General features: G+C 39.7%; 1 protein-coding gene across 1 annotated transcript; it reads right to left on the minus strand.

Moving 5' to 3' along the window:
• Positions 1-731: 731 nt before the first annotated feature.
• PHLPP2 (PH domain and leucine rich repeat protein phosphatase 2) lies at positions 732-59,966 on the minus strand. Its single transcript, XM_020901833.2, has 19 exons — positions 59,782-59,966; positions 52,917-53,194; positions 43,405-43,538; positions 35,414-35,604; positions 29,847-29,972; positions 28,503-28,657; positions 26,602-26,748; positions 25,979-26,209; positions 24,215-24,417; positions 22,341-22,401; positions 18,849-18,944; positions 17,388-17,543; positions 15,189-15,389; positions 12,497-12,659; positions 12,184-12,314; positions 10,954-11,064; positions 9,646-9,840; positions 8,035-8,266; positions 732-5,686 (listed from the first exon to the last, which is right to left on the minus strand). Exons 1-19 carry the CDS (start codon positions 59,878-59,880, stop codon positions 4,532-4,534), a joined length of 4,065 nt encoding a protein of 1,354 aa, XP_020757492.2. The 5' UTR covers positions 59,881-59,966; the 3' UTR covers positions 732-4,531.
• Between the last annotated feature and the right edge of the window lie 424 nt (positions 59,967-60,390).

Here is a 60,390-nt window from a genome sequence, read left to right on the forward strand (position 1 = left end):
AGCTAAGGAAGTATTTGTTGTCATCATCTCATTTTAACTCACAGCTGATGAGACTCATTTCCATTTAACAATCAAGAAAAAAACTGTGCCTTGGGGACATGAACTTGCCTAAAGTTAAATCTTTTTTAAGTAGCAGAGGCAAAACGCGAACCCAGTGGATCACACACTGAAACATGTTCCGAGTGACTCATGCTCTTGTGGTGTTTGATCTACCAGGGAAATTATGTCACATGAAGTAGTTATGCCACCCTGGAATAGGTGTGTGTGTGTGTGTGTGTGATGGAACCAAGGTATGAAAGCAGATGGCGGCATTGGGCCCGGCACATTGGAGGTGTGCTAAATTCTGCTAAATGAGGAGGAAACTTGCAGAATTATTTCAACTGGGCCTTTATTTGGAGTGAAAGGTAGCTAATCTTGCTTGGACATCCAGAAATTATGGAAGACAACCAATAGGGAGAGGGGAGGGGAACAATTTAGAGGCTTACCTAGATCAGAGGTATTGTGAGCCAAAACCCACTGCCTTAAAGTCTAACACCCAAGCCATCAGGGCAGACATGATGGCCAGATTATCCATTTAGTTCCTCTGTATCCTTGGTAGCTCTGTGGTTTAAGAGGAGCTGTAGATTATTCACAAGTTGAGTTCCCTTTCATCAGCTAATAATGTGCATGGATATAAGGACCATGCTTCTTGTCTTTGGGATTTATTTAAACATATAAACCAAGTCAGAATATAATATTTCTTAATGTAAAAAATCTTTATTGCTATTTCAGCTTAAAAGGTGATCAAAAATATTTATTCTTGCCTTAACTCATAGCTTCATATTTTTCATGGAATGTCATTTCACTTATCTTCCCCTAAAGCAAGAAAAAGCAGAAAAATCCTAAAGGTGCTTTTGGTTAAGAAACTAATTCTACATACAAGTTAGAGAAAATTACAGATTCATGCTAAAATAAAGTACTTATAAAATAACAGGTATTCCATTTTAAAACAAAGCCATGAAAAAGATATTCCATTTTATTTTATTTATTATTATTGTTATCATTATTTTTATTTTATTTTTATACAAACAATAGATTTGCTGCAACATGCTCTGGCTCATATTATTGAATTAAAAAATTTAACACATTTCAAAAATATCAAAAATACACTATAATGAGTCTTAGGACTACAATACAACAATGATTGCACAAAACCATAAGATATGAACTCACTGTCTGGATGACCTCCACTGGCAACAGTGAGAGAAAACCCTATAGCGTCTGGGAGAAGTGCATGAAATTTAGAATACAAGGAGCTTATGTGTGATTGAATCATCACCAAATGAGGGAAACAGAGCAGGATTTACTGTAGCTGCTTTTCTCAGTGTAGGAAGTGCTTACCCAACTATGGGGCAAAAGTCACTAACTGGAGAGAAAGATTAACTTGCCTCCATGAACGAGGGAGTCTGAGAGGCCCCGCCCAGAGGGAAGTAAAAAAGTGACACAAGACAGTTCTAGAGTGATGCTGCAGACATCACTGAATGGCTTGGAGACTATTTAATAATTGGTATGTTTATCGACAACCACCAAGTGCTCCCTTGTGGAGGTCTCTTCATTAGTGATTATTGAGTAGACAGAGGAGGGGAGCCTGTGGCTTCCAAGTACCTGCTTTTGCTGAGAGCTGACATGGAAAGAATGGCATCATCTGATATTCAGCAGATCAGCCAAACCTAACTGGCTCCATCTCCTAGAAAATAGCACTCGCTACAAACAATTAAAATAGCACCCAATGATTACCAAGCTGCTCGTGTTGGCTCTTCTATACATCAGGAAAATGAATTCATCAACTTATTGCACATACACTCTACAGTAGTATAAGAAAGCCCTCGCTTGAATGAGGAGTAATAATTCAATGACTCTATGGTATCACGGTAGCTTTATGACATACTAGCATTCAAATTTTCAAATACATTTCCAATCCATCTGGATAAGAATAAAAATACCATGGCTGCCAAGACTTGTATAGTTTTCTTTCTTCCATGGGACTCCTGGACTGCTCCCATAAGCAGGAGTGACATTCTTTCAGAAACTGTCTTAAACAACTCCATTAAATGGGAGGTACACACAGTGACCTGAGAATCGTGCAGAGGCTGGGACCTCTGGGCTAGAGATCAATGGGCCTCTGCCCACCTGGGGAACGCGTCCTCTGGGTCAAGTCCTAGGAAGCAGATTACATTCACCTGGAGACAGATTACTGGCTTTCACCACCTGACAACCTAATCAGCTCACACAGGAAGTGTAAATGACTTCATAGGTCAAGAGGGTTCTGTGTATTTTTGGTGATGGGCTATGGCCTTTTCATCCTCTGTTTTAACAAATAGTAATTATAGAGGGAAATGAATCAAAGGAAGTTACAAAAAAAAGAGCAATCAGTTTTGGTACAGCCTATATTAAAGATTTTCATACAACCTAATGTTTCTTGAACATAAACCTGGGACATAAACATAAAAGAACACTGGGAATTTGAAGGTTCTTCTGATTAAAAAGTAAATACCTTTACTTTCAGTTAAGCAGTTTCATAACTGGGCTTTGTAGTGGTTCCAATTAGCGTAGGGTGGGAAACAGACAAGAAACAGTTCACAGATAAAGGACAATTTTAAAAAGACTATTAAAGTGGTTTCGTCCCAAAATAATTTTCATCACTATCATCTTGGGTTTTCCCTTCATTTTTCCTCCATTCCCCCCCCCCATTTTCCCATAAAAAAATAAGGCGGCAACACACTATTGTTCCCATCTTTCTTACAGCACCTGAACTTTGTATGAACCATATTATGATCCCCACTTCAAATCAAGACCTGAGTTCTAAAATTTTTCAGTAGCTAACAAGTAGTTTGACACAGAAAAAAGTGTTCCTGACAATTTGGGGACTCAAATTCATATCTTAGAGAGGCTGAACACCAGACACTCATTGGTATGGAATCTTCCAAGAATGTGTACCCCACTGACACATACACATGGGTACAGGCCTCTGGGAAGATGAGGATACCTAACTATCTGTGGAGAGGTCATCTGATTTTCTACTACTGCTTCAGCAAAATAAAACCCCCAACATATGTATGTATAGATCAACCCTATCTTTAACATTTCATTTCTCATGAAACAGATTAAAAATGATTCTACTCTATTTTCTTTTTAATTGTCAAAGTATTCTAAAAATTCAAAGCACATTCCCCACTGGGTAAAATGAAGCAATGTCAAAACTTTGTAGGAAAAGGCAATGGAATAGAAATACAGAAGGAACTGCATTTTGCTAGGCTTACATGGGATGTGCAAGAAAGAAAAAAATCAGTAAACTAGGTTTTCTGTAACTTCTCAATCAAGTTTTTCAGAAATTGAGCCCAGTACTGTGAAGCCATGTGAGGTGGATAAGCATTTTCAGAAGACTGTGTTAACCATTAAAAGTCGAAACTTTAGCTCACTCCTAACATTTTAGAAAACCATCTCTCAGCTCGAGAATGAGAGAAGGAACTTGTCTAACTGGAAGCTCCATCCATCCATCTGTTCTCATTCAGCCTCAGTCTGTTCAGAGCCATCTGCTGTAACTCAAGGTTACTTGGATGTGAGCAGCAGCAGCAGCCTTGGCCCTGCGTACTAGGAGGCTGACTGCCATCTCCACCTCATGTTATGGAAAGACGCCAATCTTCAAATGCTTCTTTTGTGATCTTCTGGGAGATTCCTAGCAGTTATTCTCTTTTTGTGATTTGGGGGGAAGTAGTCTTGTTCCTCACCCCTTCCCCATCCTCATCCCCCAAAGAACTACTCCCCTGTTTCTCAGGAACTTTCACAGTCTGACATCCAACAGTCCATTTCCCAGGGCCCTTCCTTGTACCCTCACAGCTGGCCCCAACTCCTGATGATCATCCTGCCTATGGACAAAGGATCTGGGCTGCCTCTAAGAAGATTGGCTCGAGTGCAGATTTGAAAATAAAAAGTTCACAGTCAGTGGAAAGTGCTCTCATTACATCACAAACATAAGTTATCTGTTTGATTGGTTCTACATTTCCAATAAACATCATTTCAATAGGCTGTATTCTCGTAGAGAAGAAGGAAAAGCCATGTGACTAGTCACATCACATCCCATCAGGTTGAGATAGAAGGTGATTTCTCTGTCGCAGAGATCCATCAGCAGCAATCAGTAAAAGGAACCAATCTTCCTCCACAGAAATAGTCCCTTTCCTGCCCAGGCAGGCAAATCCTCAAAATCATCCTAGGAGAAAAAGGGTTAATGGCAGGTGGTAGGACTGATACAGAGTAATGCCTGCCTGCTCCCCAGGAATCCTGGGGATCCCGATGCAGGTTAAATGTGAAACTTAACACTGATGGTGTTGACTAGCTTATCCAGAGCAAGACCCTGACAGCTCTCACCATTTCCACCCCCGAGATCCAGCCTCCTCTCATCTGTGGTTTAGAGATATAGAGGCAGAACGCCCCCGGCAGGGTCCCCTACCCTACACCATGCAGCCTCGTGCGATGCCATGGCCCTGGGGGAGGACTACAGCGCCGTGTCAAACTCCTCCGAGAGCTCGGTCCGATCCTCTTCACTGGGCTCAGGCTCGTGCCTGCTTTCCTGATGGTGTTTCATTTGTTCCTTCACTTCTTCTTCTAGGTCATGAGGTATGACAAACTGGTCCTCTGGCTCCAGCTGAGTTGGGGCAGCAAAATAGCCGGTCTTCTTCTTGGGTGCTTCGGTGGCCACCTCGATGAGGTTCAGGCTGTCTTCCAAGGGTACGATAGAGCCATTGGAGAGCTTCTTTCCATAGAGACAGGAAGTGGAGGGAGACTTCTGCAACTCCGTCCGGTCTTTGCTCACTGGCAGGAGGATGCCACTGTTCACACTGTTCTGTCTTCGGATCCCAAATAACGATCCTCTAGCACGGTCCTCAGGGCATGGGGCAGGAGAATTCTCTGGAAGGGTGGGTGAGTTCTCAAGATCCCTCCCCCGACAGCAGTGGATGTCTACTTCTACTTCCACCTTGCTGCCGTTTGTTATGACCCCTTCTACTGGCTGGTCATCATCACTGTCCAGGCCATTGTCAGACTGGTTACTTGAGAAAGTCGCACAAGAGGGCTGGCGCTGGAACACCCCCGAGGTAGGCGCTGGGTGGAGACTGCAGCGCCTCTCTGGCCTCGGAAGTAAGCCAGCATCCAGGCCAACAGTGTTATGTTCATCAGAAGCAGTGGACCCCACCTCACTGCTCACCTCTGAAGTGGACATCTCGCTACTGAACTCAGAGGCAATACCACTGCTGGAGGAAGGAGTGGTCGACTTGGGCGGGTCCTTGATGATGGCGGTTGAAGCAAATCCCATAGGACCTGGCAGCGTGAGCCCATTCATTTCACAAGTACAGCCTTCCTCACCAATGTTCAAATAAACCACCATCGCCCCCACATTGTCCTGACAACCATAGCTCTGGGCTAATGTGCACAGCTTCTTGGCAGCTGCTAATGGGTCTTGCACATGGCGTACTGCATTGACCGCTTCTGTATATGACAAGTGTTCCCACAATGCTTTGTTTCCCAGAATCAGCAGCTCATCCTGAATGGTGAGTGGAGTGGAAGATATGTGGGGCTTGGGGAGGATCCAAGGGTAGAGGTATGTACAGCCCAGCAGCCGGGTACAGCAAGTCACCCCATTCACTTTGTTGTCCTAGAGATAAGCAGAATGCAAACTTTGAGAAAACAAGCAACAGTGACACACAATTTTATGTCTTTCTAGATCACAACACTTAGGGCTCTACAACAGAATAGAACTGACATGTTATATGGTTTTCTCCTAGGGTCTGTGTAATTTTAAGTGGATTTACAAAAAATAAATGTATAGAATTCCAAAAGGACAGAATATCAAATAGATATTATACCACAAATAGTTGAGAGGCCTGAGTTAAAACCAATGAAAATCAAGTGGCTAAAAGGCACCTCCATTTCAAAAGATATTTGCTCTAACATTAAGTATAGGCCTCAGCATGTTCTTAAATAGAGAAACATCTGTTAGGAAAATAATAAGCAAAACTATCATTAATTCTCCATCACTAGTATTCTGGCAGGGGCCAAAACTCAGATGGGTCACTAAAAATGACTTCTCATTTAAAAGCAGAGTTGGGGGACTTTTCTGGTGGTTCAGTGGTTGTTAAGACTCCACACTACCAATTCAGGGGGCCCAGATTCGATCCCTGGTCAGGCAATTGGATCCCATATGCTGCAACCAAGACCCAGCTCCCCCAAATAAATAAATAACAGAGGCAGAGTTGGGACTAAAAGTTGGGACTGAAGTTATTAACTGGGTAAGAGAATCCTTATAGCTAAAGTACTGAATAATCCCTGAAGTTATTTGGCCTAGAAAAGGAAAGTCTGAAATCCATGGCATAATTTACTTACTCTCTAAGGGTTATATCAAGAATGATATAATTCTAAACTCAGAGGAAAAGGAATAACCCTGGTTGCAGGCTGGGCATGTTCATCTGCCAGATGCTTCATACTGATTTCTTAAGAAAAAAACAAACAAAACCACCAAAGCCCTCAATATATTAATTTCATAGCTGCAGTCATTCTTTGGGTGAAAATTCTGGCACTCTTATTTATCAGAACTTGTCACAAACTCTCAAAATTTGTAATTTTATTTTCCTCATCTGTGAAATAAAAATAAAAGCACTTCTCTCATGGGGGTTATTGTGAAAGTTAAACAAAACAATGAAAGTACAATGCTTAAGCAAGTAATAAGCAAACAACACATGTCTATAATTATAAAAATGTTTCCTACTTGTCTAGGACTCCCTAAGAAAACTCTAAACAGCATTAATTAAATTCTGTAATAGACTAATCAAATAAAAAGTTATCTTTTATCTTCATTTGTTCTGACTGAAAGACCCTCCTAAGATCATAGTTCCAGAATCTTCATAGCATCAGCCACATTAGAAGGATAATTTTTGGTTTTGTGCTTCCTTGGATGGAATCTTTTAGACAGTCCTTATTGTAAAATTCTGACAAGACAGCCCAGAAGTGGACCCACACATATAAGAGTCCACGGATCTTTGACAAAGGAGTTAAGGCAATTTGCTGCTGGGACAATTGGACATTTACATGTCAAAAAAAAAAAAAAAAAAATCTGGACATGGAGCAACCTACACCTACTAAAAAAAAAATTAATTCAAAATAAATCACAGATCTAAATGTAAAAAACAAAACTTATAGAAGACAACACAGAAGAAAATCTAGGTGACTGGGTTTGGCAATGAGTTTTTAAATACACCACCAAAAGCATGACCCATGAGGAAGAAAATTAGTAAGTGGGACTTCATTAAACTAAAAACTTCTGCTCTGCAAAAGACACTACTAAAAGAATGAAAGACAAGCCACAGACTGGGAAAATATTTGCAGAACATTTCTGATAAGGACTTGTATCCAAAATATACAAAGAACTCAACAGTCAAGAAATAAACAATTAACTATGGGCAGAAGATCTGAACAAAATTCTGCTTTGCAATAAACAGTGTTTACATGTAATTGCTAAAGTCTCTTTGAAAGCAAAAGTCCTATGCTAACTTCTGAAAAAGGAGAAAAGTTATGAAATACTAGAAACATTGATGCTTCTTTATTTAAAAAAAAAAAAAAAAACAATACCAGAATATATTCAGCCATAAACAGGAAAACTATTGTGAAACTTTGCACTTCAGAAGAGGGATGTCAAACCATAAAACTTTTTCTTCTTGTGTTTTGGAATAAGAAACCAGATGAAAATTAACCAAGGGGGACATTTACATTTATTTTACATGCTAGGTATAAGTCTAAAGACCACAATTTAGGCTTTTTCATCTCTAATTAATTTGCTTTCTTTCTGCTAGTCATTAGCTGCTCATTAGATTTTCTTCCATTACTATTATCTGGATTGAATACAATTTACAAGGCTTGATAGGAAGAAAACGGACTTTCATTGTCCTATGTAGAATAGCATTCATTAGATTTGAGGAGTAGAAGTGACTGGTGGAAAGTAAGATTTACCTCTGTTATGATGGCTTTTTGGTCCTTCACCCTCTGAGCCTCCTCGGGGTCCTGTTCCAGGCTGAAGACTTTAGAGAGTGGCACTGGCTTCCCACCTCGACACAGGACTGCTTGGCATGTGCCAACATTAGCCACAGTCAAGCTAAAGCTACTCGTTGGATCGGCAGTGTCAGGACGGATATAACAAAGGAGAGCCGAACAGCCTAGTTTCTGGCCAGCCATTCCTAATTTCCTGTTTAGAAAGAAAAGAAAATGAAAACACTGCAGTTTTAGAAGAAAGCAGCGGTCCTTCATATCCAAGGCTTCCTTGTTTATCTGTTGACCATGAACCCACCTCACCCTCATCCATCTTGATATAAGTGATGATGGTGAAGACAGCTTTGCCTTCTACTCTTAGCTAAGAAATTTTACCAAAAGGGTGGGGGCAGAGAAGACAATGAAGAGGCAGCTTTCTCTGCTGCTTCTGATTGATCATAATCTGCAATAACCTAACTCAGTGGCTTCCAACTGAAGCAAATCAGAATCACCTAAAGTGCTTGTTAAGTTTCTGATTCAGTGGGGAAGGGGTTGGCCCAGTAATCTACATTCTAACAAGTTTCTGGTGATGCTGAGGCTTCTGGTCCTAGAACAACACTCTGAACCACTTACTTGGGTTGTAAGTTCCCAGAAGTAAGGCCCATAGTTTTCCTTGTATTTCTCCCATGCACATGGTGTCTACCCCCAACCCCCAGCACTTGGTACACAATGCTAAGCACAGAGCAGATGCTATCAGAGAGATCTGGTTTCAGATTCCAGCTCTCCCATTTATGGGCTATAGATCTTCAGCAAGTTAATGCTCCAAGAAATTTTTCCGATTAAAATACTCACCTCCTTGGCTTACTTAGAAAATTAAAGATACAGGATGGAAAATGCTTGGAATGGTGCCCAGCTCTTGGGAAGTGCTTCATAAATTGAGTTTCCTTTCCCAAATGCTTTGTTTTGCCAAGTCCCTAGGCTCAATTCTGTTACTAAAAAATAGACTTCTTTCCCAACATCTTTGTGTTATAATGACAGGTGAAACCAGCTTGGGCTCCAGGCTGTTCCATCTGAAGCTTGATTATGCAAAGGGTCACTCTCTCAGCTGTACGAATGCTTTAAGCAGCGCATCTGCTGAGCAAGATGCTCTATTAGCTGCGAAGAGATTTTCAACAGTTTGCTTTATAGGGTGTTTGCCTTTAAGTGGCTTAGGCTTCAGCGAGGAGATTAGTTGGTAAATCCCCAATAATAAGTATTTTAAAAACAAGAATCTGATGAGCGCTTAACCTCTATAGGTCACTGACCCTTAGGAGAATCTTATGGAGGCTTACCACCTTCCTTCCCCCAAATGTACATAACACATACACAACCTATTACACATGATGTCTGGGCTTTCCAGATTCTCAGCAGCCTTTGGTTTCAAGAGAGACAACAGATGGCTCTTTAAAGAGCCACAGTCCCCATGTTCCTGCTGATGGACGGAACGGTCATGAGACAAAAAGCAAGATCTCACCGTGTTGCTGAACTTACAACTGAGACCCAGACCTTCTGGCTTAGGCAGGGCCAGGTTAGAAATTATTCAACCCACCTGCTTACCTGTGAGATACCAAGAAGGTGTTAGCCATGAAAACTGTGTCATTTGTTGACTGCTGCACCTCTTCCAAAAGCACATCCGCCATGGTACACTGGAGGAGGCGAGGGAGCTCCTCGTTCCGGTCACCATCAAACATGCCATACACAGCTCCCACCCCCTCTGCAAAGTTATCCACAGCTAGAGCAGATACACATAACCTTTCACAGAAAGAGAAGACAGACAAAGTCAGTGGCAAAACATTCTTCTCCAGGGAGCCTTCTTTAAAGAAGGAAACGAATTCCCTAGCAGTCCTGTGGTTAGGACTCACTTCCAACAGAGGGAACACAGGTTTGATCCCTGGTCAGGGAACTAAGATCTTGTATGCCATGTGGTGCAGCCAAAAAATTAAAAAGTAAGTGCTGATTGAGAGTGGAGAAGAATAGTGGTAAATCCCCATCTATACATGAAAAAAGTGTTATAGAAGATAAGTAAGCAACATCTTAAAAGAGTTGATGTCATAAGAAACGGGGGAAGTCAGCGACATTCAGGAGCAGTACGTATTACTTTGCAATGTTACAGAAGGCTAGAAAGATGTTTTTTCTCAGTAGTGATAAAGGCCTACTATCAACACCCTTCAGTCAAAGACTTCGCCAAAGTGTACAACACACTTGTAGCTCAACAAGTTGGGTTTATCATGTAACAATGAAAGAAAGCACACCATGGGACTCAGGAGTATATTAGTGGGTACTGGAAAAAACCTAGTACAGGATTTGGGTTTGGCTGGATCACTTTGGGAAAAGTCTAACAAAGTGGGGGGTCATACTAGATTGGGTGCTGTCAGAAATCAGGGCTTTTCTGGGACTTCCCTATTGGTCCAATGGTTAAGAATCTGCCTTCTAAGGCAGGGCATAGAGGTTTGATCCCCAGTCAGGGACCTGCCTCACGATGCAGCCAAAAATTTTAAAATATACACATTAATAAGAGAGAAAAAAATGTTTTAAAAAAATAAAAAGAAAGCAGGGATATTCTATGGTTGATAATCTCAACAAATCTTAACTACAGGGAAAGAGGGTTAGCATGGGGACAAAGCTGTGACTGATAAAGAAAGGAGCAGTCACCCATCTTAGTCATAAGGTGGGGTGTGAGTGTTCTGTGCACATTCATCTTGTTGCGTCTTACTGGATCACGGTCTCAGAGGAATCTTATCTGATGTTGGCATTCTGTGATTTGTTTATGTCAAACCAGGAGAACAACATGGCCTAGCTTTCAGCATTAGATCTGTTCCCAGATGTCAGGAGAATTTTCTCAGTCTTCACAGCCATGATACTCACTTGTTTCTCTGCCCTGCCATCTCAGCCAGTCCGTGGCTCCAGAAGGTTGATGTAACTGTAGAATCAGTTGTTGGCAAAGGTTTCTGATCAATTTTCAGGGTGGTGATATGGCTGTGGGAAGTGGAGGAAGGGAGGTTTAAACCTTACATGTGTCTCTATTTTACAAAAGCTATCCCAACAATAATTTGTTTTTACAAAATAATCTGTTGACATACTAAGACTCATTTCCAGAGAAACCTAAGAAAGTAGTATGCTGACCCACAGACCAAGAAGGAAGAGAAAGAAAGAAAAGGGGTAGGAGGAAGACATGGGCCAATTTTGTAATAACTGATGCCATTCATTTCAATGAAAAACTAAGCACAACAAAGGTGTTTAAGTTTCAACCAACTGTCTACTTAGTCGAAGTATTTTGATACAGTGAAGTCTTGGTACAATGAGTGATTCTGCACTGTCTTAGATGTAACACAATATAATCTGTGCCACCTAAATTACCTACGCCTGCTGTATATCAGACCACTCAAGACAGCTATTCTCTTGCTCTCTGTCCCTCCCCTGCTTGACCAACTCCTGCCTCATTCACACCCCATTCACCTGACTGACCTTCCCTCTTAATCAGAGAGCCTAATCATAAACTCGTACATAACGCCCCACCCCACCCCCCGACCTCCCACCACTTCACCCAGCCCTAGCTAGTGACATTTCTGATCTTTAGATGTGAACTATCTCTACTATGACAGTTTATCAAAGGCACGGTGAGGGGGCGTGCTCCTCTGCTGTTTCCCAAGTAACCGATGCCCTCCCCCTCCACAATAGATACTACCATGTCCTGCATGCCATCTGCTGCACATGGTGGACTGTTGCTCTAGGACCTTGGTTCAAACAAGCAAGAACCCCCTACCCTTTAAACCATGATGTCTCTGTTGCCGCCTCTGGGCTCTTTCTTCGGTCGTGAGGCTGGGCAAGTATAGCGTTTGCAGGCCTGTGGGATGCAGCCCCACACGTGCCCTGTAAAGGTACTGGGGTGTGGCTGAGCAGCAATCATGATGCTGAGCTTGACTGCTGGGCAGAACACCCAACACAAACTAGATTAAAGAAGAGAACCGAGGGGCTTTATGATCTAAGTCATCCTACAGCTTTAATAAACTGAGGTCTGCACAGTCATTATGAAGAACCACACAAGGCTGGTGGGAGTAAGAGCACATGTGGATTCAACTTCAGAAGTCTTCGTACCTAAATGTGTCCAGTGTCTTGTGTTCCAGAACCAGATTTGTATTTCCAGTCAGGTCCAGGTCTTGTAAAGTAGCAGGGAGAGCCTCTGGAATCAGGATTTCGGTCAAGTCATTGCAACTTAGATCTACAAACTGAGAGGAAAAGGGAGAGATTAAGTTAATTCTTAACTCCCTAATGTTCAAACTCCTACTATATCCTCAAAGGGAATTTCATTTCTTCCCAAGAGTCAATTAAATATACTGTGATCCCAAACTGCCACTTTCTTAGGAGTCACACTCCAGCCATCACCCCAAGACACAGCACACAGAAGTACCTGGATCTGAGGCAACTGCAGTATTTCCGGAAAAATACTGATGTGGTTGGAGTGGGCCACCAGAGTGTGCAGCCTTTTGCAGTTCGCAATGGTCGTGGGGATGGTTTTAAGCTTGTTACCACTTAGGTTCAGTTCCTCCAACTGCTCCAATTTATTTAGTTTGCTAAAAAAGAAACACCAAAATACCATACTGCACTTAAACAAGCAGCTGCCAAGCAAGTTCTACAGCAGCCAGAGTATAGATGGGACCAGCCTATGGCCTGATAACTGGCCAGAATGAACAGCCACCACGGTGAACGAATGTTCCCACCGAGGCTCAGCCTCATCTGCCTCCCTCTCAGTGCACTTTGAGGGCTGGCGTGTCCCATGGCTCTCCTGCAGCTGCTGGATCTTTGGGGCAGGAACATCTTCCCAGGGTTAACTAGTCGACTAATTATGGTACTGCTTCGCCACTAACTAGTAGCAAAATACTGGGCAAATAAGTGTCAGTGGACATCAATAGCCTATAAAATAAAAAGTTGTACTAAATTATCACTAAGATTCCTTTCAGTTTTAAATTTCCACAGTTATTCACAACATAATCCAACTTCCATAAACATTTATCGAGTGCTGAGCACAGATACAACCCCGTGCCATGGGCTGTGATGCAGGCCATTCACACTGTCCCACTGGAGTAAGCCAAGCTGTCTATGCAGCAAGCAGAATAGCTTCAGAGGGCCTAACACCTTTATCTAGATTTTAAAAAACTGTAAAGAGAGTAAACTGCTGTAACAGAAAGTTTGTTATTGCTGTTTACTTGCTAAGTCACATCTGACTCTTGGTGACCACATGGCCTGTACTCTCCCAGGTTCCTCTCTCCATGGGATTTTGGAGGCAAGATTCACTACAAAGACATCTCCTGCATTGCAGGTGGATTCTTTACCACTGGTCTACTAGGGAAGCCCACAACAGAAAGTTTAGAACACAAGAAAGATAAATCCACAGTACCACCACCAATCTGAAAAAGTTATTTTCATTTTGCTGAATTTCCTGTCAAATTTTTCATATGCAGATTTTACATTAAATCTGCCCTTTTCATATATCACAGATAATTTCCATTGCTAGACTACTCATAAATACTTTGTAATAATTAAGTTCCGTGAATTAAAATTGTTTTCTTATTACAAAAGTAATACTAACTGAAAAATATTAAAAAATAAAGCTGAACATTAAAAAAACAAAAACAAAAAAACTTTTAACCAGAGTTAATCTCTGATGACAATTTGGTGGTGAGTATTTTTGTCCTTTTTAATGCATGAAACCCTATTTTTTTTTAATTAAAACATGATGCTTATTACATGTACTGTTTTATAACTTTTAAAAAACTTAATCATATATATTTAAGGTGTTCCCATGTCCAAACCTCATGCTTTTCTCTTACACAGAGACACAGCATCTATATCTCAATCAGACTCCTACTGGGCACCCAGAACTGTGCTGGATTCTGAACACAATCCAAAGGAAACAGAAGCCTTGGACTGTGCCCATGCAATTATAATGCTGTTCAGGAGATGACAGCAGACTTACAATTCAGGTTAGAATACACATTTTCCTTGAAATTCTGCTCCTCAATTCCATTTAGTTTTATTATCTGTATTCAGATTACTCTAGTCCAACAGTAAGTGTCATCAAATTAGGGGGACTTCATAAGTTTCAAGAGTATTACATCTGGTATTTCCCAAGAGTTTCACAAACTCGTATAACTTATCAGTGGTGTGTCATTTTCACTTTATCTGAACATACTTGAGGTCAAATGAACTAATCTGCTAGGATTTCAAGAGATCTATCACATCTTGAAATTAAGACTCTGCATTCACTTTAAAAGCTATTGCTCAAGTTCTTACAAGGAAGCAATCAAGTTTATTGCACTAGTATTCCGTAAACTCCAAATATTTTATCAACAATCACAAAAAATTACAATCTCTATGTTTTTCGTATTTAACACATTTCTTAGAAAATTTGTAAATCTAGAAAAAAAAGTTTTCAAACTGTATCAAATATGATATAATTTTATGATATATATATTTTTTCACTCAAATTATATCAAATGTCATTTTCCTATGTGTTTAGGTTTTGAAAACATGATTTTTAATAACTACCTTCATGGATTTTTCTGGCGTCAAATTTTCTAAAAAAATTTTTTAATCAAAGGTATCTTGGAAGATACTTATTTCTCCACTGATGCTGTTTAAAACTTTGACAACACCAAATGTCTCTCTTATGTCTTATAAATGTAGCCTGGCTAAATTCAACTCTTCAGTGCAGCTACCTGTGCATATCTTTAACACCCTGCATTGATTACACTGCACTGCAACTGCCAATACACTAATACTCATCTATTTCCCTAATTTAAATGCAAGTTCCCTGAGGACAGAGACTGCAACTTAATTACCACTGTCTCCCTAATATGTACACAGGTCTTGACATACAGCAGACATTCAACCTATATACTAAGAATTAAACACATTTTAACCACAACCTCTGTGGTTAATGATACTTACAAAAGGGTACAAACAGACCTTCTCATTCAAGTAAGGGATCAGTAAGTTGGTCAACATAAAGCAAGAGCACCCAGTAAAAGAGCTGTGATGTAGTCTGACAAATGTGGAATCACATTACATGTCTGAAACGATCAGAGTCTGCATCTGTTTACCTTGCAGGAAACATCTGTAGCTGGTTGTTTGCAAGATGCAGGATGCGCAGGTGCGGATGCCCCACCAGGACGGGCACACACTGGTCTGTCAGGAGGTTGTCGGTCAGGTAGAGCAGCTGTAGCGCACTCAGACTCTCCTCCCCAGCACAGGCAGATGGCAGAGACTCCAGACTATTTGCGGATGCATTCAAGTATCTGAGACTGACAGACACATGCAAACCATCATTTCCTTTATGGCTATTTGCCTCCTTCTGATGTGGAAACCATCATGCCATCTTAGTATGTAACAGTGCCTTTCCATGCTCCCACACTGATGGCAAAATGATTTCCTCCAGGGTGTTTTCTCTGCTTGACTCCATCCAGTGAAAGTTCCTTTTACTCAACTCATGCCAGTTAAGTTCCTGGGCTTCTGCACTGGCTTGATTCTAACCCAGCTTCATATTTTTCTGTCTGTATGTCCACTGAAAGGATGCTGCTTAGTATCACATTCACAAGTATGTGAACTGTGAAGTCACCCTTCGGAAAAATTTTTGTCTGATTTTAATAGAATCATTTATTTAGCCAATCCCTCTATAATCCCCTAATAATGGGCATATTGGCTGTTTCCAATTGTTTGTTATTACAAACATTGTAATGAATATATTTGAGCCCATACCCAATTATTTCTTTAGGCTACATTCCCAGGAGCAGAAGCTATGGAGTCAAAGGCTACATATATCCTTAAGATTTTTATACATATATTGCCAAAATCAGCTCCAGAAAGGCTATAACAAACTATACTCCCACAAGAAGTATACAAAGAATGTGTTGGCTCATACCTTTGTCAACAATGAATATTTATAATTCACTTTAATCTTCACCCATCTTATAAGTAAAACATGGTATGATTTTAAAAATCTGCCTAGCACAGAGTTTGGTACATATAGAACATGCTCAATAAAAAGAGCTAATATATTATTAAACGTATGTGTTCTAAGTCATCCTCAAACTGTGTGATCTGTATGTCCAGTTAACTTTTAAGTTATTGAGGGTACTGTATGTCTATATCTTTGTATGTCCCAAATTCTCTGTGCAGAGATACTAGTAAATATTATTGACAGTTTGCTACAACCTCTAGGTAACTTCCTTACTGCAGATTCTAAGGCTGCAAACTAATTTTATTCAGATTTCATCAGAATGAAATGCACTGTAATGCATTACTAACAAATACTTGCTAACTAACAAATGTTACTGCCCTAAGACTCCACGTAAACTTTTCAAAGAGAAAATATCCTTCATGCATTTTTTAGAATTTCCAAAGATTTTTAGGAAAATCCAACCAAATATATCATACATTAAGAGATGTCTAAGCTGCCAAAAGCCTGCCATGCTGCAGTCCACTGAGTCACAAAGAGTCGAACACAACTGAGCGACTTAACAACAAAGCTGCCAAACAAAGAACAATCCAGACGCTTGTGGGCTAAATGCTTTTTGTATGTGTCCTGCAGCCTTATGTTAATTACTACTGCTTCTCTCTGCTTTCTCCATGTCTAAATCGAAGACAATACTGCCTTCTCCATATTGCAGAAGACTGTAATTAAAAACTAGTTTTCATTGAATGGTGACATACGTGTTAAATAAACCTGATTATGGGTATTAAAATAGGAAGATTTACTATCTATTTGTTAATTTACAGTGAGAAAGCAAGTAATACTTTTGGAACAATGTTGCATTTAAATGCACAGCTTTCAAAGCAGGGAGTAAAAAAGGCCAGCAGATAAAGAGTGTAACTCAATGATAGCTTGACAACGCTAAAAGCAAAAACTAAATTAACTTCAGTGGTATGTCCTTTTCTCCTAAGGCAAAAGCTGAAAAGTGCCCAAAGAAGCTGTATCAGAACACTGCAGCCTCTCTTTGAAGATCATAACTGTATTCCTTTTCTGAGATGAAAGCCTGAACCTTCCCAAGCTCTTGAAACCTGTTTACAACATCATAACTTCCCAAGTATTTGATGGTTATTTCACCTTTTGAGTTGAAGCTTCTTGCCTCCTAAGACAGTGTCATATTTTATCCCATACAAACTGCAAATAAGTCCACCCATAGCCGGACTATGAAGTAAACACTCTGTAAAGACAGTTTCAAAGGTCACTCCGATGATAAGTCCAGGTAGTTTGCTTAGCCCATGGTCCTGCTCTTCTCAATAAAATCTATAGCACTTACTTTAAGGCCTTAGAGAAGAAAGTATCTGGCAGCCTGGTGAGCAGGTTATGCTGGACATCCAACACCTCCAGAGGGATGTGCTCCACCAGCATGGGAAGGCTCTGCACGTGATTGTGTCCCACCATTAGTTTCCTAAGACTCAAGCTACTAAGGATTCTAAGGGGACAGAGCACAGAGAAACACCAACAACAACAACAAAAAAAACAGGCTTAAATCTCTCTTCCTTAGTCTGCCCTTGGCTATCTAACTAAAATCAGTAAATGTACAGAAATGTGTTCTTCTAGACAGTATCATCACCGACAGGTGCCTGAGCCAAGAAAGCAGCCACGACCATATGTTTACCCACCACCCACCAGGAAGTCATTCAGGTCATTCTGGGGAAAGATGAACTAATGAAAGCACACAGCCCCAAACACAAAAAGCCCCAAACACAAAAAGCAATTTGTGCCATAAATCAATTTAGATTTTAAGTCTAGACAGCACCGAAAATTCAGTGAATTTATTAACATGAATAAAATCGATTATAATAAATTTAAAATTTTATTGTAACAAAAACTATGACTTATTCAGTTCTTAAAATGTGCCAGGCCATTTAACGATTAGGTTAGAAGGGTTAAGTGACTTTGGTTTGCCAAAGACCTCACATCACACGTAGTAAATGGTACAGTCAGGATTTGGATTAAGGATTGACTCCAATGCTGTGTTCATATCTACTATGTACAAAGCCTTCCGTATACTTTTAAAGATTCCACTAGATAATGACCTCACATTACACAACTTGGTACCACCCCTCACCCCCCAGTGTCTGTGTATTTTCCCTCCACATACAGAAACCCCACCATCTTATAAAGGTCAATTCAAACAGGTATTCTCCACACAGCATCCCCTAATTATTCAAAGTTCTGAATTTTTAAGGCATGTTATTTATACAGCGCAGTGGCCAAAAGTGAGGCTCTGGAGTAAGAATGACTACATTTAAACGCCAGCTCCTATCACTTCCTAGTTAAGTGCAACATTGGACAAACTATCTAACCACTCTAAGCTTTAGTTTCCTTATTTGTAAGATGATGATAACAGCACCTATAAAATAAGGTTAACACAGGATTAAATAAGATAATGAAAGTAAAGTTCTTAGAACATTGCCCAGCTCATAACAAATCACTCAATACAAATGTTCTATTATCACTAACAAGTCACTGACCTCTGCCAGCAACTCTTGTTACATTGTATCACAGTTATCTCTGCACAGGTCACCCTTACTATCTGCTTACTAAGTTCCTTGCCGGCCAAGACTAGGCCTGACGTGTTACTGTATTCCTTACAGCACTCATGCTGCCCTGCACTCAACAGATACTCAATGTTTACCAAACAGATGAATCAAAGCATCCTTGACAGGCAACCCAAATATAGGAAATTATTTAATTAAATACATACATAATATATTTATTAACACATGAATACCTCATGGGAACCTCTGTCAGGAGATTATAGCTCACGTCTAATATTTCTATCTTCTTTGCTTCACAGGCCCAGTCAGGGACACACTCTAGCAGGTTTCTGCAGAAAAGAAATAATTAAAGGGTATCATTTTGGATGAGGAGGAACTCACACCGCTTCACCAGTCTGTAACACATCCGCCCCTGTGCTCCCTGAGGGCAGAAGCACAATCCCCAGGGCACCCCTGGTGTGCTGCCTGGAATACAGTAGATGCCCAATGAATGTCACTGACAGAAAGATGGAGAGAGAAAGCCACACACACGTGTGTGATACTGGAGCAACTGTGCTGCTGGCTCAATGAAGATGGGGCACCAGAGACATATCTTCAAAGCTGAGGAGGATATCCCCAGGTGAAGACTGGGGGAGAAAGGAAGTGAATTCTGGGGGAAAAGAACGAAAGGAATAAAAGTGAGGAAGCAAGAACAAAAGGTAACGAGCCAGGGGAAAGTGCCAGATCATTTAGAATGTGAATTCAAATCTTCAGTAGAGTACTGACCAGATCTTCAGTCACAGGAATTTTATTTTCAGATGTTACTTAGCCTCCCTAAGCCTCAAAGTCTCTACTGATCGATGGATCAGTACGATGAGGCAGAGTGAAGTAAATGCTGCAAGAGAAATGCAGATGTTGCTCTGACTACACAGTGAAGGAAGCCCTTAAAGGCAAGTCCCCTAAGAAATATGACATCTGTGGTAGAATGTTGCACAATGCCCTGAGGTGTGGCGGGCACGTCCAGTAAGAGGTGACAACATGCGCTAGAGCACAGAGGCAAGAAAAGAATAGTAAGTAGTTTGGTGATGCTGGAGCGGCAAATATGGAGCAGTGTGAGAAGAAATAAGGCTGGAAAGACTTAATCATGTCTCAGAGGCTGTGACCTTATCCTGCAAGTGTAGGGGGATCACTGAAGAGTTTGTGAGCAGCAAGGACACAATGTCAGTTTTGCACTTTAAAGAGCTCACTCTGAATACACAAGAGGTCTCACTGAGGTGGCTGTATTAGTAAAAGGAAGCGTAATCAAGAAGCTGTGAGAAAATTTTATCCCGAAAGGAAATGATAACGGCCTCAATGAGTAGTGATACACCTGGAAGGGAAGGGAAAGGAGCCAGAAACACTTAGGAGGAAAAAATTAAAATGACTTAGAGATGGAGTAAATATGTGAGTAGAGCAGAGAGAAGAATCAAAAGTGACATTTAGGCTTTAGCCTAGATGACCAGAGAGGAAATCCTATCCAGAGAAAGGGCTGAGAAGCTCCAAATGAGGTTAAGAATCATGAATTTCAGTGGTGTCCATCTTGAGCTGATCGTCTCACAACACCAAAAGCTGAAACAGAAAACAAGACAAACAAGTTAAAGTGCTGGAGGAGGGGTGGATAATAAATCTCATTTTGCAATATCTGAGGTATTTGGAGACACGCAGGAGGAAACATCTATTATGAAAATGGACACACAGGTCTGAGGCTGAAAAAAGGGAGTCTGGACTGGTGCTCTGAGTGATGCTGACACTGAAGTGTAGTGAGATTCTGGGAGTAAATGAGATTGTGTCAAATGAGAAGTGCAGTGGCCAAGGACAGACCCTGAGACAAGTTACCTTTAAAGGGCTGGCTAAGGAAGAGTACAGAAGACAGAAGAAATGGTCAGAGGGGCATGAAAAAAATCAGACTGTATCAGCCAGCCAAGAAAACAGCATGTCTGAATAAAAGAGAGCAAGGTGAACAGTGTCAATACAGAAAAGTTCCACAAGAGGAGGTCTAAAGCCAGCTGTCGTGGGGTGAACAATTGGGAACAGGAAAATGTGCCAAGAAATACAGATAATTCTTGAGAAATGTGGATAAACAAAGGGATGAGCAAGATGGAGGAACAGAATAGTAGCTAGAGGGGGTGCAAGATAATGGGAATGTTTATTTGTTAAGACAAGAGATATAAATGTGCATAGAGACCAAGAAAGACACTGAACTCATGTGAAAGAAGAGAAGGAGGGGTGACTAACAGAGCAAGGTTCAGGGCAGTGGGAGTGGATGTGATCAAAGGCACAGATGGCTGGGCTGGCTTGGAATAAAGGAAAGCTGAGAATGCATATGGATCTATGTGAATTTTAGCACGGGGATAGGAAGCTAAAGGAGATCACCCATGATGACCTCTATTTTCTCAGTCAAGTGGGAAGCTGAGCTCCAGAGCAGAGGACATAAGAAGGGGAGGGGTCGAAAGCAGCCAAGCAATCTGGAACAGATTCGAGGACCCTGGAAAGAACTGACAAAAGAAGAAACTCCAGATGAGGCTGGAAACTGTGAATTTAGGGTGGGTCCACATGATTTTCTTCAGTAATGATCAAGTTCAGTACGGAAGGTAAATCTTCATCCTGAACCATACAGGGGTTTTGCTGACAGGAAGATGACAGAAAGAAATGGATGGAAGAATCTAGAACAACAGGTTAATAATAATAATGATAAAGTCACAAAAACAAAAGGAAACCTGGCTATCATGGCTAACTTTTCTTGAGAGACTATTTTATGCAAGGTACTAGGCTACATATGTTGCATTTATTGTCTCATTTAAACTTTGCGGCAACTCTGACAATACAGCACTCCGCCCACTGCCCGTTCCACATGCTGCTACTCCTCTACACTCACAGCACTTACGCTGCTGCCCTCTTACTGCTTGTCCGATTGTCAAGACAAGCTAGACTGTAAAATTAGACTGTAAAACTCAGCCACTGACTCCTGAATGCCTAACACAGTGTTAAAAACGAATGAAGGAAAGAAAGCAAACCTCGTTTATGTTTATTCTTGACCACTGACAGAAGAAATAAAATTTCAAATATAATTAACATCGCTCTGCAAATCAGATTGACATGGCTCACAAGAGTAAGAGAATAACATTTTAAGTCACTCAAAACCAAGAATTATCTGATTCCAATTGGAAAAATCAATGCCCATGGAAGGGAAATAGGTCTTTGTTTGCAACTCATTATAAATCCACAAACTGTAACAATGAGTAATTCAGAGGCACCTTTCCTTTAACTAGATCAGTTCAGTTCAGTTACTCAGTCATGTCTGACTCTTTGCCACCCCATGGACTGCAGCACGCCAGGCTTCCCTGTCTATCATCAACTTCCAGAGCTTGCTCAAACTCATATCCATAGAGTCAGTGATGTCATCCAACCATCTCATCCTCTGTCATCTCGTTCTCCTTCTGCCTTCAATCTTTCCTAGCTTCAGCGTCTTTTCCAATGAGTCAGTTCTTCGCATCAGGTGGCCAAAGTACTGGAGCTTCAGCTTCAGTACTTCAACTAGATAGTATGGCCATTAAACATACTCCTTTAGCCAACCTTCTGCATTTCTCTATGTCACGCAAATATTTCAACATATTGGGATTTCCTATACCTCAAAACTGCCAGAGTGCCCACAGACATCTCTTAAGTATAGGAATCAAACCGCCACCACTCCAATGAGACACACTCACCGGGAGAGTTCGAGAGACGTGAGCAGACTGGGTACTGGATAGACACTCACTGCTGTCAGTCCTAACCGGAGAACAGACTGGTGTTAGTGACATTCTCCAAAGAAGAATGTAACTGAGGAAACATGGAGGGAAATCAATAAAAATGTGTGTCATCTACTGAGATGAACTAAAGATTCAAAACCAGTAAGTAGGACTTCCCCGGCAGTCCCATGATTAAGACTTTGTCTTCCAATGCAGGGGACACAGGTTTGATCTGTGATCGGGAAGCAAAGATCACACATGCCTTATGGCCAAAAAATCAAAGCATAAAACAGAAGCAATACTGTAGTAAATTCAATAAAAGACATCCCTGATGACCAGGGACTTCTGTGAAGCTGAAAGTTGAGTTCTTTACTCTTAAGGTGTCAAAACCTCAAGTGTTGGTATGAATTCTTCTGGGTTGTAGAATTTAAGGATTCCGTGAACAGAACAATTCTTTTGCTCTGTTCTGTGATAGAAAGGTATTACCTAAATTTGCATTTCTTTGACTGACAGTGAAATTGAGTATCTTTTCCTTTCTTCTTTAAACACAGAAAAGCAGTTACAATTGACCCTTGAACAATGTAGGGGTTACAGGCACTGACCCTCTGAGCAGTTGAAAATCCATACAAAACTTTATATAGTGTTTTATATATACATGTACACACATACATTCATATGTATGTATGTACATATACACATACATATATGTAAATACTACAATACTACACAATCCATGATTGGTTGAATCCACAGATACAGAATCATGAAAACAGAGGGCTGGCTGTAAAGTTACACAGATTTTTGTCTATAGGGTTTGTCTGAGGTGCCCCTAAACCCTGCATTATTCAAGGAGCAATTGTATTTATTACTGAAAAAACTCCATGTTTAAGTATACCTGTACAGGGAATTTTCTGGTGGTCCAGTGATTAGAATCCAGTGTTTTCACTGTCATGACCCTGGTTCAATCCCAGATCAGGGAACTAAGATCCCCCAAGCCCCATGGCATGGCCAAACAAAACAAACAAACAAAAAGCAGACCTGTGCATTTAAAAGCTATGCTTTCCAAGAGTCAATTGTATAACTTCTTCAGTAAGGAATTCTCTATAAACAGAATAACCTCAACAAATAAGAGGCCTTTTACATTGAAAAATATCCCTAAGGCAAATAAATCACTATTGAAGTGAAGGGCTTCTCATTCTGGAACTAAGGCAGCATAAGATTTTAGACTAGAGACTGGTAATCTTCTGTAAAGGGCTAAGCATTTAGTAATATTTTGGCCTTTGCAAGCCATGTGGCTTCTCTCAAAACTACTCAATCATTTTGCCACTGTAGCAGGAGACTGGTTAATATGCAAACGAATGTGGGTGTGTTCCCATCAAACTTTATTCAATTAAATTTGAATTTCATATGACTTCCCCATGTCAAAATTATTCTTCCTTTGATTTTTTTAAAAACCCAACCATTAAAAAACATAAAAACCCATTCCTCAAGGGCCACACAAAGCGAGATGTAGACCCAATTTAGCCCCTGGGCTGCAGCTGGCCAACCCATGTTGCACGACTATTATTGATATTCTCTTTTTAAACATGCTTGCCCACCCTAACATCCTGGCATTTTGCAAAATGCCTCTGATTATTATAACTTTCATTTAGTGGAGCTCAAATAATCCTGCAATATTTTTTTATGCATATCTCAACCACTGAAGTGCTGACTGCAAACTTAAAAGCTAGGTCTCCGTGAACCTCAAACTCCACTTGGCAGAGTGACTGAGGAATACCTCAGATGCCACCTTTCTTGGACAGCTCGGACAGGAGCTACAAGAGGAAACACACGAGGCTGGGTAGAGAACTCACTGTTCGAATTGGCGTAGAGAGTTCGGAGGGAGAAGCCACTGAGTGTCAGCTCCCTCAGCTGGTTCCGCTCACAATGCAGCTGCTCCAAGTTGCACAAGGAGCTAAGATCTAAGTCAGTCAGCTGATTGTCCCGCAAATCCATGTGGGTGATGTATTTATTTCCCTCCAGATTCTCAATAATCGTGGTTTTTAGATGGTTCATCCTTAATATTCAGAAATAAGAAAATCATTAGAAATAAAGTCTACTAAACGTGCTTACCAAAAGAAAAAAACAGGAGAAATCTGTTCCTCTTGTCTCTTTCCTAAACAACTTAAGAATTTTACTCCTTGCCTCATTTTGGAAGGTACTAAGTAAATAACCACAGATAGCTGTACCTTGGGTTCTTTGTTTACAAGCTAAGTTAGAGACTGCAGATTGGCAAATACATGCACAAATTAAATAAAGAGAAAGAAAAGGGGACCATGTCCATAAACAGTTAGTCTAAAACCTGCATCCAAATACCTAGTAAGGTTAGGCAGGGATGAAGGAATAAAACAAAGATATGAGAAGATGAGCATAACCTTTGGGGCTGGGAGTAGCAGGACGGTCACAGAGTAAGTACCACATAAGAGCAAGAGGAAACAGCCACACTGCCTCTCACTGCTCTGCCTACTCTCCAATGCCAAGATTCCCATTACATTAATTAAGGGAGAGGAAAACAGTCTGTATCTATACGGAATAGTTCAAGGGCAAGTAAAAGAAAATGATGACTTCTTTGGTTTCTTCTATACAGGTATATGATTTAATGCACACAGGCCTGTTCTCATTTTCCTATTCTTCAATAAATTTTTGTTACCATGTCTTTATGAGGGATATCAATGGCTTAGTGTAAATGACAGAACATTCAGTATGTGTGTTTTACTATCTTCATTTAGGAAAAGATTACGAATAAATAAATAATTTTAAAAAGGAATAAAACTCTCATTAAAAAATATTACTGGTAAAACTGGTAACATTTCAATTCTAATACCACAGATATCAAGAAGAAACCCAATGATTCAACAGAAAAATGGTCAAGTTTATTATGGAAAAATACAAACCACCAATAAGTATACAAAAAGATACTCAACCTCATTCATAATAAATGCTGATTAAAATGATGAAATACTATTTTCTACCTACTACACTAACAAGGAAAAAGACTGCTAAAATCCAAACATTGGTAAGGATGAAAGGAAATGGGAATTCTCATAAAAGGCTGCTAGGAGGGTAAGTCAGAACAACCTTCATCTCTACCACATGGTACACCTACCTCATTCAGAAATCTCTCCGCCATTAAGTGAAAAATGAAGCTTTACTACAGCTTTAAAAATATACATTGTTCTAAAATCCTAATGGTTTCAAGAGTCTTTATTTTTAAAAAGAAAATGTAAAGGAACATCAGAGGTCAGGCAAAAAGAAAGCGCAGTGAACAATGACCAAAACAGACTTCCCCGGTGATGCAGTGGATAAGTATCTACCTGCCAATGCAGAGGGCACGAGTTCGATTCCTGTGCTGGGACACATGACACAGAGCAGCTAAGCCCGTGCACCACAACTACTAAGCTGGTGCTCTAGGGCCCACGGGCCACAACTACTGAGCCCGCATGCTGCAACTACTGAAGCCCCTGTGCCTAAAGCCTGTGCTCTGCAACAACAGGAGCCTCTGCTTGCCGCAACTAGAGAAAGCCCACAAGCAGCAGTGAAGACTCAGTGCAATCAAAAATGAAAAAGAATGACCTCACCTCAAATCCACATGTTTGACATGGCTCATCCGGTTCAGCACCCCCAGGTTTAGCACTTCCACTTGGTTTCCAGCCATAAACACTTTATCTAACATAGTGAGTTTCTCATAAACCTCGGGAATTTGACTAAAGTTGTTGAAGGAAATTCCCAGGGAGGAAAGCTGTTGCAGATTTCCCAGTTCTTCAGGTAAAGTGGTCAGGAAGTTACCATCAAGACAGAGGGTCTGAAGACTGCAAGAAGAGAACACAAAACAAAACTCCTTGATGAAACGTTTTAATTGGGATGGATAGAACTAGAATTATGGAATTTTACTTGTCACTAATTTATTATGAGTCCAATATGATTAAGTGCCCTCAGTCTATCTATAGACTTACTAAGACTTACTAAGATGACTTAAACACAGATGGTGCCTCTAACATCAAAGGTAGTCAGAGCCTCTGCGGTTAAAACGAGGGACCAGTGTCTTCTGTAGGCAAGTAACTGCTGCTGACTAGAATTCTCATAATTACATTATCTATTTCACTGCAAGAGCTCACGGAACTACCTTCATTCCAAATGCCAGAAAAGTTCCTTACACTGCAAACAAAAGAAAACACAAACCCAGTAAAAATCAGGTACTTACTTCAGCAGACTGCCAATCTGACTCGGCAGGTCGTGGAATCCATTACAGGAAAGGTTGAGCTCAGTGAGGGTAGGAATTTCACATAACAATACAGGAAATGACCCAAGCTTATTATGGGACAAGTTCAGACCCTTCAGCTGAGAAAATCTAAAAGGCAAAGGCACATTATACTACTGAATGAAAAAGTGATGTCATAAATGTCCATCAAAGAATTTGTTCTGCATATATTTACTGAACACTCAGTATGTGTCAAACAGTGTGTATGGCACAGACACTAGGATGACTAATGCCCAGTCTGAGCTACCAAGGAAACCAGGTCTGGTGAGATGGGAGTTGTTCTCTCTTCTCCTCAGAAAGGCAGAAACTCTTGAAAAACTCACAATGGTACAATTATTTTCTATCAAGTTAAATCAATACCATTATTGATATGCTTCAAATAATTTCCTTTATGAAATTTCTACATGCAATATACAAAAGCCTTACAATTAATCAATTCATGGACACAGGACTAGCTAGCAAACCTGTGGATTAAATCTCATTACAAGCAATTTCTCTTTTTGTAGATGACTGAGCCAGTTAGTTAAAAAATACATAGGTGACATGCAGTTTTACTGTAATGTGATGATACATAACACAAAATAGTAATTTTTAACACTTCAAATTTTTATAGAAGTATCTACATAATGTCTCACTGAGAGACAGTATCATCATAAATTGGATCCTAAAGAGTCACTCCTATAATTCTACTTAAGAGTATTATACTTCATTATTATACTACTGCAAGATGGTAAGGCTAAGGTGGTGATCTCCACAATGATGAACCACATCATCTGCTTCTAGACTTGAATCTATGGTAACCCTCTCTAACATTTCTCTTTGAAAATTTCAACTTTTGACTTCCAAATATCCTGACTTTGAGTACTGATTGTTCCTTTGGTTTGGCACCTTGACTTCCAATTTCCTAAGCCAGCCCTCAAATAAGACTAATCCTATTTTCATAGACATTCAGAAGGAAATATTAGAAGTCCACTTCCTTAAAATTATAGCTTGTTTTTATTTATAAACATCAATATTATTAAAATAACTATCTCATTACTACACAGAGGCTTATGTTTGAAAACTTTGCAAAACATTTCAGATGAGGTAAAAATCATACATTTTTTGAAAATTATGAAATACTAGTTACTAAGTATGTAAAATATGTCATTTCAATGTACATTTAGCTTTTTGATTACCATGTAGTTTGAACGCTTTAACTTTCAACTTCTCCCCTCCCCACAAGAAGCCAAATTACTTACACCACATATTTATTCACTTCTACCCATTTTTTAAAGAAAGGAAAGAGGTGAAGTTGGTGGAGGGTGGGAATGGGGAATATATTCTAACAAAGGAGATGGAAAAATATATGGGTCATTGTCCCTTAGGACTGAAATGGTTCCTTTATTAGGAGAGAAAGGTTTCATCGCTGACAAAAGGCTTGTGAGTTAGCAGTAGCAGATGCAAAGGAAAGATAAAAGCCCTAACCTGGGAGTGGAATTCTTGAAATTTGGCCTATTTCCTTTAAGTTATTTAAGTCTGAAACTTTTGATTTAAAAACTTCTCAAATATGGACTCTCTCTATTTACCCTGGCTGCAGATCACACTCCACCATCAATGACTTATAGAAAAAGATTATCCAGATCAAGGGCAGCTCGATGCTGCCTCCATGTCAGAAACTTTACATCTATCATACCTTGTACAGAGGGGGAAGGGGGAGTGGGAAAACTGAACAAAAATTCTTACTTCTTCAAAAGGGAGGGGAAATTTTCTAATATGTACACAATGGGTAAACATGCTTATCTACAGATATTGACTACAATTAGATTTTAGTAAGTTGGTCTGGAAACCTGTGCCCCACATACTTGTAGAAAGTGTCAAGGCCCCCTGGTCTTTCTAACTGCATGAAGTTGTGTCGCAAGTTGAGGTAGGTGATATCTTGACTGTAGAAGAGATGCTCAGGAACCTCCTCAAGGCTGTGACACGAGAGGTCGACGGTACTGATGCGCTGGGACACCACCTGGACAAGGTCACAGAGAAGAGCCATCTCAGCCAGTGCTGAACGTCTCCCACCCAGCGGAGGATGGAACAGCACGGACACAACAAGGAACCAATTAAAAAGATGGGAAGACAAGAAAGGTCACAAGATCTGAGTATTCATTTATAAGAAGCAGTGAATTTTAACTTTTTCCCCAAAACCGTAAGATGCGTGAAAAACAGAAAGGTATAAGCTAGTAAAGTGTAAAGGTAAAGTGTTTACAAGTTAAAAAAAAAATCATAAAGATGGAAAGTTAGTAACAGCTCATGCAGGAAGTAAAGTTAAGATGATTCCAAGTAACTGTTCAAAACATTAGGAGGGAATGTGATATTAAAAGACCTTTTAATATGGCCTTTTGCAGCCACACAAGCTCCTAACTTGCAGTTTCTTCATCTGTCGTGAGGAAAATTAAAAAACCAAGTATGCAGCACTGCTGCTTAGCATGCAAAAGATGCTCAAAAAAATATTAATTTCTCTTTACAAGGGCAGAAGAATGGAGAAGCTGTTTAAAATTGAAACTAGATTTATTCATAGCAGATTTTATTACTATCACAAATACAGAAATAACACTGAAACAAGGTTTATATTGCTATAATAGTATACTAACAAAACATGGGCTGTGAAAATGGATCTTAAAAAAAAAAAAAGTCATTCATGTTTTGGTGGCATGTCATTATACTGAAACAATCTTTAATGCAACTACCTAGCCCCATAAAGAAAACTGTGTTTAAATCCTGAAAAGATGGCTAAGAAGACAAGAGAACTTGGAAAATGAAATATAATTTAAGAGCAATTCATCTTTAAAGGCTGGGCTAAATACAGACAGAAGCATCAGACTATGAGTTAGGGGACAGCTCCATCTATCACGGACCACCACAGTGAGGGGAGAGTCATGTGAACCTCATTGTGTCTCTATTCCTTCAAGCCCCTACCTTCCTCACAGAGTTGGTACCTGAAAACACTTTTGTAAGCAGTCTGCACTGTGCCAATATAAATAAAAAGTTAAGGACCTGGGAGAATTCTATTTCATTCACTATGTATTCAGAAAAGCCTGGAGTGATGTACATAAGAATTATAATTCAATCTCTTGGGAGTAAGTTCAATTTCAAAATATCTTTCTGCTGGTTTCTCTGTCCTCCTCTCCCCATGAGGACGTCTGACAGCTTCTCACCTTGGAAGCTTGCCGCTGCCACCTCTGGTGCTCAGCCAAAGTCTCAAAGCTGACAAGATAGGTCTGCGCTTGGGCTCCAGCTGAGCTGAATGCAAGGGAGTACTGACGTCGCTTCACTTCTTCTACCTGAAGAAGCGGGGAGAAAACCAGAACCAATTAAAAAGAACAATCCCAATCTAAAAAATCACAGGACAACAACAAAGACAAAAAACTCAAGTTTTTTAAGTAGGCAAAAGATCTGAAAAGATATTTCTCCAAAGACAGAGGAATGACCAATAAGCACATGATACGATGTTCTACATCATTGAGTGTGTGCTCAGTCGTGTCTGACTCTTTGTGACCCTGTGGACTGTAGCCCGCCAGGCTCCTCTGTCCTTGGAATTTTCTAGGCAAGAATACTGGAGTGGGTTGCCATTTCCTATGCTAGGGGATCTTCCCAACCCAGGGATCGAACCTGCCTCTCTTGTGTCTCCTGCATTGGGAGGCAGATTCTTTACCACTGCATCACCTGGGAAGCCCTCTATGTCATTATTTATTAGATAAATGCTAATCAAAACCACAAGGTACCACCTCACATCCGCTAGGATGGTTAAAATAAAAAACACAGATAATAACAAGTGTTGGGTAACAAGCATTAGCAGGGGTGCAGGGAAACTGAATCTGAGAATGTAATATGGTACAGTCACTTTGAAAAATAGTTGGGGAGTTCCTCAAAAGGTTAAACATACAGTAACCATGTAACCCAGCAATTCCATTCCTAGGTATATACCCAAGAAAAAAACGCATCCACACAGAAAGTTTCTATGAATTACAGCAGCATTATTCATAACAGGAAAAAGTAGAAACAGCCTCCATGTTCATCAACAGGTAAATGTATAAACAAAATGTAGTACATCATACAATACTATTCAGCCATAAATGAGAATAAAACACTGATACACACTACAACCCACATGAACCTTGAAAACATTACACTAAGTGAAAGAAGCCAGTCACAAAGAACCATACGTTGTATGATTCCATTTATATGAACTGTCCAGAATGAGCAAATCTACAGAGACAGAAAGTAGATTAATGGATGCCTGGGGCTAGAGAAGGAATGGGGAGATGAAGGCTAAGTAGCACAGGGTTTCTTTTCAAAGGGTCATGGACGTATTCTAAAATCGATTATGGTGACGGTTGCCCAACTCTGTGAATTTACTAAAAGCCACTGAGTTGCATACTTTAAATGGGTTAACCGTACAGTATATGAATTTCATCTCAATAAAGCTGTTTAGAAAAAAACCAAAGGGGGAATTCTCTGGTGGTGCAGTGGTTAGGATTCTGTGCTTCCACTGCAGGGGGGTTTCAGAACAGGAGTCTGCAGGCCCACAAGGTATGAGCCAAAGTTTCCACTTCAAAGGTCAGACTGCTCCAAACCTTTCCGCCTCCACTGTGGTACACTGGAGATAGCTGTGGGCTAGAAGCCATTTCTGACCCTGTCCAGCACAAACATGGGGCAGAATGAAGAACAGGGAACATGCAAACCCAAAGGTTGTTACTAAACTAGCAGAGTCATAACCTGACTTCACACTCTCTGGACCTACTAGATTTTAAAGGAGATGATCTTCCTCAATAGGTCCTTTTGAAGTTTCTTTGGATACCAGCCCCCTAATTCAACCAATAGTGGCTTCTCACCTACAGATTCCTTGACCAGGCTAATGCATACTATTCCAGTAGGTCACCACTTCCTCCCCAGATGAGAAGGAACCTGGTGGTCCACTGACAGCCCGTCCTCCAGTGACGTCTGTTGGCCTCTCCAGGTGGCCCCACCAGACATGAGAATCCACCAACCCACCCAATGGCTCATGTTCCCTCTCAACCCAATTGGGTCACATACTAACAAACCCAAGGAATACACAAGAATCCCAACACATGAGTTAGGCTCTGTGGTCTATCAATCACCAAAGCAGCCTATCTCATCCTCAAGACTTCTGGTCAGAAGGCAAGATAACAGTGTATTATGTCCCCCTTTCTGCAGGGAATGTGAATCAGGATTCCGTGGGTTCTTTTGAAACCTCTTTCACTAGGCTTGGGGAAAGAGTCAGAACGTCCTCCAGTCCCATTTGGGGTGATGGTAGGGATTCATAGCACAACAACAGCTTTCTTCAACAACCCAGCCTATATACCATTGATGAAGATGAAGTCTTTTTATAGTTATGGAACCACTTACATCTTTGTCTGACATCTCACTTCTGTATGTCATAGCTACTGAATCTCGGTGAGTCAGCTGGAAACTTCCAAGTTATAAATCATTAGACTTCTGGTGCCAAGTAAAGACTGAACCAAATGGCAGAAACACAAAATACTTTTAAACAGATAAGAATCATATTAAGAAGATCCAATAAAATTAAATAATATTCATAACATTCAATTGTGATGCTTACAACTAAGCTATTTTTATTATTAATAAATCACCACAATTCAATGAGTTTGTGTCAAAATAAAGGACTTTGTTGAAATGAAGAACAGGCATTATTGATTGCTTTAGAATAACCTTTTCTTCTAAATATTTTTTATGGGATGTTTGACACAGAAAAATAGTCATATAATGTCAAATTCTGAGAAAGGCTTGTAAATCTTCCACTAGAAGTTAATTTGTCAAGTTCTGAGTAATTTTGTTAAGTTTTGCAATATGTATGTTGAGACTACATGGTAATACATGGTAATACTCTCATCAGTTTGCAGCAAACCTCCTTATCCCTATTAATGCTTTTGCACATTAATGTCTTTCTCAGGAGGCAAGTTTTACTGGGTTATAATTTACATTAAATTTGTGATTTTTTTTTAACTCATAAACTGTAAGTGAACAATTTGACGAGATGGAACAAATATAGTTGGACAACCCCATCACCCACAAAACGTCCCTCATGCTGTTTTGCGGCCAATCCCCTTCTTCCATATCATGGCACAACCACTGGTCTCTTTTCTATGACTACAGTTTTTTCTTTTCTTTTTTTTTAGGTTTCATGTAAATGGAATCACACAATAAATAGACTTTTACATCTGGCTTTTCCCACTGAATGTTCTGAGATGCACCCTTTTTCCTGTGTGAATCAGCAGCTCATGCCTTTTCACTGCTCAGTGGCTCAGTGAACACAGCACATGTGGATACAGCACACCTGCTTTATCAATTCACCACTCAGTGAACACTGAGTTGCTTCCAGTTTGAGTCAATTATAACCAAAGTTGCTATGAACATTCACTTATACTTTTTGTAAATATTTGTGTTCATTTCTCAGTATCTAAGAGAAATGCTCAGTTTTCTGATAAGCAGATTTTTAACTATAAGAAACAAAAAAAAACAGGTTTTCCAAAGTGACTGTGTTCCCAGTCGCTTCCCAACTTTGCCAAAATAGGTTATTTATCTATTACCAAGTTGTAAATGTTCTTTATGTAGTCTTGACACAAGTCCTATGTTGCATACAAACTTTCATGTACTTTGTATGTTGTTAATATAACCACACCAATTTTCTTTCGGTTGCTATTTGGCTAGTGTGATTTTTCTATCATTTCATATTCAGCCTTCTATTAGGTGTGTCTCCTATAAACAGTAAGTAGTACAAAATATTTGGATTTATAATTTACCATGCTAATTATTTTGCTCCTTTTTCTCAATCCTTTACCTGCCTTCTTTTAGCATTATAGAATTTATATTCTCTTTTCCCACTCTACTTTTAGTAGTGATCCTTAAAATTTTTCTTTTTTTTTTTTTCCCTTTTGCAGAATCCTTAAAATTTTTAAGTTTGTACTTCAGCATTTTTCTAACAAACCATAAAGCTATTTGGTGGTGGCTCAGAGGGTAAAGCGTCTGCCTGCAATGCAGGAGACCTGGATTCGATCCCTGGGTTGGGAAGATCCCCTGGAGAAGGAAATGGCAACCCACTCTGGTACTCTTGCCTGGAAAATCCCATGGACGGAGAAGCCTGGTAGGCTACAGTCCATGGGGGTCGCAAAGAGTCGACACGACTGAGCGAGTTCACTTTCACTTTCTTTCTTTCCTCTTATCCAAAGACTGCATCACACGTTCCTCATTGAACACATCACCACATCCTGACTGCTGTTCAGGAGTTTGAGCTTTAATTGTTGAAATTTATATTCAAAATATAAAAAAATTTAAATCTTTTTACAATCAGTATTAAATTTACTACCATATTTTATCAGTGTTTGCACTCATCATCTATTCTTATATCTTATACCTTCCTTTTGAATTTACTTTCCTTTGTTCCTTTGTTGTTTTCTTCTTTTTTTCCCTGTTTATTTGGAGAGGTGTTGTTTTTTAGACATACATCTTCAGTAGTTCTTTCAGTGAGGATATATGTCAGCTCATTAGTTTTATGTTGTTTTTTTTTTTCCCCTTCAGCTGTGCAGCATGGCTTACAGAACCTTAGTTCCCTGACCAGGGATTGAACCCAGTGAAAGCACCATGTTCTAGCTACTGGACGACCAGGTAAGTCCCTCATTAGTTTTTAAATGTCTGAAAATGTTCTATTTTGCCTTGATTCTCACAAAGTAATTCAACTGGATATAAAATACAGGTTGACATTTATTTTCTCTCAGTAATTTTGCAAATACTCTTCTGTACATATTGTTGATGAAAAGAAAGCTGTTGTCAGCCTGTCAATTATTTTCAGGTTCTTTTCTCTCTTATAACTTCCAATAAACAGTAGCATTATCTGTTTCCAATCATCTATCACTCTGATGACTTCGAACTGCTTTTCCTATCATGGGGAATTCTCTTGTACAGATGCAAAAAATGCAGGTCTCTCTAGTTGCCTGACAGGAGTTTATGAGCACTCCAGACTCTGAATTTCAGTCTAACGGGGGAAAAGGAGAAATAGGAAAGAATCTATTTTAGTGGAAGATGCTAAGTTTCCAAAGGCAGGCCTCTCTGCCTGCTTGATAGGAGCTTATGAGCACTCCAGACTCAATTTCGGTCTAATGGGAGAAAAGGAGAAATAGGAAAGAATCAGTTTTGGTGTTGGATGCTAAGTTTCCAAAGGCAGCCTAGTTTCCAAAAGGAGCCACTACTTCTAGTTTCCAAAGGCAGCTGCTAGTGGCAGCAGCCCCTGGTTACTCTTGGTGGTATTACTGACAGCATTTAGTGCCTAGCAGTGGAAGCAGGGGTTTCTTCAACAGATGGGTTCTGCAGCAGAACCTTGGGCATGGATAAGTCTCCATGAACATGAATTTGAGCAAACTACAAGAGATGGTGGAGGACACAGGAGCCTGACATGCTGCAGTCTATGGGGTCACAAACAGTCCGACACGACTTAGCAACTGATCAACGACATAGTCTTTGGACCTCCAAGGGAGTCTGTGATGTAAAAAACTTGTTTTATGTGTAAATTAGCCTGAGTCCGTTTCTTTTAAACCTAAGAATGCAAAAACTTTGTGATGTAATCTTTAATAATGTTCAAAATGGCTTCTTTGAAAAGATGTGGAAAAAACTCTGAGAAGTATACGTGATTTTTTTTTTTTTAATTAAGATGACCAAAGAAAGAATAATTTATTTTTGTGGGTCTTACCTTTCCCCCAACCAGAGGCAATATGTGCATTTTCCCAGTCTGACAATCCTTCACTGAGGACACGATGAGGCAGGTGCCACAGAGAACAACCAGGCGTTCAGCCCACTTATGCAGCTGGGTCTTTCCCTTGCGTACATTATAGATGCCAGACAGAAGGATTCGATCCAGATGATCCATCTGGCATGGTTTTTCTGAAAAGAAAAGAGTATATCAGAAGCCACCACTAAGGTGGTACAAAAATAATGAAAGGGAAAAAGAAAGCATTACATGTTAACATTCAGCAATCCTAATACAGATTTATGTAACCAAGCAATGTAAGTACTACAAAATAAGCTCTCAGTCTTAAAATGTTGTCCAGCCCTGAAGTTATATGATGGGAGCACTATGAATTTCGGATGCCACTGTCAATCCTTCCAGTCACAGCCCCCATGTACACAAAGAAAGGCAGTATGACAGAGTAGTTAAGATCGTGGACTTGGGAGTCAGACATTCAAACTTGAGTCCTGCTACTTACTTTGATTCCTTGAAGTATGTAACCTCCCTGACCTTGACATCCCCCGTTTTCACAGCTCAGATCTTAACACTACCTACCTTTGGAAGGTCCTCATAAAAAATCAAGGTGATGAATATAAAGCAGTAAGCAGGGTTTCAGATACAAAAGAAGTATGGAATAAGAGGCAGCCACTATTGTTGGGCCTAGTCTACTGCAGAAGGAAGAAATTAATAACTACTTCTGTACACAATCCTCCATCTTCCTGCTCTTTGTGTGGAAAAGCTTTCGGCTGATATTTCAATCAATTATCCCAATCATGGTAGCAGAAGCTGATACAGACATGCAAGAGCATCTCTCTCTTTTACCACCCTTTAGAAAACTTTATATGACAGGTAATGGTGAACAAAACAGAGCATTATAACAGAAGAAAGGTTCTTGGTTAAAGTACTACTGGAAACAGACAGTAACTCTACACAGAAATGAACAGAAGCAGCAACAGTATGAGGCTGAGCAAACAGCAACAGACTGGCAAGTGAAAAAACTGGGTTGTACCCAATACTATTAGATAATTGATTAAACCCTGGGCATCATGGTACCCTTTTGACTGTGTTTCCTGTATAAAAAATGAGGAAATGGGCTGGCTTACTTCAAAGCTTTAAACTTTGTATGTTAACACCACCATTTCTCCTTCTAGTCTAGGCCAATCCTTTCATCTATATTCTAAATTCCACCTTCCTTGGGGAGTTTGGTTCTTTTTCCTTCTCACTCTTCATCTCCACCCTCCCTATTGTTTCCATCAAAGCTACAAAAGCACTCAAGTTTTCTCCAATTCCCTCTCAGTTTCAACTGTAGAATTCCTTTAGATCAGGGATTCTCCAATTTCTATGTGCCCAAGAACTATCTGAGAATTAGTTTACAATGCAGAAGGCCAAGACCTACCCACAGAGAGTTTAATTCAGAGGATTTGGGATGGAACAAAGGAAAGTATGTTTTTAACAAGTATCTCAAGTAATTTAAATGCAGATGGCCCACAAATCATATTTTAAGAAACTTTATAAGTTTATCCTTTTAAGGCTCTTTCCTTCTCATCTGTGTTTCTATAGTAGCTATCTGTAGCTACTCTCAGAAAGGAATATTCAATTTTGGGGGGAATAAGTTATTTATACATAAAATAGTATGCTGTCTTATTATTATTTTTGGAGAGTTTGCTAGATATTCAGAGTGCCTCAAGTCTCTAATCTTCTGAAAGTGGTAAAAAACAGAATGAGGAAGTTCTAATAAATGTTTAGAATGACTAATAGTTCTAGTTAAAAACAGACTTATAATCTCAAAAGTCAAGATTCTAAGTGGACAATTACGGATAATTTTAATTTCTCTATATATTTATACTTTGAAATGTTCTATAAAGAAAATAGAAAATAGGGGCTTCCCAGGTGGCGCTAGTGGTAAAGAACCCACCTGCCAATGCAGGAGACATAAGAGACACAGGTTTGTTCCCTGAGTCAGGAAGATCCCCTAGAGAAGGGCCTGGCAACCCACTCCAGTATTTTTGCCTGGAGAATCCCATGGACAGAGAAGCCTGGTGGGCTATAGTCTGAGCAACTGACACTTTCATTTTCATAAAGAACATGGATTGTTTTATAATTAAAAAAAAAAGTTTCTAAAAAATCAAGGAGAATTCTCTAACAATGAGTACTTCTACTGCCCATAGTATAATCTCTAAGCATTATGTTTCATTAAAATGAACCAGGAGTCCTTAGAAAAATCACCTATTCCTGGTGTGAGTTAGATAATGAAAAGATCAGCTTAGGACATCTTTTTGTGTAAGAACTTAATGGAAAAATCTAGAATGTTACCAAAGACTGCTGGGCTAGACTCAGTCACTCAGTGACTCTTTGTGACCCCATGGACTATATCCCCTCAGGCTCCTCCGTCCATGGGATTTTCCCAGCAGGAATACTGGAAGAGGTTGCCATTTCCTCCTCTGGGGGATCTTCCTGATCCAGGGATCGAACCTGCATCTCCTGTGGTCCTGCACTGACAGGCAGATTCTTTACCACTGAGCCACCTGGATAGCCCTACTGCAGTCATGCTGGAAGGACACAGAGGCAACCTGAAAGAGCTCCCAGGAACTGAGAGGCAACAAATTAAGCATCAGAAAGAAAAAGGGCTGCAATGAATTGAAACAAACATACATAAGTTCATGAGATCATGATGATACTCAAAACAGACAATAAAAAATGAAGTCACACAGACCTTGAGAATATAAACTGAAAGGTAAAGCAATAGAGTTTCTAGAAAATAATAAAGGGAAGGACTACTAAATTGGACTCCATCAAAAGGAAATACTTCTTTTAATCAAAAGATACCATTAAGGTTCTGGTTCTGAGTTAGAGAAAGCATATTCGGCCCTGTCTCTCCCACTGAATTCACCTATAAAACCTGGAGAGAACATCTGGAATGCTGGAGAACCCCAAATAGGATGAACACAAAGAAAGTCAAGCCCAGACAGTTCATAATCAAATTGCTGAAAATTAAAGACAAAGGAAAAATCTTTAAAGAAGCCAAAGGAAAATGAAGTACTGTTTGTATGGGAACAACTGCTCAAGCAACTGCATGAAGGCTGTGCAGGAGCGGTCTGTGCTATCTTTCCAACTGGTCTGAAAATCTAAAGCCAGTTCAAAATAGAAAGTTAAAGGGACAAATAAATAAACACTGGCTGATATTATTGGGGATAAAAATGAAACATTTACTTACATTGCAAGAGTAAAACAGGAAACTTCAAAACAAATTTCAAACTTGGAAGCAGTGGTTGGTGAAGTAATCCCACCATCTGGTTTTGTGACCCTGAACAAGTTCTATTAATGTATTTTTGGGCCTTAATTTCCCAAGTTAAAGACCAAGGAGCTGGATTAGATGATCCCTAGTCCTGCCCAGGTCTCACATTTTATGGATCCTTCTTATTCCTCTAAACTGCTTCTCTATCAACTAAAGACTAAGGGTACCTTAGAGGTTAAGAAGATGAGATTTAGAATCAGTTAAGACCTCTCCTGAGTAATAATATCTACCTGAATGCTTGTAAGGATGAAATGAAAAAGAGTACGCAGAGTGCTCAGCACCTTAGTATGTGCTCAGCACATAGTGAAGGTATATAATAAAAGATAGTCATTATTAATATAATGAAAGTCCTGCCTTAAGTCTCCTTCTTTTCCTATATTTTAAGTATTACTTTCAATCTTTAACAGCTCTGCAGATTTAACACTCCCATGTACCTGACTCCCAGATCTCTATTTCCAAAGCTCCTGGTTCCACATATCCGACTACCTGCCAGACATCTCCAACTGGATGTCTACCACTGCTTACAGTTACACTTGCCTGAAACCAGATCCTTCTCACAACTCAAGTCCTGTCATTCTCCCAAAGCCACCCAGGCTCAAAACCTCAGTCAGTTTTGCCTCTTAGGATCTCTTCAACTCCTATTCTTGATCAACCACCAACACTTACTATTCCTTCAAAAAGTCTCTATATGAATGATTCCTTCTCATTCCCTAGTTCAGATCCCTAATACAAGCCTGAATTATCCATTCTGGTGCCAGATTCATCCTTCTCAGCCCCACTTGGATCCCATCACTTCCTCTACCATCTGCCAAATGAAGGGCAAATTTCTGATACTGTACTCAAGGCCTAGAACAATCTGGACTCAAATTATCTGATTCACAGAACATACACTGAAATTCCTAATACCCTTCCCCTGTCCTCCTTTTCCTTTGTGATCACTGAAATTGTGTCCATTTTTAAGAAACCAATTCAAAAACTACTTCTTCAGAAAGATTTCTCTGTGTCTAGAGACCTCCCTGATTTTCTAGAAGAACAGTAAAGGGGAACTGCCCCATCGCCTATTACAATCTATCACGTGGGTATATTAATAAAAAATAGTGTTGGTATTAGCATTAGACAAAGAGATCAATGTAATAGGATAGAGTCCAAAAATAAACCTCTGCCTGTATATGAACTTAATAAAGGTGATGCATCATATCAGTAGGAAAAGGATGAGCTTTTTCGTAAGTATTGTTGAGACAACTGGCTATCAGTAGAGAAAAAAAATTAAGTAGATTCCTACCTCGTATCACATTTTAAAAATATAAAAATACTGGAAGAAAATATAGAGGATAATTATGACCTAGGACAGGAAAGGAATGTAAATGTATTAAAGGAAAATATTCACTAAATATGATTAAGTAAATCTTCTGCACCATAAAAAAAACAATAAATAAAACTACAAAACAAGTTACAAGTTGCAAGAAAAATATGTCACAAATACAGCATCCAGAGGATTTATATTCAGAATATATACACAAGTCTTTCAGACAAGAAAAAAGATAAACAGAAATATATAAAGGCTAATTCAAAGAAGAAAATAAGATCTAATATAACTATGAAACAATATTCCACCATTCTAGTAATCAAGGAACAAAATTAAAACAATGAGACCATAAAAAAAAAAAATGAGACCATCATTTAATCTGTCAGATTAGTAAAAACTTTAAATGCTAATAGTATTAAAAGTCCCAATAATTTCATGTTTAAAGATCTACTCTGAAGAAGAACAGGTGTACAAAGATGCAATTTTACCATAATACTATGTAAAATAGCGCATCACTAGGGAAACTGTTATATAGACTATAATACATACGTGACATTCAACAGTATGCAACATAAAGAAATGCATATAGAAGAGTTAAGAAAAGACCTCCAAAATGCTGCTTGGAGAAAAAAAGCATGAAGACCAATACCAAATGATAGGATTTATGTAAAAAAAACAAAAAAACAAAAAAAAAAAACCATATTTCTACAAATACACATTAGATAGGAATAAAAGTTGGAAAATTCTCAACAGGTATATACCAAATTGATTAGTATTTCATAATTATCACACTATATGTCATTGCTTAATAGATAGCCACTATTGGTATATACTTGTACTGACTCAAAAACACTACTTGTAGGAATCACTTCCTCCCTCAACCCTAGAGGTCAGCCATTCTCTTGACTTTTAGAATAATCATTTCCTTGTTTTCTTTGTATTTTTGCTACTTATGTATTAGTTATAGCAGTTTTAACTACTGTAACAAAAAGAATGTATCTAATTCAATAGAAATCTAATTCTCTGCTAGGGTGGGCAGTATGGGTTGCCAGGAGTCAACTCTTGTCGAGAAACTCCAGCTGATGGGTCTGCCATTTCAACGTTGCTCGGATGACTGCCTCCCTAGCCTACAGAAGAGGAAAAGAACAAGAAGTCTGCATGGGAAGGTTTAGGAACCAGGTATAAAAGTGGCACACAACAATTTCATTCCATACCACTGATGAAAATTTTGTCACAGGTGCACATCTAACTGCATAAAAGATTGAGAATGAGGTATAGCTGAGCAGGAAATCTCTGACTTGTTATGGAAGAAGGAAAGAGCAGATCTTGATGGGCAAACAGTGGTCCTGTCACACGTCTCTAAACAATATGGCTGAGTTTTGCTTGTTTTCAAATTTTAAATGAATGGAAACATAATATGTGATTCTTTTGTATCTAGTTTCTTTTGTATGTATTTATGCCCCTTGGATGGAAGTGTCTCAGACAACCTGTGAGAGAATATGGGACATAAAGAAATGCTCAGGCTGGGTGCTATGTTACCTGAACTATTCAGTCCCAGCAAATCACACCTCCCAGACTCCACTTCCTCATACATAATAAGGACTTGATTAATTGACTCTCTTAATCTCTGTGATCAATCATAATACCCACTCATCTTTAGTCACACATGTTATTTCAAGGCTTTTATATCATGAATCTGCACTGAGTCACTCTACTCATTTTCCCTCATCACCCACACCAGCAAGACTGATAACTAGCACTTGCACAACGGCCCTTGAAGTACTGAGCAACTTTTATATTCAGCAAACACAGCAAAATTAACTGGCCTGAACTTGGGCCCCTCTGACCTTCGACTTATTAAGACTATATTCTAACCTAAGGTAACTCACCGAAGGCTCTACACATGAAACATTGAAAGCTGATTGATAAGCTATTACTATTTGCTTCAAAAAATACTTCAAATTCTTTAATACTCCTTTCTTCAAAAGGTGAGGCCTAATTCCCTACTCAACAGTGTGTGCTGTTTTTGGTGACACAATTCCAATGAACAGAAAGTGGTAAAAACAACAGTGACTTATGAAACTAGGTCATAAACAACTGTGTGTGTGTGTGCATGTACATGTATGCACACTCATGTGCACGTGTGTGTGTCTCGTCACTGGGGGCAATCAGCTGCCAGAACATGAAGATATTTACGCAGCTCGAGAGAGGGGTCCACAGAGTGAGGAACTGAGATCTCCTGCCAAAAGCTGGTGAGAAAATGGGGCCTTAACCAACAGCCACATGAGTGAGCTATGTTAGAAGTGAATCTTCCAGCCCCACTCAAGCCTATACAGCTTCAGCCAATATAAAGAGTACTATCTCAGGGCTTCCCTGGCGGTCTAGTGGTGAAGAATCCACCTGCCTATGGAGGTGACACAGGTTCAAGCCCTGGTCCAGGACGATCCCACATGCTGTGGGGCAACTAAGCCCATGCACCACAGCTACTGCGCCTGCACTCTAGAGCCTATGAGCCACAACTACTGAAGCCTGCCTGCCTAGAGCCTGTGCTCCACAAGAGAAACCACTGCAATGGAAACCCCCACATCACAGCTAGAAACTAACCCCTGCTCTCTGCAACTAGAGAAAGCCCGCACACAGCAACGAAAAGCCCAATGCAACCAAAAATAAAAAATAAATAAAAATTAAAAAAGAATAAAGCACTTAGGATAAATTTAACCAAGGAGGTGCTAGACTCATACACTGAAAGGAAAAACCCTAAAAAAAAATAAAGCTTACTAAATTCAACAATATACACATCTGATGAGTCCATCAAATGTTAAGTCATATATAATAACCACCTACTTCTTAACATTCTCGAACTATCCAGAAGTTCATGAACTTTATAAGGAATTTGAAAATCTGAAACTAAAGCTATGATTTGATCGAGATGCTGGCAAAGGTACATAATAATTCAGAAGTCGGCAAAACACTAGAACAAAAAGAGCAAAAATAAAAAGAGAAGACTTTTGCTGTTGTTTTCTGACTGCCTAAGTTAAGGCAGCTTTGAATAAAATATTTTTAAAAGGCTGAAGTTACAAATAATCAATTAAAAATAGTTAATGCTATATTTAAAATGGATAACCAACAAAGACCTTCTATAAAGCTCAGGGAATTCTGCTCAATGTTATATGGCCGCCTGGATGGGAGGAGAGATTGGGGGAAGAATGGATACACGTATATGATTGACTGAGTGCCTTTGCTGCTCACCTGAACCTATCACAACATTGTTAATTGGCTATACCTTAATACAAAACAAAAAGTTGTTTTTTTTAAGTAGTTAATATATTCACAAAGCCACTGAAAAATTCTTACCACCATAAAATCGGAGCATACAGCCAAGGTCAGGATTTGCTGCCTCCTCTTGTATTCGTGCAGGGTCGTCAAACCCCAGTCTGGATAAGTAATCATAAACAATCTGAAGAGGTCGTTCAGTAGGTTCCAGTCTCCTGCTTACACAATTCAGAAGAAAAATATTTGGTAAGTTATAAACACACTTTATTTGATTTTTAAAATCTTTCAATTGCTCTTGATTTTTACTTCTATATCAATTTTCTTTAATATCTTATGATACAACTAGTGGTGCTCAAAGTTTCTGATCTCAGGATCCCTCTGTAGTCTTTGAAGCCCCCAGAGCTTTTGTTTACATGGGGTTTATCTATTGATAGTTACATGGGGTATACCTATTGACCTTTATCTACTTATTTACTGAGAAACTAAAATTAAAAATTTCTAAATATTTATTCATGTTTAAATAACAATAAACCCATTACATGTTAACAAATATTTTCTCTAAACTGTATTTTCAAAATAGGACAAATGTAGTGATAAGACTTATACTGTTCAGCACTTTGTAAATCTCTTTAATAAAAATTAAATTAATACCCCATTATTATTTCGAAATAGTTTTGACCTCATGAACCTCTTTAAAGAATCTCAGAGACCCCCAGAGGGTCCTTTGAGAATCTGTAGTTCAAACTCAAAGGCATCAAAACTATGAGATGTAAAAGATATACTCGGCCATAACTGATTTCACATAAGCTGCAACACAATTAAAAATGGAGACTTTGGGTTGCTGACCTCTAGCTTCATAGATGGATTTTTTCAAAAAAGTTAGGAATGAACTGCCCAGTAATTAACCCATAAATCATTCTGTTACATGGTTCTGACTGAAAGCAAGGAAAAGTCGGAATGTCAGTAATCATTTGTGGCTTCTGGGGATACTGCATATTTTAAAATCACACGAACTTAATGCCTCATTTACAATTATTTTAGGAGAAAGCAAACAGTTATAACAAATACAGCAGCTGAGAGCATGAACTCCAAAAGTCAGACTGCCTGGGTCTGAGTCTTACTTCCGCCACACACTCACGTGTGTCCTTAGACAATTTATTTAACCTCACTGACTTATTCCTCACCAGCATAATGGGAATGACAACAGTGCCTAACTCACAGGGTTGTTACTAGAAGTATTTATTTATTTGCTTATAAGGAGATATCATACAGTACATAAAGCGGCTTAGCACATTATTTCACATGTAGTAGTGTTCAATAACATACTGACAATTATTATTCAAAAAAGTATTAGGAATGGAATAAAATTTTAATGAGAATAAAAATAGAATGTCTCCCCACAACTGAAACAACAATCAAAAAACAAGTATAGGAACCACTTGTATTAACTGCAAGAAACATGATGCATTTTCCAACAAGGCATAAAGACATGAAGGATCTGTGTTTTGTGGTTCAAGAACTAGAAAATACTAGTTGGCAATAAGATTTACTTTTTAAAAACATGAAATGAGAATACTACAAAGGGAAATATAAACAACTGTAAAAAAAATGATAATATAGAAATGGAAATCACATTGATGCATACAAAAAAAAAAGACAAAAATAAAAGCCACGTTGTGGCCCCTCCTGACCCATCTGGCTCAGTTCTGACTTCCAGCTTCTGTAAACTCAGAACTACTACATGGGGAATGACCAAAGAACTAAAAACCTACAAAGACCAGAAAATACTGAATTTAACAGAAATGGAAAATATACTTTTCAGAATAAAAACATCAGCTACAATGAATCTCTAATCAAAGAAAAGAAAAGTCCACAAAGGGCTGTGACGATATTGGGCACCTTCCTCATACAATGGTAGAATCCTTCAAAGAAGGGTCCATTTTAAGAGAGACTTCTAAATAAACTATCCTGGAGGGGTCAATTAGTCATTTAACAGGAAGACTGACTGAAGGATTAAGCTGAAGACAAGGTGACCAAGGACATAAACAGCTCCGTCTTTCCATGTCAAGAATGGTTATTAGATTTAGTCTAGATTGATCCAAAGAAAGGGACTATGACCAGTGGGAAGAAGTTGCACAGGTAGACTTGGATTAAAAAGGAGGCAGAACCTTAATAATTAGAGGTGCCCAATAATGAAACAGACTATCCATCAATATAGCTCAGAGAGAGCCACCTGTCACAGACAACTTAGAAGAGTCTGCTCTAGGAAGTCAGGCCAGATGAGCTTTAGGGTCTTTTTACAACTCAGGGGTCTATGAGGTATCTAAGACATCTTCCTAGTATAATACAAATTCTACCTAAACACTGCTATTATTTTTGGATACAGAGTTCAATGTATTTAACTATAATTATACATATATGGTGTATATATATGACTACATATATACTATAACTATAATGATCACATATTCAAGACCAAGAAATTTTACTTTCAAGCTCTATCTTACCAGCTTGATTTTCTTACTTCTCTTTGGAAAACGTAGAGAATTGGAAACATCCTAACATATTTTGCATCATCAGATTTCCTGATCTAAAAAGATTCTGTAGATTTTGGAAACCCTCTTTAACTATTTCCACCAAAAGAAAGTATTTTCCCTGGGAGAGAGGGAAAAAAACTAAGAGAATCTCCACATCTGCTCTCATCAATTTAGCATAAATGAACAAACAAGAAATATTTCAAGAAGTGCAAAAACAAGTAAAACGAGGGACTAATTCCATTTACTCATTAAACTCATCTGCTTAAGGGAGTAGAGAGTATGGGGGAGGGAAAATGCTATAATATGCTTACGGATCAATTCTGTGTTTCAGAGTTTGAAAAAGTTTAACAGGCTGCTAATTAGCTATGTGTTAAATCTCTCACAAATCAAAGGAAATACATCTATTGCAAAACAGGTGTAAGACAGAATATTTTAGCAAAGAAAGGTTCCGTTCATCATTTGAAATACTTCCATTAAGGCTTTAAGAAGAGACAATAAGACTATTGTTAACAGTGTGCTTCTCGGGCTTCCAGAAGCTACAATAGTCCTTGTAAACCTGAATATAAGTGCATCTGCTTATTTTTCTCCAAACCAGTCAACCAATACAGTAATGCTATCAACAATGTTTGTAGCTCTTGCGTGCTAAGTCACTTCAATCATGTCCAACTCTTTGCAACCCTATGGACTGTAGCCCGTGTAGCTCTTAGCCAACAGTTATTCTCAACAGTGCCCACAGTTAAGTTACACGTAAGAGAACAGTAAGTTTCATTTCAGGGATCACTCCACATCAAGGAACATGAAACTGAGCAAACTCCAGGATACAGTGGAAGACAGAGGAACCTGGTGTGCTATACAATCCATGGGGTCCCAAAGAGTAGGTCTTTAGTGACGAAACAACAACAATCGCTCCACAAGAACACTAGTAAATAGTGGAAGTGCATTCTTGCAACCCAACACATTGTATCCAAGACCCTAACACAGCACAGAGCAGCATTTTATACAGCAAAGTCAGGTTAAAACTCAATCTCTGGCCAATAAGGTAAAATCTGCAAACTTTTAAGACTAACAATACATATAATGATATGGAAAACAAGGATACTTTGATGAATGTCTACGCCACATCTGACACTATGCTAGAAGTGTCTCACATTTTACAAAACTAGGAAATAACTAAAAGAGAGAGTCGGGTAATTAGTACATATGGCATCAGGATTTGAACCTGTGCCAATTTCCTTACAAAGCCTCGCCTTTAGGCAAACAATATTATTTTTAAATGTAGCTAAAATAATTTATGCAGAAGAGAGCTCAAAGTACTTTCCATGTTAACTTATACCAAGAATGTAAAAAGTTATGTTTTAAAATTACCGTACATCATTAGTCTGATACATCATCATTTCAAAGATACACTATTTTTATATATCACTGTTGTATAAGAATCCTGTAGTCCCTGGTTTCTGTGAGGGGGATTCTAAATTCTTGAAATTTCCTGAGTAGTGGAGTATCTCACTTATTCACAAGCCCCTTGGATCACCTCTCAGTTTACGCTAAGAGATAAGCTGACACAGGATGGGGGCTGGTCACAGAAAGACCAACCTCCTGAAGAGAGGTTTGGGGCTTGACATGAGCCCGACCTTGGGGGAGGAGAGGGCTGGAGATTTAAATTTGAGTTCAAGCACAAGATCAATGATTAAATCAATCAATCCTACCCTATAACTCAACAAAAACTCTGTACTGAAGCTTCCTGGTGGATGAACACACTCAAGTGCTGGGAGGGTAACACGGATGCTCCCTATGCGTGTATTCACTTGGCTCAGACAATAGAGAGTCAATCCCTGGTTTGGGAAGATCCCCTGCAAAAGGGGATGGCTACCCACTCCAGTATTCTTGCCTGGAGAATTCCACAGACAGAGGAACCTGGTGGGCCACAGTCCTTGGGGGTTACAAAGAAATCAGACATGACGAAGCAACTAACACCTATACTTAAATAGTAATCTTAAATACTGCTTCCTTGAGTTCGGTGAGACATTCTAGTGAATTACTGAAACTGAAGGGGTGCAATAACGTTGTAATAGTTGCAGGAGTAATGTCCTTTAACTTGTGAAGAAGTCTGTGCAAAGTCTTGGTGGTTAGTGTCAGAACTGTATCGCAGTAAACCAGACGGCACTGCAATAACCATTAAGAAAAAAGCACTGCCAATTAGACTATGACCTACCAACAAATGCAAAATACACACAGATTTCAGAAGTGAAAAACTAAAATGTAAAAACAAAAGTTTCAATAAAAGACAAATTACTTACTGTATAACACATTCTTTTATAGTTTAAAATAGTACAGAAATATGAAACAAAACAAAAATGTTTTTCCTCAGAGTTAATCAGCTCAGTATGTATTCTGAAACAGGACTTTCCACTCCCCCTTTTAATGTTAAGATATGGTAAACGAAACTTCAGACACTTGTAAGAGGTCACCCAGCAAGTCAGTGATAGTAAAGGAATTACAACTCAGAATTCCAAATCACAAGGGCATAACTTTCTGCTAGATATATCTTATCAATTATTAACTTATCTGAAAAAATGGTGTATCAGCCACAGAAATCTTAGTCATTTTGATGACTAAAAATAGAAGTAAATATATGACCAAGAGCCAAAGGGCATTTCATTTTATTAAGGTAATGTTGTTACAACTTTTCAAAGAGAAGGCAATGATTACACTAAGCTTCGCTAGTGAGTCATTTATCACTTAAACAGTCCAATAAAACAGACAGACCAAATATTATGTAGAGAACACTGGACTTGGAGACAGGACACCTGTGTTCCAGCTATAGCTCTAGCACCAAGCAGCTGCAGGAATGTGCTGTGAACCTGACCTCTCCAGACTTGGTTTCACATCTATTAAATGAAGGAAAATGGTTTCTGTGACTCCCATGGGGAAGTTGCTAGCCTTTTAGGCAGGACAATTTTTGCTGTACAAGACTTTCCCCCACTGAGGATATTAAGGCTCTCTGGTCCTTGTTCCCTAAATGCTGGTAATTCTCTCCTGGAGTTGTGACGACAAAAGCGAGGCCCCCACACATATTCCCAGATGGAAAGGGCAAGAGGTGGTAGGGTTGTTAGGTCGGGTTCATTTTCCTAGTAGGTATCTCTCTCAGGTTCCTTCGAGGGCTAAAATTCTATAAATTCATAACCCCTCAGTTAAATTCAAGTGACAAGTCCATAACTAAAAAAGAGTAAGGAAAGAATAAAATCATGGATGATTTAGGAAAAATAATGGGGTAATTTTAGTGCCAATAATCCCATTTCTAGGACCCAGCCCACAGATATCAACAATTTAAGATTCATGGGGAGAAAAAGAAAGATTCATGGGCAAAGTTTAGTTATTACACTACTTCTGAGTGTTGAATGACTTGAAGTAACCTAAAGAGGTTAACACTAACTAGGTCCAGGCATCATGTTAAGTACTTTACTTCCTTGCAACTCAAAATGTAGCACATCATGCAGGAGCTTAACAGGATACAGACAGACCCCAGAGCCACTGAATGAATCAAGAATCTGTATTTGAACAAGCTCCTCAGGTGGACATTAGAGTTTAAGAAGCCTTACAAGTATAAATTCATTTAATCTTCATAACATATATAATTTACTTAACCCTCAGATAACTCTATAATATAAATATTATCATCCTCCATTGTATAGATTAGTAAATTGAAGACAAAGCATTAGGTCACTTGCACAGCGAACAGTCTGAGCCACGATTTGAACCCACAAGCTCTCAATCCAGAACCCAAGCTCCTAAGCCATTACTGCATATTAGTTCTCAAGTTTTAAATAAGTTACAACATATGCATAAAATAGAGTACTCTGTAGCTATTAAAACTGGTATCTAAGGGATTTTTAACAACACAAGGAAATTAGTTGAGGTAAGCAGTAAATAAAACTGAATAAATAGTATGGGTCCAACTATGTAATTTTTAAAAATTAGACACATCTACTCATTTCGAAAAAGATCTGAAAAAAAATGTCAGGGTGTTGAGGGAAGGGGAAGGCAATATATGGAAGCTAGCGTCAGAATCTAGAGTTCAAATTCCAGGTCTCACTTACCAGCTGAGTGATTCTAGATGAAATGATTAACCCTTTTAAGACTCATTTTCCTCATCTATAAAATGGGGAGAGTATTTACCTCATAAAATTGTCATGAGGATTAAATGAGATAATCTACTAAAAGTCTAAGCATTGGAAATTATTATTTCTCTGTACATTTTTTCATTATTTCCAAAATCTCTACAGTGATCATAAACTACACTTCAATAAAAAGCAAAAAACTTATTAAAGAGATAGTGCCTGACCTTGAACACACTACCAGACCTCTCAAAAAGCCTCAAATTTCCTCACTGAGAAGGAATAATCCTACCACTCTTACAGTTACTGTGAGGAGTTAAGGAGAAAAAAAATGCATAAAGCAGTAAGCCTGCTAACTAGCAAAAGAAAGCACTTAATGTTAGCTAAAATCTATCATCATCATTATCATTGTTTCTTTGGCTAGCTGAGACTTCTTTATCTCCTACTCCAGCAAAGAAAATATTCATATCTCAAATACTGTATGATACCACTTATACATGGAATCTAAAAAAACACAACAAAAATAGTGAACGTAACAAAAAAGCAGCAGACTCACAGATGCAGAGAACAAACTAGTGGTTACCTGTGAGGGGATGGGGGAGGTAAGGCAGGGCAATATAGGGGTGGGAGAGTAGGAGGCACAAACTATTGGATATAAGACATGCTATGAAGATGTATCGTACAACACACGGAATACAGCTAATATTTTGTAATAACTGTAAACAGAGTGCAACCTTTAAAAATTGTATAAAACATTTAAATTTTTAATTTTAGAAAAAGGAAAAAATATATTCATATCTTCAAACCACAGTTCAATAGTGTTTTCATTATTTTGTAATCAATTCATTGTTTTGTTTCCAAAGAGCTATTTCATTACAAAATTATCAAAGCTACACTCTCCATTTTAAGAACAGTTTAGGTTCACAAAAGTAAATTGTATTGCATTTGGACTCTTAACTAACAATACAATTAGTAGTAGCAAGCCAATTCTGGTGGGCTTTTCTCCACTTTTCTAATATCTCTGTATACAGACACACTGGAATACAGATGAGTAAGTCTAAGGTTTAAATATTGAACTCCCATCAGTCACTACCAGCTATAATGTAGGTCAAGGCTTTCCACCTGATAAAATTAGATCAGAATCAGTGTTAAGATTTAGAAAAGCCTAAGGATCACCCAATCTGATCCTGTCGTTTTACAAATGGATTTAGGAAATGTAGTTAACTGGTGAACAAGGAAAACACTCAAGTGCTAATCTACTTTTTCAGGAATTAGTCCAATTTCTAAAAGGAACACATAATAAACCTCAGTTTAGACTTTTAAAATGCTATCAATTTTTAGCTCAGCTAAACGTGTTACTATTATTACCACATTTTTCGGTGGAAGTGGGAGCCTCCTTTCTCACTTTCAACAGTATTGAACCCGCAGTTTCGAATTGTTTGGAGACATGTGCTGTCACTGAGAAAGGGGGGTCAGAGAGGCCCTTACGAAGCTCTCACCCGAGGCCTAACTCGGAGCTAGCAGTGTTCGGTTCTTTTAAAGCTGAACCAGAGCGCACACGCACAGCAGAAGACTACTGTGAGACCACTTTGTTTCTTTGCATTTATATAAGATTTTAAGGAAAACACAAATGTCTTTTAAACTTATCAAAATATGTTCAACCTCACTCTATCACATAAATGAAAATCAAAATAACAAAATTCCTATCAGATTTCCAAACATCTACATTTTTAGGCTTGAAAAAAGATTTGTCCTTGGAATGCTGAATTTACAATTCTCTAAAAACTGTTGACAATCATTTCTATTCACAATCAAGTATGTGTTCATGCGTGAGGGTGTCAAAACATGTAAAATTTAACACTAACGTGTTCTGGAGAAAGTAAGGGGGAAATAGGTATACTTTTACATTATTCATCAAAGTATAACTTCTATGAAGAGGAATTTGACAATATCTATCAAAATTAAAAATGCTACATATCCTTTGAGACAGCAATTCCATTCCTAAGATGACTTCCATGTGGGAAAAATATCACAGATACAAGGATATTCACTGCAGCAGTGCTTGTAGTTAAAAAAACTGCTAACAGCCTACATGCCCACTAATAGGAGACTGGCTAAATTTATGGGAGACTTGTGGAATGGAATATTATATAGCCATTACATAAATGAAAATTATAAAGTATTAATATGGAAAGATATCTAAGATAGTAAGCTGACAAGGTGTTGCAGATAGCACCATCAGTTTTAAAAATTTATATACAAATAGTGACACATACTCATGCATAAGCATAGGTACTTGTCATTCTTTATTTCCTTTTATACCTTTTTATTTCATTCTATTTACCTGTATCACTTAAAAAAATAAAACTTCAAGGACTTTCCTGGTGGTTCAGTGTAAGAATCTGTCTTGCAACATAGGCAACACAGGTTCTATCCCTGATCTGGGAAGATCCCACATGCTGCGGAGCAACTAAGCCCATGCACCACAACTACTGAGGCCACGTGCCGTAGAGCCCGTGAATCACGACAAGAAAAGCCACTGCAATGAGAAGCCCATGCACCATTAACTAGACAGTGGCCCTGGCTCGCCACAACTAGAGCAAGCCTGTGCACAGCAATGAAGATCCAGCACAGTCAAAAGTAATAAAAATAAATTAACAAGTTTTTAAAAAGAAAATAAAACTTAAAAAATTATTTATTGTTAATTTAGATATTCAACCTATGATGTAACCCAAATGAAGTAACTATCAAATTTTCCTCTTCTAATACTTTTTAAATTCAAGGATTCTAATGTCAGCATTCTCAGGACAAGCCTGTTTCCAAGCCTTGCAACTATAACCATCATCAGCTCCAGCATGAATAAAATCCTAAAGTCCACTTCCAAGCAGAAACACATATGACTTATACTGCAGTAGAATTAATGGTAAAACTCTGACCTCACCTGACCAGGTCTCCATGAAGCTGCAAATAAAGACTTTCCCTTCCCTCTCCAGCACAAATTTCTGATGCCGGTGTCTCTACTGTGCAAAGGACAAGATGTAGGTCGGAGGAGGCGGCGGCGGCAGAGGAAGCGGAGGTGGTCGTGGCAGTGGTCGTGTCCGCTCCATACAGGTAAACACAGCCTCTCTTCACATCTTCTCTCAGCCAGTCTCTCTCCCGAGAACCAAACCTACTTCTCCTATTCAAGCAATTTCTGCTCCCATTGCGCTTCATATTTCTCTAAAAAAAAAAAGTCATGAAAAAGAAATCGTTAGCCCAACTGTCCGACTGAGTTAGACATATTTGGTCCTCACCCCACCTTTCCACTCCTTATTCACCAATTCTTGGCTGGGTACCACTTCCTCTCATGGAGCCTTCTGTACCTGCCACGCCCATCCCTAAACTAGAAAATTTTATTCTCTTTACTGGCAGCTGTTCATGTCTCTGTCCATCATTTTCTGACCCTTTTTTTCTTTATGTTTTCAGAAAAATGTCAAGAACAACAGTTGTAGGCCTACTACCTAACTTTCATAAACTTTTATATTTTGCCAGATTTAGTTCAGATTATTCTAAAGAATATATATATGATACAACCTTACATATATAGCTAAAGCCACCCACTACCTAAAACCCCATTTCCCTTCTCCTTCCCCAGAAACAAACACTCCACTATACTTGGTGTTTATCATTCCATGCATTTTTTTTACATTTGCCCTATATGTATATGTCTATAAACTCTAATATTGTTTTACATAATTTAAAACTGTATCTAAAACCTGACATACATATGTTTCACCCTGTCATTTTTTCCCTTGATTCAACACTGCTTTAGAAATATATCCGTGATATTACACCCAGTTCATTCTTTTGAATACCATTCCACTGTATGAACACACCAAAATTTATCCCTTCTCCTGCTAAAGGCATTTAGTTTGTTTCTAATTTTTCACTGTTGGAAACAGTGAAAAACAACGCTGCAATAAACATTTCTGTATATCTCCATCTGAAAACTTCATCTGAAAAATATCATCCATCTGAAAACATCTTATATCCCAAATAAGCAAGTACAGAATCAACATAATGCTGCACAAATATTCTTTCCATTCTCATGTTTCAAAAAAAAAAAAAAAATTCCTGTTGCATTTGAGAACTTAGGTATGCATATACATTGTAAAATCACATCATCTCAAAGCAAAAACAATTGCTGCAGCAACATAAAAGTCTCTAAAGATCAATATTTACCTGCTCTATTTTTATAATGGGCCATTTCTATTCCCTTTAATAAAAAAAACCAATTTCCACAAATAGTTACACTGTGCACCTCTCCTGGTCTACTCCCCACTGCATTTCACTGTTTCAGTCATATCCAATTCCCTCAAAACACCAACTATTTCACAATTCCATGACTTATCTGAAAAGTTCTCCTCCATCTTGTCCACTTGAGTAGTTATTCCTCAAAACTACTCAAATGTCACCCTCTCTATGGAGTTTTCCATGTCTCTCATTCCCATTTTCTCCTCCTATCTAGAAAGAAAGAATTACTCTCTCCCACACACTTCCACTGCTATGTAAATCACCATGTGTTTTAAATTATTTATTTTGTGTTTTCTCCTCTGTTATACACTGAGAACCTATTATAGTGCCTTACAGCCTAGGTGGCAGAGAGATGCAGGCAGAACTCAGCTGATATCACAGAAATTTATCCCCAGTCCCTACTGAAGCTTGACTAGCTCTGGCAAGAAGCTGAATAAACTTGGGGGGGAAAAAAAAATCTCCATTTTTTAATAGAAAACCTTATAATCTTTTCTTTGTATCAGCCACAAAGCAAATACTTTTGCTAATATTCCTCATTGGAAAACAGAAATATCTATAATAAAGCTGATATTATTCTTGTACTTACTGACATTAAATATTTGAAAATAACTGTAGCACCTAACAGAGAAGGCAATGGCACCCCACTCCAGTACTCTTGCCTGTAAAATCCCATGGACGGAGGAGCCTGGCAGGCTGCAGTCCATGGGGTCGCTAAGAGTGGGACACAACTGAGCGACTTCACTTTCACTTTTCACTTTCATGCATTGGAGAAGGAAATGGCAACCCACTCCAGTATTCTTGCCTGGAGAATCCCAGGGACAGGGGAGCCTGCTGGGCTGCCATCTATGGGGTCACACAAGAGTCGGACATGACTGAAGTGACTTAGCAGTAGCACCTAAAATTCAATCTCTGAAGATGATAAAGAAAGGGGAAGAAAAAGAATGTATTCCCCATGCGGAGAGAAAGAAAAATAAGAAATGACAGTGGCTTCATTGTTTAAGTTTAGGATAACAGGTAAACTGACCATTTTATAGATCTTAGGGATTGCGGTATGGCTAATCAAAACCACGAGGATTATTACTAACTTTAGATAAATAGAGTAAAGCCCTGCTACAAGTGGGAACTAGGTCTCTCTATTCTCATGGAGAGCATTCTCTCAAAGCTGAACATGTCACAATTAACAAGTGCTCTCAAGCACTTATGAGCACAGGGACCACCATACCTGCATGACTAACCTAACCAGTGCGTAACTAACCAACTGGTTTAAGTGTTTCCTACTTTTATTCTTTGGGGAAGATCAACTGACCCTCTGAAAACAGTGTTCCATATGGTACAGCTACATTTACACAAAGAAACCCTGCATTCTCAGTGGAGAGAAAGTCTGCTCACTGCTATCGACAGGGCCATGGACACTACTCCACAAATCTATCAGAAAGAATCCTTAGAAAAACTTAAGGTCAAACAATATCCCACTAACCTTCTCAATCTTAGAAAAGTCAAGGCAGACCCCAGGAGGTTATTACCCTAAGTTACCCATGATTCTTCTTCAGTGAGAATGTTTAACAGTCATTTTTTAATGTGAATATCTATTTCCCTTAAAAGACTATACATAAATTCTTTAAGAAAGTTACACTCTTGAAACACATGTGTTGTTGGTCAAAGAATGTATCTCCTTTTATATGACATATTCCAACCTATGAAAATAAACTGCTGAGTTAGAACTTCAGTAGATATCATTCTCTTAAACCTGTTCAATGGGCATTCAAAGGCCTAGATACCAAGGCACAGCCTTCTGGGAAAACTCTAGATTAAATGGTTAGCTATAATTATTGTTTAGTCGCTAAGTCACGTGCGATTCTTTTGCAACCCCATGGACTGTAACCCACCAGGCTCCTCTGTCCAGGGGATTTCCCAGGCAAGAACACTGGAAAGAATACTGAAATAGATTGTGATCTCCTCCTCAAGGGAATCTTCCCAACCCAGGGATTGAACCTGAGTCTCTTGCACTGTAGGCGGATTCTTTACTACTGAGTCATCAGGGAAGCCCTTAGCTACCATTAGTCACTGCTGAATTACCCAGTGCTCCCTTCCCCACTACCTAAACCATCAAGGAAGTGTTGGAAAGGTCAGTTCTATCCTCTAAGATGCTTGCAGCTTTTTAAATCACTATTCCACTGGAATTGCTAGACTGAAAATACTTCATTTCCTCACTTACTCTTCTTATATAAGAACTATTGACAAGCTTCTCTAAAAGGGAACACAACCATAATCATCCTCCCATCAAACAAGTGTATTAAGAGCACATTTAAGATTTAAAGATATTTCTAGACGGCAGAAATCTTCAGAGTAAGCAATGAACTAAGTACTTACTTCAGTTTTACACTTTCCACCCTCTAAAAAATGAAGACAACATTGAGGGCTGGCTCTGATTAGTTCAAAGGTGATAAACTATTAAATGCTCACACACAATTAACTCTAAGATATGCATGGTAGAACAGGGTCTACTGAAGTAACTCTCCATACTCAATGAGTTCTAAACTGTGAAATATCCTAAAGTAAGAGATGTGTTCCCACATTCAAAACTTCAGAATGATATGGGCTCATCTCGGAATACACATGCTAAGGAATATCTTGAAATGGATGGAAGAGATAAAGAGAGGAAGAGTATTTCAGTTCATTAAAATCTTTTTGGTAGTGACTGATTTTAAAAACCACATGTGTACATCATTTTGATAAAAACTTGAAACTACTACTGAAAAAACAGGTCTCATAGCAGTCACTGACTTGATGAACCGTAACTTCATTTATTATACAGACTCAGTTAAAAAAAAAAAGTAAAAGAGTTGGACACGACTGAGTGACTGAACTGAGAAAAAAAAAAAAAGCCAAACTATAGCAAACATCTGGAAATTTTTGCTTCAAGGATACTCCTGATAATCTTAAAAAATATTAAAAATATCATACTTATATTCCAACTACAGTTATAAAGGACTATATTCTAAATAAGATTCTGAATCAAATTTTCCAATATGCCATACAGTGGTGTGTGCATGCTTAGTCACTTCAGTTGTGTCCGACTCTGTGACTCCATGATCACAGTGTGCCAGGCTCCTCTGTCCAGGAGATTTTCCTGGCAAGAATACCAGAGTGGGTTGCTATGTCCTCCTCCAGGGGATCTTCGTCTCCTGCATCCCGTATCGCAGGCAGAATCTTTACCGCTGAGCCACCCGGGGAAGCCCTAGATCTAACCTGGCTAAGTTACACCAGCTTAGCTATAATTGATGTTCATGATTTGATATTAAGTATTAGAGAAGGGGGCAGCAGAGGAGGAGATCATTAGATGGCATCACTGACTCAATGGACATGAATTTGAGCAAACTCCAGAAGACAGTGAGACAGAGGAACCTAGGGCGCTACAGTCCATGGGGTCGCAAACAGTTGGACACGACTTAGTGACTGAACAGCAACAGAAGAGTTAGAAAAAAGCATGATAAGTCTTTCAAAGGGTTTTCGGAGAAGAGTATGTAGAAGACGACAGATTCTCAAAGTCTTCTACTTATATATTCCTTTCCCATTTCACCTGGCACAAAATTCAACCACTCAGCTACTGAAGTCAACTTTTGTTTGTAAAAAACACACAGCACCTATTCTTCAGTCGATCCCGTTTATTTGCAAAGATGCAAAGGTCTTAAGACACTGTTAGCCTCCCATATCACCAGGTCAGCACTAGAATAAGTATCAATTTCTGGAATCTTTCTAATGGCTTCCAAATTGGAACCCCAGTAGTAGTTTGGACCACTTCCTGGATCTGTAGGATGGTGGGAATCCTCAATAAAGATCCTTATTTCTCAATTCCTTCCCTCCCACATCTCATTCCCCATGGAAAAATAGTTGCTGTAAAAATAGCAAAGGCTGTTTACCTTCAAGGCCAGAGGGCATTTACCTACCTCTCAGACTTGCCCTTTCCTGATAAGCCAGGCAGCAGAATTTTTTTAAAGTTCATTCACAATTTACATTTTTGTGACCTTACAGTTTTAAGTAAATATCCAAAAGTCTTTGAGTAATTAAATTTAAAACATGATTAAATAGTTTACAATAAATATGTAAAAGGTCTATGTGGAAGTGGAAGTTAACTATGAAAAGTTATTTCAAGTTGCTGTATTAACATTGGGAGGTAGTAGCAGAAAAACTTATTTTACAGAGTTCTAATTTATGTCGTTTCGTGGATTCACCAGATGTTTCAAATCTACTATTTTTTTCAGTGTTGCCATCTTTTGTGATGTCCTACGAATAACCTTAGTAGCGAGTATATGGTGCTCACTCTCAATCCCAACGACCATTACTTAATAAATTTTTCAACATAATGTATTTTCATTGTCTTTCAAAGTATTTTCGAAACACGCCAAATCTAAATTTTCTTTGCTCTCTTCCTTTTCTCTGGCAAGTTTTAAATCCTGCTGATTCCTCTTCTATAACTTTAGAAGGAATTCCATTCCTTCTCCAGGACCCCTAGTTTACATATTTGACCTACGAAAAAATTTCTCTCCAACTACATATTTCGAAGGCTAAAACTCCCTTCAGTGAATCTTCCACAATCTCTCCTTCTAACCACCTTCACTGTCCCCACCCCACCCTACATTCCTTGTGCATTTTAACTTTTCGTCATCACCTTGAAGACTCCATTCCCCCCCTCCACCCCTTGCCGGCATCTGCCTTCATTTCCTCCTACTCCCCTTAATTCCAATTTCTGCCAAAAAGCCCCGTTAGCTGCCTGTTGCATAACTGCTCCCCCATCACCTTCTCCCTGGATTGTCAGCCCCGCTCCCGCCAGCAGGAATGCCCCCCTTTTGTCCAACCCCTCCTCCCTCCTGCAACACGCCCAGCGCTTCCCCGAGATTAAGCTGCTCCGGGGATTCTCTCAGCAGGCGGGGCAGGTCGTGCTCCCAGGCCGGCGCTCTGGTGCGGGGAGCAGGTCTTAACTTCGGTGGGAAGCTCCGAGGGCAGAGGCTGCCGCGCCAGCCGGCGCAGCCCCGAACACCGCAGCGCCCGGCCAATCACCGCCGCCATCCTCCCGCTGGGGTGATGTCTTCAGGTGTCCGGGGAGAAAGCCCTGCGTACTTCCAGCTCCGCTCTCGGGCCAGGAGACGCCGGCCCCGGGGCCGCGAGTGCGGCCGGTGGAAGCACAGGCTGGCCCCCTGGTCCTGAAGGAGCCGAGTGGGCGGCGGCGGCCGGGTGGACGCCAGACCCAAGGCGTGGGCCTGTGAGGCGGGTGGCGCGCGGCCAGGGATGGGCAGCGGTGGGGACGGAGGCGGCCGCGACCGCGGCCTCGGCGGGGGCCCGGCCCAGAGGCCTCGGCGGGTGCAGCGGCCCCTCCAGCCGGGTTTGGGGGCAACCGAGCCGCGAGGCTGACTGACCGACGCGAGGCGGGGGTCGCCCGCTACCTCAGCCACCGCGCGGGGCAGGGGCGGCCTCCCCCTTGCTCTCTCCCTCCCCAGCCCGCCCGAGCACCTCACCTTCAGGACCCGAATCCCGCCCGGCCGACGGCTCGCGGGCGCTTCAGGCGGCTCCGGGGGCTCAAGCGGGCCCGCGGGTCCCGGCTCCACCTCCCCCATCGGCGGCTAGCGGCGGCTGCACAGGGACGCCCGGCCGGCGCGACGCCGCGCGGAGCCTCGGCGGCGCGCGCGAACACCCAGCAGCCCCGCCCCCCGCAGCCCTCTGGCCCCGCCCAGAGGCCCGCCCCGCCCTGGCCTGCGTAGCTGCGGGCCGGGTGCGTCCCGGGCGCTAAGGGACGCAAGCCGCCGGCAGTCGGCCGGGGACTTCACGGGCGGAGCCTGGCGCCGCCGCAGGGCTAGGCCTTTAATATCAGCTGCCCTCGGTTTGGAGGACTGAGGCGCAGGGAGAGTTATTTTCTGAGCGACTCCTAAGTAGGGGCTGGGCAAGGAGCAGGGGAGGTTTGCACCTGTCAACAGAGACGGGAGGATGCTGCCTTCTGCAGAAGGTGGCTTTCGTAACTTAACCTCTCCCAGACGTTTCCTCTCTACTCCAAAACTGGCCCGTCACCCTCACAGGTGCAAAGCCATTGAACGAATTGTTGAGATACCCACCTTAGCAAGGCCCTTTCT

The sequence above is a fragment of the Odocoileus virginianus genome, chromosome 20 (assembly GCF_023699985.2).
Source record: "Odocoileus virginianus isolate 20LAN1187 ecotype Illinois chromosome 20, Ovbor_1.2, whole genome shotgun sequence".
NCBI classification, from domain to species: domain Eukaryota; kingdom Metazoa; phylum Chordata; class Mammalia; order Artiodactyla; family Cervidae; genus Odocoileus; species Odocoileus virginianus.

Excerpts from the sequence above, each read along its gene's own strand:
- PHLPP2 (XM_020901833.2), bottom strand. The coding sequence starts at position 59,880 with ATGGGGGAGGTGGAGCCGGGACCCGCGGGCCCGCTTGAGCCCCCGGAG. Across the intron at positions 29,973-35,413 it reads TGCCTCTGGTTGGGGGAAAG|GTAGAAGAAGTGAAGCGACG; the intron begins GTAAGACCCACA and ends CCGCTTCTTCAG. Across the intron at positions 11,065-12,183 it reads AAGACACTGGACACATTTAG|CCATATCACCACCCTGAAAA; the intron begins GTACGAAGACTT and ends CACTTCCCACAG.